The 71,843-nt window shown below is 45.2% G+C and overlaps 2 protein-coding genes across 2 annotated transcripts; both read left to right on the top strand.

The window, feature by feature from the left end:
- Positions 1–48,330: 48,330 nt before the first annotated feature.
- On the top strand, positions 48,331–58,141 carry LOC123019748 (vomeronasal type-2 receptor 26-like). Its single transcript, XM_044422809.1, has 3 exons — positions 48,331–48,477; positions 56,164–56,290; positions 57,231–58,141. The coding sequence occupies exons 1-3, from the start codon at positions 48,331–48,333 to the stop codon at positions 58,139–58,141; spliced, it is 1,185 nt and encodes a 394-aa protein (XP_044278744.1).
- Positions 58,142–60,049: 1,908 nt separating this feature from the next.
- LOC123019747 (vomeronasal type-2 receptor 26-like) lies at positions 60,050–71,615 on the top strand. Its single transcript, XM_044422808.1, has 4 exons — positions 60,050–60,180; positions 61,389–61,677; positions 69,429–69,555; positions 70,705–71,615. Exons 1-4 carry the CDS (start codon positions 60,050–60,052, stop codon positions 71,613–71,615), a joined length of 1,458 nt encoding a protein of 485 aa, XP_044278743.1.
- The last annotated feature ends 228 nt before the right edge of the window (positions 71,616–71,843 follow it).

Here is a 71,843-nt window from a genome sequence, read left to right as displayed (position 1 = left end):
GGTGAGGGGGGGTCACTATATTCCATCAAGCTTCAATTTCCCTTGTGGGGCTTCCTTTTCTCTCAAGGCTGGGTCTAGAGTGCCTCTATCTGGTGTTGGGCGACTGAGACAGATTGGGGATTCTGCTGGTGTACCATGCACGCTTCTGTCCATCAGACTCCCTGCCTGAGCTGATGGAGATCGTCTCAGACCTGGTGTTGAAGACTCCCAGGATGTTGATCCTTGGGGATGTCAATCTCCATGATGAGACTGTTCTGACCGGGGCAGCTCAGGACTTCATGGCCTTCATGGTGGCCATGGGGCTGTCTCAACAAGTCATAGGCCCGACCCATGAACATGGAAACACACTGGACCTGGTGTTCTTGTTGGGGCAGGAAGAGGGTGATCTGAGGGTGAGCAATTTAGTTTTGACTCCCCTGTCATGGTCAGACCACTTCCTTGTGAGGTTTGAGCTCAATGTGAGCCTTTCCCTCTGTAAGGAGTTGACCCTATTGTGTTGGTCCGCCCTTGGATCCGGATGGATTCCTGAAAGCTCTGGGGGAGTTTCTAGTTGACAAAGCTGGCACTCCTCCTGCTACTCTGGTTGAACTGTGGAATGGGGAAATGGCCAGAACTCTTGACATGATCGCTCCTAAGCGTGCTCTCCCATCCGACAAAGCCCATTGATTCCCTTGGTATACATCTGAATTACAGGCGATGAAGTGGGTTGGGAGAAGTCTAGAGCATAGGTGGAGGAAATCATGGGATGAATCTGACCGAACACACTTAAGAGCTCATTATCGAGCCTTTGCTGTGGTGGTGAGGGCGGCGAAGAAGAAATTCTTCTCCACTTCCATTGCCTCCTCACAGTGCCTTCCAGTGGAGCTTTTTCGGGTGGTAAAAGGGCTGGTACACCCAGGCCCTAGGAAAGATCATGTACCACCCTCGATAACCTGCTGTGATAACTTTGCCCAGCACTTCAAGGAGAAAATCGGCCAAATTCATCACAAGCTGGACTCCACTAGTCTAGTCACATATTGTTGGATGAGTTTCAGTTATTGCAGTCTGATGATGTGGACAAGGTGCTTGGACAAGTACGTCCAACCACCTGTTTACTTGACCCTTGCCTGTTGTGGCTACTGACCAAAGCCAAACATGGGAGTGGTGCCTGGATCCTGGAGGTCATCAACACCTCTCTGAGGGACAGCAGGGTACCTGTCCCTCTAAAGGAGGCAGTGGTCAGGCCAGTCCTAAAGAGGGAGTCCCTGGATCCAGAGATGGCTGCCAATTATAGACAGGTGGCCAATATCCCGTTCTTCGACAAGGTGTTGGAACGGGTGGTGGAGAGACAACTCCAAGCTCTCTTGGATGAAACTGATTATCTGGACACATTTCAGTCCAGCTTCAGACCCAGGTATGGTACTGAATCTGCCTTGGTTGCCTTGTATGATGACCTGTGCAGGGAGAGAGACAGGGGGAGTGCGTTCCTGTTGGTTCTCCTGGACCTCTCAGCGGCTTTCGATACCATCAACCATGGTATCCTTCTGGATAGGCTAAGGGGGCTGGGAGTAGGAGGCACTGCTTGGCAGTGGTTCTGATCCTACTTCGACGGCCAATTCCAGAAGGTGGTGCTGGGGGACTTTGGCTCTGTGCCATGACAGTTATGCCATGGAGTACCACAGGGGTCCATTCTGTCCCTCCTGCTATTCAACATCTACATGAAACCGCTGGGAGAGGTCATCAGGAGGTGTGGCCAATGAAATCATCAGTATGCTGATGATATCCAGCACTACCTCTCTTTTTCAACCGATCCAGGTGAGGCAGTGGCTGTACTGAACCAGTGCCTGGCTGAGGTAATGGGCTGGATGAGGGCCAATAAACTGAAGCTCAATCCAGACAAGACAGAGGTCCTGTTGGTGGGTGGATCGAGCTCCTGGGTAGGTGACTTGGACCTTGTCCTGAATGGGGTTGCACTCCCTCTATAGGACAGGGTCTGCAGCTTGGGAGTGCTCTTCGACCTGGAGCTTTCCTTGAAAGCTCAAGTGGCTGTGGTGGCAAGGAGCGCTTTCCTTCAGCTTCGGCTAATCCATCAGCTGCGTCCCTACCTGGAGGACCATTGCCTAGCGACTGTGATGCATGCATTGGTTACTTCCCAGTTTGATTTCTGTAATGCGCTCTATGTGGGGCTGCCCTTGAAGACAGTCAGGATACTTCAGATGGGGCAAAATAGAGCAGCCAGGTTGCTGACAGGGACTGGGCATTATTCTCACATAAACCCAGTCCTCCATCAGCTTCACTGGCTTCCCATCAAAGTCCGGGCTCAATTCAAGGTACTTGTAATCACCTATAAAGCCCTTAATGGCTTGGGACCTGGATACCTAAAGAAATGCCTGCTTTCATATTTGCCCTTCCACCCCTTGAGATCGGCAGCAGATGCCCTCCTCTGGGGACACTCCATGAGAGACATCAGGAGGCAAAGTACCCAGAGGAGGGCTTTCTCTGCAGTGGTGCCCCATATATAGAATGCACTCCCCAGAGAGGTCCGCCTGGTGCCATCATTATTTGCTTTTCAGGACCAGGCTAAGACCTTTTTATTTCAACAATATTTTAAAAACACTTAATAATATCTATAGGTTTTAATTTTGCAGCCAGGATGATTCTGGGTTTTTAATTGTATTATTTTATTATGTATTATGTTCGTTTATATTATGTGAACCGTCCCGAGGCTATATGTAATGGGATGGCAAACAAAAATTCTAAATAAATAAATAAAACCCCCTGCCCCAATATGTGCTGCCAGTTCTTGACCCTCTTCAAACTAGCAAACTAGCTGGTTGGCAGCATAAAAAAAAAAAAAAAATGAAATTCAGGAAAGGCACTTCCTATCATGTGAACTTGGTTCAAACAACCACTTGTTATGCAGATGCAAGTGGGAAAAAGCAGAACTGTTCTCACAACCATGGTGGGTTTAGAAAATTTCAGGATCATCCATCCATCCATCCATCCACCCATCTATTATTCATTAGTAGTTATAGTTATTTGGTTTGTATCGTGTCTCTTTAGACAGAAAGGCCAACATGCATAATCCTTGCATTAAGGTCATATTGACTCTTTATTTCTAACTCTTGGCACTATCATCATGTCCTGCAGAGATGTAGTGGTCTCTCCCACAATTGCCGGGCTCATTTGATGGTCGTTCCACAGACAGAGCCAGGGAAGCAAGCGGTGTGTCCCCTCCCTGGGGACTCTGGCCTCTCTCCCTTAAGACAACATATGTTATCTCCTGATGTTTCCCACATCCTCTGATTTACCAAATGCAGTCGATGCTGCTCTGGATGTGCCATTGATGGTGGCAATGCTGATGAGGCTTCCCTTCTTTCCAGATGCAGAGCAGTGCAGCAGCTGTCCTGACCAGCAGCACTCAAACAAGCACCATGATCGCTGTGTCCCCAAGAGAATTACCTTCCTCTCCTATGAGGAACCTCTGGGAATTCTCCTGGCTACCATTGCCCTGATTGGACTCTTCAGCTCAGGCGTTACATTTGGATTCTTCCTTAAATTCCGAGAAACTCCAGTTGTTAGAGCCAACAACAGGAACCTCTCCTACATTCTCCTCATCTCCCTTCTGCTTTCCTTCTTGTCTTCCTTCCTGTTCATCGGCCAGCCAAGCAAAGCAACTTGCCTGCTCCAACAAACAGCCTTCAACATCATCTTCTCAGTTGCCACCTCGAGTGTGTTGGCCAAGACCATCACTGTGGTGTTGGCCTTCCTAGCCACCAAGCCGGGGAACAAGGTGAGAAAGTGGTTGGGGAAGAGCCTTGCAAACTCCATTGTCATGTCATGTTCCAGTGTCCAGGTCATCATCTGCTTCATCTGGTTGGGCTTCTCTCCTCCCTTCCCTGACTCTGACATCAACTCCCAGCCTGGACACATCATCCTACAGTGCAATGAGGGGTCTCTCACAATGTTCTACACTGCGCTCAGCTACATGGGCTTCCTGGCTACCATCTGCTTCACGGTGGCCTTCCTAGCCAGGAAGCTGCCAGGGGCCTTCAATGAAGCCAAGCTGATCACCTTCAGCATGCTGGTCTTCTGCAGTGTTTGGGTGTCCTTTGTGCCCTCCTACTTGAGCACCAAGGGGAAGTACATGGTGGCCGTGCAGGTCTTCTCCATCTTGGCCTCCAGTGCTGGACTTCTGGGCTGCATCTTCCTTCCCAAGTGCTACATCATTGTCCTTAGGCCTGACCTGAATATGAAGGAACATCTCATGACCAAAAGCAATGATACCATCTGACTGAAATTTTCAGTCTGGGACTGGGATTCTGCTTATCTGCTAACAACATGGCCTTTTCAGTAGTTGTCCCCACGTGGTAGGAATGCATCCCCTGGAAAGACTCACCTGGCTTCCTACATTGTGAATTTTGGTGGCATGTGAAGATGTTTATCTTCTTCTAAGCCTCAAGGTTCTTCAGCATTTGTTGCTTTCATCATATAAGAGTAGATTTAAATCCTATTGCTGTATTTCTTTGTGGCTTTTAATTGGAGTGTCAAGGTTTTGAAAGTTTTACATTTTTCATGCTGCTGCATTTGTAGCTGTCCAGAGAGTTTTGGCAATTGGCTTACTACAGTAAAGAAATATGTATAAGTTTCCAGCCAGCTCTGCTGCATCTCATTTGTCAACAGGCTCCTCTTTTTCCTACACTCATTTCCCACTCTGCATCTTCTTGCATGGTAGCCAAAGCAACTCACAGGGTCCTCCTCCTCTACAGTTTATCCTCAAAAGAACAACCTTGCAATCTGGATGACTGGCACAAAATCACCTTTCGAGGTTCATGTCCACATGGGGAGAAGAACTTCTGTATTTCCAAACAAATCAGACATTGTTGCAGCATCTTCATTGTTGAGCCACATTCTCTCTGCTCCTCTGGAAGAGGGAGTTCTCCCTGTTGAGTTTCAGCCTGGCTATATCCTAAGACCTTTTGTTCTGCCAGGTAATCCTAAGCAGCAGAACCCCTCAAATGGAGGCTTTTGCTTTAAATGGTTGGAGAGCTTCTTTTCTTCAAATGGTTTGAGATCTTTTGCTAGGGTTCAGTGAACACAGCCAGGCAGAAAATGCCCTTGTTTTGCATTCAAGCCCTGGTTTTGCATTCCTGCACAAGTGAGCCTGTTATTGTGCCCATCTATCCTGCAGGTGTGCAACTGTGATTGCGGCCATCTCCCCCAGACCAGTTGTGCCCATCTCCCACCCCACACATCTGCATTCGTGCCTGTCTCTCCCCCCACCCCCAGCGCACCCAGATGACTGGTGCATGCAGGGATAATGGGCACATGGAGGGATGAGGCAGATCGCAGTCATGCATGGGGGTGGGGAGATGGCCACACTCATGCTCAGGGTACAGGGGGAGATGGCTGTGATCTTTGTTGTTCTTTGTCACTTAGCTTATATTTTTCTGCTTAAAATAATACTTACAGAACAGATTAACCTTAATTACATTGAACCTTATGGGGAAATTTAACTTAGCTCACAACCAATTTGGGTCACAACCAGAGTTCTGGAACGGATTAAGTTCATTAGCCAAGGCACCACTGTAAAATGCTGGATTTACATTCAGAGTGAAATGTCATTTCAGGGATTCCCTGCCCTCATGAATGATCCCTCAAGTATTCAAAGAGTTTGTCTTGTGCTTGGCCTGTTCTTCCAAAGTTAGCTGGGGTGAGAGGAAATCTCCAAAAACACATAGCCTCCATTTGTACAACAGACAACCTCCTTTAGAATCCACCATAGATGCTGAAATGGGGATTAAGGGGTCCCAAGCCATTGTTGTTCAACCTTTTTTGGCATCGATGGTAGATGCTCACATGGCATGAACCTCCCTGAGAGAGGAGCCAAGATTGATTGGGGCCTTTTCAGTTTGTAATCAGTTCTTCCCATGGATAAAAACTACCCCACAAACCAGAGAGTTTATTCCTTGATGGATACCAGCAGTGAACATCCTTTGCAGAAAACATGCTGCACCACCCTGAGCACTGTCATGTTCTCACAACGAATGTATGTCAAAAGCTGTACTGACCATTCAGTAAAGCTGCTGCTACAGCTTTGGTGATGGGAGCATGTCAGCTGCTTTGATGTGCTGGAACTGAGCAGGGTGGTTGCTGATGAAACAACTTGGTGCTACTAAATGGCTCAGTGACCCAAGAAAGCTATTCACAGACCAGATGAACTCTTTGGTACTCATATCAATGGGGAGTAAATTAACTAGTTTGACAGCTGTGTGCAATTGGTTGTTTCTAGGGATGTGTGAGAAATTGGACAGATGCTATTGCAGTAGGAATTCACTGGATACCCTGATTTGACTGCCTGTACTGAGTCCCACTTTATATTCTCAGGTCTCCAAAGGCATATCTAGAAAGTGTGAGCTGCTCCCAAGGAATGGAGCCCCATACTACCACTGCTGGAGAAATGTATGCTGTGCACCTTCTGGTTTCACAAGATTTGTATGATGAGTGTTGGCAAAATTCCTCTGAGCTTGGCAGAGTGGTGGTTTCCACTCGGCTTCACCCCCGCTCAGGGCATTTCCACAGAAATCTGCACCACATGGTTTATTGTGCCTACAGAGAAGGAGGGGAAGGATCATGTTTCCCATCTTTTGAAATCAGCATGGTTATCAATTGAATAGATGAGGAAATCTGCAGAGGACTACATTACAGCTGGGATATCTATAGATGTTCCCAATCTGGGTTCCCTTGAAGGTGGGTCTCTGAAAGAGGTCGGGCCAAGTCCCCATTTACCACACCATCTCATCCAAAAGATGTAGCATCATCAAAGAGGAACAAAAACATGTTTATCTCTCTCTGTGCACTTGTATCTTGAGACACACAATGGGCCCAGCATGAGAGAGTCCATCTCACTCCCACTGGATGTTCAACAACAGAGTTATTAATGTTGATTCCAGCCAATGCTCTAGAGACCTTCTTGAGATATTTCTTGTGATAAATAAATCAGGCAGCAGAGGTTCAAGTGACTTCTGGGGACTGCAGCAAGAGTCAGCATCTCTGGGTGGCATGTCCACTCTGCCGGACCTTTGAGTCACAGCCTGGTGTACTTTCTCCATGTGTGGGGAACCTCATGCCAATATCACTTCCATGTGCCCTGTGTGGTGATATTGGTACAGAGGCTATGGTTGTTGCTTGAAGTGGAACCAACATGCTGAATGGGGCTCCTAGTCATGACAATGTTTCATCAGTTTTGAAGCTGGATTTTCTAGTGGCTAACAAATCAAGCAAACACTTTCTGGTTCCTAACTCCCATTACAGAAGAGCAGAGCTATCTGTCCCAACCGGTTGCGGGTTCTGCTATCCGAGCACACAAGCTCCCAAGAAGCAAGCAAACTGGGACAACAAACGGGAGTTTGGTGGAGGAGTTGAGTGGGGGAGGTCAAGGGGCAGCTCCATAACATTTTTTTACACCTTCTGCCCACACACACTTGTTGTCCTTCCTGTAACACACTCCCTTTAACTATTAAGACAGAATTGCTAATGTTAAAGTGAGACAGGAGAAACCACTGCTTGTCACTTCAGTCCCCAAGGCAGAAACATTAATGTGGCACGAACAATGGACCAAGTTGCCTGCAACAACTCTGCATTTTCTGCCTTATTACCTGTGAGCAACATGTCATACACATGCACACTGCTCCTTCTCCTCACTGCAAGGTGGTGCCTCGTTCCAGGTGTGTGCAGAGCTGTCGCCCCGGTTATACCAAGCAGACTCAGGAAGGGAAGCCGCCCTGCTGCTACACTTGTGCCCCATGTGCAGAAGGGACCATCACCACGCAGGAAGGTGGGTCTCCACAGAGGAAAGGTTTTTCCCTTTAAATGTCAGACAAATGGTTGAATCTGCCCAGACACTCTCCGTGTAATAGGTGGCTCATTTTCTTAGGAATTTACTGATGAACATTTTTAGACAAAACAGTGGAGCGCAGCTTTTGAACTTGGGAGCATCTCTATGTGGGACCCCATCCATGTCCATTCCATCCTGCCCCTGCGAAGTTGCTATTCAGGGGACAGACAGCCCACCACCACTGTCACTGCCCGCAAGACTCCACTGCTGCTGCAGCTGACCGAGAATCTGTCCACTGATGCCACTGCTGCCCCAAGGGACAGACGGCAGCCACCGTGGGACCGGGAACTGGGATGCTGCCAGCCTGTGGGCCCTCCACCTTGCTGGCGAGTGTTCCACGAGCCCTGCTCCTGCCCCTCCCCCGGCGTGGGTTGAAGCTGCACCAGATTGGGGGCAGGACATGGGGAGGGGCTGCAGTATTTATTCGCCAGCTGTGACCAGGACCAGCGGCCGAAGGGCGGGCGGCCGAAGGGCGGGCAGCCAAAAGGCGGTGACACCATTTGGGACCTTTTGGGGTTCTGCTGGGGCTGGGCTGGCCAGAGACACTGTGGGTGGGCTTTTGTAATCAAGTGGTTGGAGGGTTTTATTGTTCTTAATGTATTTTAATTTGGATTTTACTCAGATTGTTTTAATGCATTCACACCTGGTTGCTACCTTGTGCTTACCTGGGGAGTGTGTGGGCACCGCCATTGGGATGGTTTTGAGCAATGGCCGTTACGGTGTTGGGGGTTTAACGAGTTGGCATAGAAGAAGGAGGGACAGCTGGTTGACACCTGTTCCTCCTTCTGGTTATTCCCCCAGCCGGAAGGTTCTGGGTCTGCTTATCAACCACCCTTTGTGCCTGATGGTGCTTTTACTTAATGCTAGGTCGGTCCATAATAAAACATCCCTCATCCACAACCTAATTGTGGAAGAGGGGGCCGACCTGGCTTGCATCAAAGAGACCTGGGCAGGAAAGAGGGGGGATGTGTCCCTCTCTCAATTGTGTCCGCCCAGGTATCTGGTATAGTACCAGACATGCCTGGAGGGGAGGGGAGAGGGGGTTGCTCTAATACATTGAGCTTCAATTTCCCTTGTGGGGCTTCCTGTTCTCTTGAGGCTGGGTCTAGAGTGCCTCTATCTGGTGTTGGGCGACTGAGACAGATTGGGGATTCTGCTGGTGTACCATGCACGCTTCTGTCCATCAGACTCCCTGCCTGAGCTGATGGAGATCGTCTCGGACCTGGTGTTGAAGACTCCCAGGATGTTGATCCTTGGGGACTTCAATCTCCATGATGAGACTGTTCTGACCGGGGCAGCTCAGGACTTCATGGCCTTCATGAAGGCCATGGGGCTGTCTCAACATGTCATAGGCATGACCCATGAACATGGAAACATGCTGGACCTCAAGCATTGAGCTGCTACTCTACAAATGATCATGGAGATGTTTCTTCCCTCCCTTCCTACTCATCTTCCACTTCCATTTGCCTTGTGATAGGCCTTTGGCTTGGGATTTCATATTCATACAATTGTAATGTTCATCATGAAGACAAACGAGTGTAAACTACACGGCTCTTCCTCTCTTCTTTAGATCACTTATGGCTTGGTTAGCCCTGGCCTGGAGGACCAAACCCACTTCCCATTCCTCCACCAAATGGCCCCAAAGGAAGAAACCCAATACATGGGCATTTTCCACCTGGCTGCAAGTTTTGGATGGACTTGGTTCGGTCTTTTTGCATCAGACACTGAGAATGGGGAAATGTTTGTGAGGACAGTGATCCCATTGATGATCAGTCATGGAATATGCATTGCCTTCACAAAAAGGTTTACACAAAAAAACCTTTTTGGAATTAATCGGGACAAGCTTTCTTTTGGATGGGGTCCAGTGAATGTAGCTATTTACCATGCAGACTCTTGCTATGGCTGCATTCCAGTTTTCATGATGCAAGAGATACTTAAAAGGGAACAAATTGTAGGAAAAGTCTGGATCACAGCCACTATGCAAGACACTAATCTGTACTTACACTCTGCTCCCAGTTACTTTCAGTTTGTCCATGGTTCTTTGTCCTTCATCATGAAGAGCCCACTGAAATCAAGACTCAGTCATTACAATCCTTTTTCTAATGTGACTGCATGGTTTTGGAAAAATGCTTTTCACTGCTTTTATTCAAAGCATGCTCTTTCCATGAGAAGTTGGTCCCGGTACGTAGAGAAGGAGGAACTGGAGAATCTCCCTGAGGAGGAGCTGGAAAGAGTCTTTTCTCAAGACAGCTACCACACTTACATCAGTATCCAAATGTTAGGCCTTGCCTTGAAAGCTTCATTTTTGTTCCGATCCAAGCATATAATCAAGGATGGAAGAAAAGAAAAACTGCAAGTGCAAAGGCTACAGCCCTGGCAGGTATTTCCCTTTCTTCTTCTGGGTTCACAGCAAATTGTAAAAGGTTCTGGGTTCATTGGAGCAAACACGTGCTACAGAATATCCTCTTGCCTTGTGCATGGCAGTGCTGAATGGGAAATTGACCCTGCTCTCCTACCTTCACTCCTCCCTCTAACTGCTCCATGGCCATCTGCTTGAAAAATTCCTGGGAGGATTTGCACTTTCCTCAAAACCCTCTGGAAAGGTGCCCTGTTTCCTGAAATTACTTTCTTCATACTTTTGTTATGAATATTCGTATAGAAAGCTTGACATACTGTTATGATGTCTGCACATCCGCCAGCTCCATCCATGCCATGGATTTCCACATCATCATTTAGACAAAGTGATGCCCCCGATCTGTGTCTTTATGATGATTTCCTGTAGTGGCTAATACAAAGATAATGAGGAGGTGGAGCTACTCTTTGAAAGACCCATCTTTACCCAAAGCACTGGAATCTCCTGCTCCCTTAAAGATACATGTTCAAAATTGGAGGGATTTCAGGAATGAGTACCTAGTTGTTGGTACCTCCAATTTTGGTTCAGGATCGTGAGAAGGTGCTGTGCAGGCAGGCTCAAGGATGCCCATGTTATTGAGGTGGCTGAAATAGTTCTGGTCCACACGTGGAGGACCCTCGAAAAGAAAGTGGGTATACTTGGCCCACTTCTTTCAACTTGCCATATCGTTGCACTTAGATGAACTCATTGGTTGTATCATTCCATGCAATATTCTGTTTTGGGATGTTGTGGGTACTGCATTCAGGGTTCTGTTCCAACCTGTGCAGCTGCTTTTAGGAAGTATGTAAAGAGATCAGGGTGTGACCCCTTGACCCCTAAGCTGTTCAGTCCCGCAAAGCCTGTCCTTGTTTGCCATCATTCTTTTGAATGAGTAGGTGACATTGTGCAAATGTCAGAATGGTCAGTGGAGGAAAAGCTCCTTGGAATGCAGATGAGAAGCGGTGTTATGTTACCTGAAGGAGCGCTTACATCCATATATGCCCGGCCGCCCCCTGAGATCAGCGGGAGAGGCCCTTCTCTGGGAACACTCCGTGAAAGAAATTAGGAGGGTGGGTACTCGGAGGAGGGCTTTCTCTGCGGTGGCGCCTAAGTTATGGAATGCGCTCCCCAGAGAGGTCCGCCTGGCGCCGTCGTTATTTGCTTTTTGGCGCCAGGTGAAGACCTTTTTATTTAAGCAGCATTTTAACTGTTAGTATTATTTGATCTTATCTGGCCAGGGCGGCTTATTTTATATTGTATTTTTTGGATTTTTAATGTTTATATTTATTGTAATTTATAATATAATTACTTTTATTTATTGTTTTAAGCCGCCCCGAGGCTTCGGCGAATGGGGCGACATAAAAATGTTTTAATAAATAATAAAATAATAAATAATAAAATGTTCTTGTAATATCTGCTCTTGTCATGGCAATGTCAGTGTTCACCAATTCCTGGACTCAGGAATGCACTGGATGAGGGCCCACAGGGTTGACTTGGATACTAAGAAAATAGATTTTGTCATTGTTGTTTAGTTGAGAAATCGTATCCAACCTATCACCACTCAATGGACAACATTCCTCCAAGTCTTCCCATCCTCCACCATCTCCTGGAGTCCACTTAAGCTCACACGAACTCCTTCAGTGACTCCCTCTAGCCACCTCATTCTCTTCCATCTCCTTCCACTTTTGCTGTCTATTTCCCCCAGCATTAGGCTATTCTCTAGTGAGTCCTTCCTTCTCATTAGGTGGCCAAAGTATTTGAGTTTCATCTTCAGTATCTGGGCTTCTAAATCACAGTCTGAGTTGATCTCCTCTAAGACTGACTGGTTTGATCTCATTGCAGTCCAAGGGACTTGCAGGAGTCTTCTCCAGCACCACAATCTAAGGCCTCAATTCTTCAGCACTCAACCTTTCTCATGGTCCAACTTTCACAGCCATGCATTGCAACTGGGAAAACCATAACCTTGACTATACACACTTTTGTTGGCAGGGTGATATCTCTGCTTTTTAGTATTAGTGTCTAGATTTGTCATAGCTTTCCTCCCCAGGAGCAAGTGTCTTTTAATTTCTTGGCTGCAGTCCCCATCTGCAGTGATCTTGGAGCCCAGGAAAATAAAATCTGTAGCTACCTCCATTTTCCCCCCATCTGTTTGTCAAGAAGTGATTGGACCGGATCCCATGATCTTAGTTTTCTTAATGAGGAGTTTCAAGCAAAGCTTTGCGGTCTCCCCTTTCACCAGCATGAAGAAGCTCTTTAGTTCCTCTTCACTTTCTACCATTACATTGGTTTCATCAGCATATCTGAGGTTGTTGATATTTCTCCTAGCAATCTTAATTCCAGTTTGTGATTCATCTAGCCCTGCCTTTCTCATGATGTGCTCTGCATATAAAGTAAATAGGCAGGGTGACAGTATACAGCCTTGCTGATCTGCTTTCTCAATTTTAAACCAATCATGTCCAATTCTCACTGTTGCTTATTGACCAGGGTACAGTTTTCTGAAGATACAAATAAGATGGTCTGGTACTGTCATCTATTTAAAAACTAGCCACAATTTTTTGTGATCCGCACCCTGAAAGGCTTTAGCATAGTCAATGAAGCAGAAGCAGATGTTTTTCTGGAACTCCCTAGTTTTCTCCATTATCTGGCTTATGTTGGCAATCTGACCTCTAGTTCTTCTGCCACTTCAAAAACCTGCCTGTACTTCCTGTAGTTCTTGGTCCACATACTGCTGGAGCCTGGGTTTTAGGATTTTGAGCATAGCTTTGCTAGCATGTGAAATGAGTGCAATGGTGTGACAGTTTCAACAATCTTTGTCTTTGCCCTTCTTTGGAATTAGAATGTAAATTGACCTTTTCCAATCTTGTGGCCACTCTGGTCAATCCTATTCTATTGTTTTATTCTATTTCCTTGCACTGTTCATTTAAGAAGGCATTCTTATCTCTTCAAGGCATTCTCTGGAATTCTGCATTCAATTGTTTGTATCTTCCTCTTTCTCTCTTGCCTTTCACTTTCCTTCTTTCCTCAGCTACTTGTAAAGCTTCCTCAGATAGCCATTTTTCTTTCTTGCATTTCTTTTTCCTTGGGATGGTTTTAGTTGCTGCCTCTTGTACAATGTTGTGAACCTCCGTCCATAGTTCTTCAGGCACTCTATCAGATCCAATTCCTTAAATCTATTTGTCACCTCTTCTGTACATATATTCATCAGGGATATGATTTAGGTCATAACTGAGTGGCCTAGTGCTTTTCCCTACTTTCTTCAATTTAAGCCTGAATTTTGCAACCAGAAGCTCATTATCTGAGCTGCAGTCAGCTCTTGGTCTTGCTTTTATCGACTGTATAGAGCTTCTCCATCTTTTGCCAGAAAGCACATAGTCAATCTGTTTTCCGAATTGAACATATATTGATGTCCATGTGTAGAGTCATCTCTTGGGTTTTTGGAAAAGTGTGTTTCCTCTGATCATCACATTCTATTGACAAAATTCTACCAGCCTTTACCCTGCTTCATTTTGTACTCCAAGGTCAAACTTGCCTGTTATTTCCATTATCTTTTGACTTCCTACTCTAGCATTCCTATCCCCCATGATAATAAGGACATCATTTTTTGGGTGTTAATACTAGAAGGTGCTGCAGGTCTTCATTGAACCGGTCAACTTCAGCCTCTTCAGCACCAGTTGTTGGGGCATAGACTTGGACTACTGTGATGTTGAATCGTTTGCCTTGGATTCAAACTGAGATCACTCTGTCATTTTGGAGGTTGTATCCCAGTACTGCTTTTCCTACTCTTTAATTGACTATGAAGGCTACTCCTTTTCTTCTGAGGTATACTTGTCCACAGTAGTATACCTGATGGTCATCTGAATTAAATTCAACCTTTCCTGTTCATTTTAGTTAACTGATTCCTAAGATGTCGATGTTCAGTCTTGTCATCTCATTTTTGACCATTTCCAGCTTGCCTTGATTCATGGATCTTACATTCCACGTTCCTATGGAATATAGATCTTTGCAGCATCGGATTTTCCTTTCACCTTCTGATACCTCCACAACTGAGTCTCCTTTCTGCTTTGACCCAGTTGCTCAATTCTTTCTTGCGCAACTAGTACTAGCCCTCTGCTCTTCTCCAGTAGCACATTTGACACCTTCCGACATGAGGGGCTCATCCTCTGGTGCCATATCTTTTTGCCTTTTGGTATTGTCCATGGGATTTTCATGGCAAGGATACTGGAGTGGGTTCCCATTTCCTTCTCCAGTGGATCACGTTTTGTTATACCTCTCTGCTACGACCTGTCTGTCTTGGGTGGCCCTGAATGACAGGTCATAGCTTCATTGAGCTATGCAAGCCGCTTCGCCATGACAAGGCTGTGATCCATGAAGGAGACACTGTGCATTACACTACCCCATATGTAAATGAGCTCTGTGCTCATGATGAGCTTATGATTGTGCACGGCAGAAATGGTCCTAATCGTATCAGTTTTATACTCATTGTGTTGCTGTGGACACATCACCATCTCATTAGCCAAAAGCAGGATTTGAAGTGAGATCGTTCTGTCATTTTGGAGATTGTATCCCAGTACTGCTTTTCCTACTCTTTCATTGACTATGAAGAATACTCCATTTCTTCTGAGGGATTCTTACCCGCAGTAGTATACCTGATGGTCATCTGAATTAAATTCACCCATTCCTGTCCATTTTAGATCTCTGATTCCCAAGATGTCGAAGTTCAGTCTTGTCATCCCTTGTTTGACTACAACCAAGTTGCCTTGATTCATAGATCTTACATTCCGGGTTCCTGTGGAGTATAGATCTTTGCAACTTCGTACTCTCCTTTCACCACCAGATACATCGGCAACTGAGTGTCCTTTCGGCTTTGACCCAGTCACTTCATTCTTTCTGGCGCTACTAGTACTAGCCCTCTGCTCTTCCCCAGTAGCATATTGGACACCTTCCGACCTGAGGGGCTCATCTTCTGGCGTCATATCTTTTTGCCTTTTGGTACTGTCCATGGGCTTTTCATGGCAAAGATACTGGAGTGGGTTCCCATTTCCTTCTCCAGTGGATCATGTTTTATTATACCTCTCTGCTACGACCTGTCTGTCTTGGGTGGCCCTGCATGACAGGTCATAGCTTCATTGAGCTATGCAAGCCACTTCGCCATGACAAGGCTGTGATCCATGAAGGGGCAGAAAATACTGTGTTGAAAACATGCCATTGAAGGAGAGCTTTGTTTTTATTCATGATGACAGTCGTTACACACCAGTGAGTCATGTAGCAGATCAGGCCAGGTTATTTCCTGACTGCAAGAATGCAGTAATTTAGACTATTAGCCTTCAGACACATGGTGAGAAGACAGGGCTCACTGGAGAAAATCACATTGCCAGGGGAAGCTTTGGGGCAGTAAAGCAAGCAAGTCTGCTGTGAGATGAATTGCTTCCATATGTAAAGCAAGGGCCTAAAATTTATACATGCTGAGAAAGCTCATTAAAGACAGGCTATTTTGTTGGGCCACCATTCCTAGGTTTTCTGAAGAAGATGACTTGATGGCACATAATAAAGAGAGCCAGATCAACATCCACTTGCAAATGGTGTCCATGCCTGGGAGAGAGATGAGATGAGCTCAGCAGGTGATGTTACATTGTGCGTAAAGGAGCAGTCTCTGTCTCATTCTGCACACAGAACTATGAGCTTGATTGCAGAACTGAGTCTCTCTGGCAACTCAAGTGCCTTTGTACCTCTTTGTTTTACCTTCTGTCTGTAAGAATTTTTGGAAGTGACAGTTTGGCTCCCCTGGTGCAGGCCGGCATTGATCAGCTAAAAGCTGGATTCCTACAATGTGCTCTGTGGAATGGGCTCACAGAGTGAGAATGTGCTGCAAATATGCTCTTTCTGAAAGAAGCATATTAGCTGCAGCTACTGCAGAATGAGGCTTTTCAGGGCCACCCCACTTCTTCCTTCATGGCCACCCCATGCTAAATGCCCTGAAGTGCCTGCCAATCTGCATCTGTGTGAGTCTTACTTTCTTTCTTTGGTATTTTTTTTCCTTATTCATAGAAATATAGAATCAAAGTAAAAGAGCAAGTAAGAAGGGGTCTCCCGGGCCATCTATTCTTACACTGGCTCCAACCTGCTCCGCTCAGGACATGCCCACCAGGTGTGCGCCTAGCCTTTATTTGAACACTCTCACCGATGGGGCCTCAACTACCTCCCGTGGAAGCCCATTCTTCAGGAACTGGTGTAAACTAGCTGCTTGGCTTTCCTGTCTAGGCAGCATAGCAATGAAGTAGAATGAAATGAATTTGGTTCACACAACCTGTTGTGGAGATTGAATTAGGGAAAAAAATAGAACTACTCACACAATCATGTTTGCCTTAGCTGAGTTCATCGTTATCCCTCCCCCCTGCCCCCCCCCGCATCCCCATCTACCTATCTATGTATCTTTCCAATCTATAGGATTTGGATTCAGTTCTTTTCGCCTTAATGGACACACATTCATTATCCTTTCATTGAGCTCATATTGAGCTGTTCTTTCCAACTGTCGGGACTTCCATCATGTGATGGGGATGCCACAGACAGGGTCTGGGAAGCAAAAGGTGTGTTCCCTCCCTGGGGTCTTTGTCCACTCTCCCTGTCACACTACACATGACTATCTCCTGATTTCTCCCACATCCCTGTCTTTCTTTCCCAAAAGCAGTAGCAGCTGCTCTTGATGTACCATTGAAAGTGGCATTGCTGATATGGGTTTCCTTCCTTCCAGATGCAGCGAAGTGCAGCAGATGTCCTGAGGATCAGCACACAAACAAGGACCAAGATCTCTGCATCCCCAAGAGAATTACCTTCCTCTCCTATGAGAAACCTTTGGGGATTCTCCTGGCTACCTTTGCCCTCATTTGCCTTTTAAGATCATGCTTTCCATTAGGAATCTTCATTAAATTCCGAGACACTTCCATTGTCAAAGACAACAACAGGAACCTCTCCTACATTCTCCTCATCTCCCTCCTGCTTTCCTTCTTGTCTTCCTTCCTGTTCATTGACCAACCAAGCAGTGCAACATGCCTGTTCTGACAAATGGCCTTCAGCATTATCGTCTCAGTTGCCAGCTCAAGTGTGTTAGCCAAAACCATCACTGTGGTGCTGGTCTTTCTGGCCACCAAGCCAGGGAACAGTGTAAAGGGATGGCTGGGACAGAGTTTGTCCAACTCCATTGTCATTTCCTGTTCCACCGTGCAACTGGTCATCTGCTCCATCTGGCTGGGCATGGCTCCACCCTTCCCAGATGCTGACATGCACTCCCAGCCTGGACAGATCCTCTTGCAGTATAACGAGGGGTCTGTCACAATGTTCTACACTGCCATCGGCTATATGGGCTTTCTGGCTGCCCTCTGCTTCACGGTGGCATTCCTGGCCAGGAACCTGCCAGGGGCCTTCAATGAAACCAAGCCGATTACGTTCAGCATGCTGGTCTTCCGCAGCATCTGGCTGTCCTTCGTGCCCTCCTACCTGAGCACCAAAGGCAAGTACATAGTAGCAGTGCAGGTCCTCTCCCTCTTGGCCTCCTGTGCTGAGTTGCTGTGCTGCATCCTTCCCAAATGCTACTTCATTATCCTTAGGCCCGATCTGAATACAAAGGAACATCTCATGACAAAAAGCTAAGACACCATTGGATTGCAGTGTTCCACCTCGTACTGCAATTCTTCATAACTGCTAACACCATGGCCTTTTCAGTAGTGGTCCCCACATGATAGACTGCACCCCCTAGAGAGCTCAACTGACTACCTGCATTTTGGTGTTCGGTGGCATGTGATGACTTTCATCTTCTTCTAATCAATAATGTTTTTCAGCAATTGTTGCTTTCAACATGTATGAGTACATTGAAATCATTACAATATTGCAGGATTTCTCTGTACCTTTTCATTGGGGTGCCAAGGTTTTGAAAGTGTTACATTTCTCATCCTTCTGTATTTTTGTCCTTGTAACTGCTGTGAGCCACCCAAAGAATTCTGGGTATTAACATTCTACAAAAAAGAATATATATAATACTCCTGCCAGCACTACCACTTCTCTTTTGTCAAGCGGCTCCTATAATTCCAACTTTCTTTCCCCTTTCTCTATCCTTTTTCATGGCAGCCAAAGCAGGTCACAAGGTCATGCTCCTCCATATTTTACCCTCAGAACCATAACCGTGCAATGTTTGTGACTAGAGAATGATCTCTTTTTGAGGTTGATGTCAGAGTGGGAATGAGAACCTGTGTCTTCCCAAACAAGCCAAACATGTTTGTAGCTCATTCATTGTTGAGCCACCTTCTTTCCACTCTTCCATAAAAGAGAGCGCTCTCTGTTGAGCTTCAGTCTGGGTATATACCGGGAAGAAACAGCTGTGGGAGGTAATCGTTGGGACTCCCTTCTGTGTGGCGCTTAGGCAGCGGTGTAGCTCTCATCTTAAGAAGAGTGAGGTCCGTTCCCTGACGGGTGCATGTATCTGGCATATGAAGGATAGAGTGGGGCCATGCAGGGATAGGTCAGTGGCCAGGTGAATGACTGGCTTGGGGTTTGGTGCCAGAAGGAAAACTTTGGATTCTTCAACCATGGCATCTGATTTCTTGCCACTGGATTCCCAGCAAGGGACTGGTTTAATGACTCTATGATGGAGAAAAGGTCCTTTGAAGATGCTCTAACGAACTTTGTACAGTAGACTTTAAAAAGAGCTGCAGGGGGCGGGGAGGTTGGGCCCACCAGAAACTTGTCTGCACAGGACAAGTGTGGATAGAGGATCAGAGTTCTGGGACCAGCATTTAAGAGGTACTGCAGGGACTGACAGGACTCCTACAAAGAGAGGGCTGGTATCATGGAAGATGAAAGGAAGGAGGTTGCTGGGGACTCCAAAGATAGAAAGCTTTGGAAAGGAATTGAGGTGCATGTACACCAATGCTAGCAGCATGGGTACTAAGCAGGAAGAGCTTGAAACCTTCTAGGGAATAGGAAGGTATGATCTGGTGGGGATCACAGAAACTTAGTGGGATGAAAGGCAAGACTGGAATGTTTACATAGAGGCGTACCACCTATTTAGAAAGGACAGGATGGGAAAGAAGGGTGGATGAAGGGATAGGATTCAGTGAGATAGAATGCAGCACAGATGGGAATTCTGTAGAGGAAGTCTGAGTGAAACTAAGGGGTTTTGACTGGGAAAGGGATCTGACAGTGGAGGGGGGTTTTTTCACCCTTCAATGTAAACTTCAGAACCTTGATGGTGTCCTTACAGTTCAGATTGAAAGGATATCTCGGTGGAGGGACACAGTTATTATTAGTGATTTCAATCTTCCGGTTATTGGTTGGAAGACTCACTCAGTGGTGACAGCCAGGTCACATTGCTTCCTACAAGAGGGAGGGTTTTTCACACAGAGGTTCTGAGATGCAACGAAGGCCAGACTGGAGAAATTTCCCTGGGATGTGTTACAGGAAGGCAAGCGAGTTGAGGATGGGTGGGTGGCACTCAAAAGCGAGGTTTTTGAGGCCTTGAGGATACCTTTAGTTAGTAAGGCAGAGAGGCGAAGGAGTGCGCCACCATGGATGCAAAAGGAGTTGGTTAGAAGGATTAGACGCAGGAGTAACCTCTGTAGGAAATGGGTACTTGGGCAAATAGACAAAAGGGTATGCCGGGAGGAGGAGGCCAGTTGCAGAAGGATTCTTTGCAAGGCTTAGGCTGATTACGAGCTGAGACTTGCCAAGAATATCAAGAGCAACAGAAAGGACTTCTATCAAAATGTAAATAGCAAGAGGAAGGGGAGACATGTAGAGGGGCTGCAAAATACGGAGGAAGGAGATCCAATGACTGATACGAGGGAACAGGCACAGATGCTAAATGACTATTTTGCCTCTGTGTTCTCCCCAAAGCACGACGGGGGATATCCGCATGGAAGTTTAGATGAGGCCAGGTACTTAGGGACACAGATTAGAGTGACCCCCCTAGAAGTTGAAGAGCTCCTCAGGGCATTGCATATTACTAAGGCACCAGGCCCTACAGGTTATACATGAGACAACTTTGAGAGTTAGCATGGTTTCCCTCACGCCTGCTGGTCTACATTTTTGAGGCTTTGTGGTGAATGGGTGAAGTTCCAGAGGACTGGAGGGTGGTGTCAGTGGTTCCAATTTTCAAAAAGTGTAATATAAGGGACATTTGGTATTACACACTAGTTAGCCTTACATCCATTGTAGGAAAAACAATGGAAAGGCTCATAAAAGCGAGCGATCTAGTGATGCTAGAAAAAGAAGGGCAGCTGGCGGCCACAAAACACGGCTTCAACAAAAACAAATTCTGCCATACAAACCTTGAGGAATTCATCGACAAGGTTTTGAGGTGGCTAGATGGAGGGAGTGCAGTCGATCTGGTTTGCGTGGATTTCAACAAGGCCTTTGACAAAGTGCCCCATAATTTCCCGGTTGAGAAACTGAAGAGTTTTGAGATAGACCAATGGATTAGGGCATGATTGACAATGCAAAAGCAGAATTTAACCATTAGTGGGGAATCATCAGAATGGCGGCCAGTGATGAGTGGCGTCCCCAAAAGCTTTGTCCTTGGGCCGATCCTGTTTAATCTTTTCATCAACGACATGGAAGAAGGGCTGACCAGTCTATTGATAACATTTGCAGACTATACTAAAGCTGGGGCAGTGGACACAACTTAAGAGTAGGTAATCCGTGTCCAAAAGGATCCAAGCAGACAATGGAAGTGGGCAGGAGAAAACAGGGTGGCGTTCAATGTGAATAAGTGTCTGGTCTTGTTCTTGGGGCATTGGAATGGTTTTCTTAAGTACTGGTTAGGTGACAAGGGGTTGAAGAGTATCACCTGTAAAAGGGACCTAGGGGTGCTCTTTGACTGCAGGCTAAACATGGATCAGCAGTCTGAAGTGGTGGCCAAGAGGGCGAATGCTGCCCCTGCTTGCATAGACAGGAGTGTGGCTTCTAAATTCAGAGAGCTATTACTAACCCTCTGTTCGACTTTGGAGCTCCCGCAGCTGGAGTATTGTACTCAATTTTGGGCCCCTCATTACAGGATATAGCCAGGTTAGAGATCTGTTGGTGACATACAGGTAAGTGTGGGGGTGCCGCACGGAGGTGGGTAGAGACCTGTTCTCTCCTGCAGAGGAGGGCATGATGTGCTCCAACAGAGCAAAGCTCAGGGATCCAAGGTTCTATTTAGATGCCAGGAAGAACTTCCTGAAAGTTAGGTCCCAAAGGGTATGGAATGGGCTTCCACAGATGGTTGAAGACCCATCGGTGAGGGTTTTCAAAGATAGGCTAGACATGCACATGGTGGGCATGTCATGAGTGAAGCCAGCTAGAGACAGGGATCAGACTAGCTGACACAGGAGGGCCCTTTTGACTCACTCTGTTTCTATGTTTCTTTTTTTCAACAGGCTCCTGTAATTCCCACATAAATTTCCTTCTCTCTATACACTTGCATGGCAGCCAAAGCAGCTCACAGGGTCAGGCTCTTCTATATTTTATCCATAGTACAATAACCTTGTAATGTCTGTGACTGGAGAATGGTCTCCTTATGAGATTCATGACCATGTGGGGCGGAGAACCTGTATCTTCCCAAACAAACCAAACACGGTTGGAGCACATTCATTGTGAGCCACCTTCTCTCCTCTCTTCAGGAATGGAGAGCTCTCCCCATTTAGATTCAGCCTGGATATGTCCTTAGATCTGCTGCTTTGCCAAGTAATCTTGGGAAAGCACACCTCAGAAGGAGGTGCTTGTACTCCAGAATACCTCAAATGGATTGAGACCTTTTTCTTGGGTTTCATGCACACACCCAGAGAGAACAAGGCCTGGTTTTGCATTTGAGCAGACAGACACAGAGTTTACAAAGGAAAGGAAACTACATTTCTCTTAAATATAGAGGGCAAGCCTAAGCTTTTCTCCTAATGGTGTCCAGACAGCAAATTTTCCTACTACATCCCATTCTTCCTCTAGAATTCCAACAAGAGAAGGTGAGAAAGAGTGGAGAAACCCAGTCCCTCAGCCTGCCCTTCAGCGCCTGAGATTCATGGACAAGAAACAATTCAGGGCCATCCCACAGAGGACCACTCCCCCCCCGCCCCCCACCCCCGATTTTAGGGCAGCTTGACATTGCGTTTGACATTTCAATTACCATGCCTTTATTCATGGATATGATCATATGACATTGTGCATTAATCTGTGTGGTGCAAACAGACTGCCTGGAGGGAATGGATGGTCCTGTGCAGTGGTCCTGGCTCATGATATAGGACAGTCCCAAGTTTAGTGTGGTGTGGGGGCCATTTGATATTTGTTCCATATTGCATTTCTTGAGTGATTTTTCTTTGGATTCTTTGGCCAAATATGCAATTGTGAGTGGGGAATCTTCTTCAGCCGTGTTAGCCAGACAGAGGTTTTTGGGAGATGCTACTCATCAAGAAAGGCATATTGAGAAAGAGGTCTGATCCTGACATAGGAGAAGGACATTCCCACCACCTAGCAAAGCTTGGCCAAATTGGCTTGAGTGGGTCTCTCCCTACAAGAGGAGTTGAGGCTTCTACCTATTCAGTTCTTTTTGGAAACAATAACAGGAAGTCAGAAGGGGGCTCCCAGGACATTTAGTTTGATTCCCAGCTTCAGTCAGCTTCAGTCGTGACATGCCCAAAATGAAACAAGAAAGCAAAGTGCTTGTGAATACAGTGGCAAGATTACTGCTTCAGTTCATGCTTGCCTGGTAAAACAGGAGGCAAACTGTCCCACGAATACAACTGCATGAAAGAAGCATGAAAGAAGCATGAAAGCTGCAGCCATGGCAGAATGCAGCTTGTCCAGGGCCTCTCCAATTCTTCTGCAGTCCCTTTTTGCAGGGACATTCCATGTCCCAGCTAAAAGACCTGCACTGGCAGTCCATCTGTATGGATGTGAGGCTGAAAGTTCTAGTCTTTTTCTATAAACTTTGGATCAGGAGACTTCAGGATGGATGAAGGATGCCTTCTCCTTGATCACCCTTCAAGCCACTGAGCTCCCATGAAGAGACATGCTTGGTTATCTCACCCACTTCCAAAACCTCCTTGGAAAGCACCAGGACATCTTTTAATCTGATTAGTACCACCCCACAATTGATAACATTATGTAGTTCCAGGCAAACATGAATTAATTGATACATTTTAGCTCAATATTCATGAACATCTTGTTTTGCTTCAGTATTCCTGAACATCTTTGCTGTCATTCTGTCTTGTGAATATTTGCACATGGCTCTGACGTTGATCAATCACTGCTCTGACCAAGTGTTTTTGATCTGAAGCAGCTTCTGATGTCTCAGGCAAAAACCATGAATTGGGAACTCTTACACAATTGAGTAATCATGATCCTGCTTACTCGATCAAGGATTCAGGGAAGATATATGTCAGGCCAGTCAGTAAAAGCTTTCTTCTGAGGGAGATGCAGCCAGCTTCAGTTCTGTCTAGATGTCCTCACTGGCCACCCTCTGTCTGCTGACTTCAAAGTGAAGGAAAGTCTTATCAATGTGCACAAGGAGCTCCTCTGCATGATATCGCAGATTCTGCTCATCTGCAAAATGCTTAGGGAGAACAGTCAGGAGATACGGGAAGGTGTCTCCAGTGAAAAACACCAATGTTGGCCATGTACACTGAGAATGAAATATTCCTTGGAAGAACAGAGCAAGGATTGCTAAAACATCGAACATCTGTACATATAGTCTTGTTGTCTTCTCTTCCACCCTAGTTCATTCTTTCTTAAGGAAAATCCAGCATTCTATCACTTCCATGGATAGAGTGTTTTCAGATGAACATGGCTGGCTGCCTGACCATTTTGATATGGTGAATTGGGTGAATCGGCTGCTGAAGGATTATCTCTCTTAACTTTCCTTTTCAGCATTAGAGGCTGCAGTCAGAACTTTCTAATCTGGGTGATTCCCCCTCTTTTGTATTTGTCAGGTCTTTTGATGGAGAGCATTTCTTGCTACTCCTCCCCACTCTGTTTTCTGGGGGCTTTTCTAAGGATTTGTAGGTCGCATCTGTCATTTTGGGGGAGGGCTTGACTTGACTCTATAATTCATCTGGCAATATTGTGCAGTTCCGTTTTGTACCCTGCCCTGACCATCTTTCCTCTTAATAAGATTGGATTTACATTTGGAAGTAAATGAATGCATGAAACTGGATTCCCTGCCTTCACGGGAATGATCCTTCAAGTATTCATAGGCTTCGTCTTGTGCTTGGCCTGGCCTTCCAAAGCAAGTAAAGCTGGGCTGACAGGAAATCTCCAAAGGCTCACAGTTCACTTTTGAACAACAAGGAACCTCCTTTGGAATCCACCGCAGATGCTGAAATGGGGATGAAGGGGTCCCAAACCATTGTTGTCCAACCTTCTTTGACATCAGTTGCAGCTACCCACAGGCCAAAGAACCTCCCTGAGGGTGGAGCCAAGATTGATTTGGGGCATTTTCTGGTTGAAAGCAGCTCATCCCATGGGCAAAAACTGTTCCACAAACTAGAGAGTTTTTTCTGATGGATATTAGGAGTGAACATCCTTTGCAGAAAACATCCTCTACCACCCTGAGAGCTGTCAAGCTCTAACAATAAATCTATGTGAAAAGATGTACTGTCTTTTCAGTACAGCTGCTTCTACAGCTTGGGTGATGGGAGCATATCATCTGCTTTTGTGCGATAGAACTGAGTGAGGTAGTTGCTGATGCAACAACTCAGTACTATGAAATGGCTCAGTTACCAAAGAAAGCTATTCACAGACTGGATGACATCTCCTGTCCGTCTGTCAAGAAGTGGGGAAGGAAGTAGTTTGGCAGCTGTGCATCATTGGTTGTTTCTAGGGATGTGTGGGAAATCCAGTAGATGCTATTGGGTTCGATATTCAGTGGCATGGCTCCATGTACTGTGGTCCACTTTGTATTTTTAAGATTCCAAATGACTGCCCAGGGTGTGTGGGCTTCCCCCAAGGAATGGAGCCCCACACCAGTACTGCAGAAGAAGCTTTCCCATTCTGTGCACCTCCAGGTTGCACAAGATTTCTCCAATGAGTTTTGCCAAACTTCCTCAAAGCTTTGCTCATTTTCCAAGACTGGGCCAAGCAGGAACGGAAGGACATTCAGACTAGAAGGGAGGATTCCATTAGGCCTCAACCCAACCCTAATCATTCCCACAGCAACCTGTACCAGATGGCTTAGGGTGCCTGGAGAGAAGGAGGGAAAGGACCACATTTACCAGCTTCAGAAACCAGCATGGCTATCAATAGAATTGATGAGGAAATCAGCAGAGGGCCACAAATTTCCCACAGCTGGGATATCTATAGATGTTCCCGATCTGGATTCCATTGAAAGAGGGACTCTGAAAGAGGTCTGACCAAGCTCTCATTTACCACACCCACTCATCCAAAGAATGTGGCACCATTAAAGAGGAGCAACAACATGTTTTTCTCTCTCCGTGCACCTGTACCTTGAGACGCACATTGAGTCCAGCATGAGAGAGGCCATCTCACTCCCACTGGATAATCAACAACACAGTGAATAATTTTGATTCCAGCCAATGCTCTAGAGACCTTCTTGAGATTTCTCTTGAGACACATAAACCAAATGGAAAAAACAAGGGCAATGCCAGGAATTGCCATCCTTTGTGCTTGCGGAGCTGGTTGTGTGCAGCATCTACAGTGTTCTTGAGGTCCAGGCAGAGAGATGCAGAGACTGTGCCCAGGTGAAGTTGAGAAAAAAAACCCTTTGGCTCATGTGGGAGTACATCTGTTGGATTGCAGGGTAGGAGTTTTCTGGTCGAGCTGGGTGTGCAGTGAGAAGAGCGGCATGTGAAGCATGTGGGAATTAGGCCTAAGTATCCCAGTGTCGCTGCACCTTCTGCTTCTGCTGCTGCCTCATGCAGTTTCAGAGATGCAGAAGATGAATTGTCCTGAGAATATGTGGGTAAAAGGGGCATCCAACTATTATCAGCCAGGAGACTACCTGATCAGCGGCATCATTTCGTCACAATATTTTTGGCGTCCACAAACCTATGATTTTAATGAGTCACCAGGCAGGCAGAGGGAGAGGTTAGTCATGATGCTTAAATTCTTCCCTTTCTGCACTCAAATGTACTTCTTTACTGTAGAGAATACATAGATTTGGTACTCTGGTCTTTCCCTCAGAATTTCTGTTATGTATCCTGCCCCTCTTGTACTTTCTGAAGGAAAATTGGGAGTGTCCTGAAGACCAGGCCCACATATGGCTGGCCACCGCTCGCATGATTTGAGCCTTAGGGAGAAACATCTGCTTCCTTTCAACCATATGACAGGACCAAGGCTAGAGCCCACGGGACTTTCCCTTGAGGTTGCCTGAATCACTGCTCCCCTTGCATGGCTCCACTGACATCCCTCCATCACAGGGAGCAAAAATTTAGATGACTTTTGATTTACGCTCTTCTTAATAAGGTAGCATGACATCTACCTCAGACTCTGGGGAACTGTGAGGGGTTATGAATGTAAAGAATGATTGGCTTGAGGATTTGGGGTGTTTCCTTCAATTATTTCCACTTGGCATGTACTGGAGGAGAGGAATAAATGCTCCCCAATACCTTCCATATCCTGCTGGAAAATATCAGTTAGATGACTGTTCTATCTCTGTCACTCCCATGGAAATGATGAGAAAATCAAGTATTTCTGCTGAGGAAGAAAATCAATATCAAAGGCTCTCCATTTCTACGGTGTGAGGAAGGTATTTCCTCTACAACCTTGTGCAACAGTAGTTTGTCTGCAGGGATTCAAGGTACAAAGGAGTTTTTTGTGACTCCTTCAGGACTGTGGAATATTACCATTTTGGGCTTCTCATCTAACCTTCAGCATCCCAAGAAGACATGACTAGGAGAAGAACCATGATCCACAAAACAAATGTTCCATTCCAGCTAACTTTTGATATGCACAGTAGCAAAGGGGGTGTCAGTGGGAATCCCAAAACCAGGAAGGAGAGCAAACAAATCTCTCCATTTTGTTTTGGGCTAGAGATGTCCAAACTATCCTGCCTCTAATGGGCATGTTTGAGCCATCCATCATGGAGAGGAGATCCATCCCACTCTTTGGGCTTGGCTCTCCGGCCTTTGGCTCTCTTTGTTCCTGGTGTTTCCAGCATTTGTGAGTAGCTCTCCGGGCACTGAGCCACCCACCTTGCTCAAGCAGCACCTCTCTCACATTCGGATTGCTGCTCCCCTTTGAGTGGCTGCAACAGATCCTGAAGAAGGAAGGAGGTGGTGGACAAATTACTGGAAATGGTGCCCCATGACTGCTGGCAGCATCTGCCTCACAGGACAGGAACATTTAATGGTCATAACAGATGAGGAAGGATGCATAGGTTGTGGTCTGCAAACACTCAAAGACTTCTTCTCAGGTCAGCATATTTTGGAGGACCAGACTAAGCACAAGTGAAAGCCTAGAAATGCTCAGAGGTAGGATTCTTATACGTTGCATCCGAAAATCAGCCCTTCATCAGAGGAATCATAGAGCCATCAGAACTGACCAATTTCTCCAGGAATGTCTCCTGCTAAAGTTATCAGTTTGTGGCACTGAACACATTTGGAATCCTCCCCACTTGGAATCTATGGCCTTCCTCTTGTGCTTGACCTGGGAAAGAGTAACTAGCACAGTAAGCTGAGTCAAAAGGAAATCCATCCAGTACACATTCTAACTCACTAGTGTTGGTGACTCTGGTGGGCATGGAAGAATGGAACTCATTATGCATAATGTGGTGCTAAATTCCTGTGGGACATCCTGCAGATGCTGGGTGTGCTCACAGGGAACCCAGACTCTGGGCTGACGTGAAGACATATTGAATCTGAGAAACCAAAATCAGCAATTCCAACTCACACCTGCAGCAAGTGAATGCCATTATTTCAGTGTGTTCCCTGTGAATGAATCCGTTTTTTAAGCATCCCAAATCTCCTCTGAATCATGTTCATGCAATGAGTCCAGATTCTGTTATTCTTTTATTGCAGCTCCATATATATGGCTTACTGGCACATGTTGTCCTTCTTACTTTCCATCCGTGAGATCAAGCAGAATCCCAGGTTCTTATCCAACATCAGCTTGGGCTACGACATCTATGAGAGCCATTTTGATGCCAGAATGACTTCCTATGCCATGCTTGGCCTGCCTGCTGGTGGGGAAAGCCACCTTCCAAACTTTGCCTGCGGGAAGAAGAAGAACCTGCTGGCCATTCTTGAACGAACGGCATCTGATATCTCCACTGTCATTTCAGCCATGTCAGGCATCTACAAGATTCCTCAGGTAGGCCCTCCAGCAGGGAAGAGAGCCCAGCTCCACCCACATCCAGGAAACCGATATGGCTGCACTTGTATTGATCTTGCAAGGAGCAATCTTTCAGTGGGAACATGGTCAAACTTGGCCAAATATCTCACAATGATTGTACTTCTGTGGAGCCAAGCAACTGCCCAATCAACCTAGTGCTTCCATCAGCCTGGTGCTTTGAAAAAGAAAAAAAATACCCACTACTCACTGCAAAGTGGAAAGGAAAAAGTCCACATACGGATGTTCACCGAGTCTTGACTTTCCCTGTCTTGTCATGCCACTCACAAGCCTGGGTTGTGGTGAGGTGGATTCTGCAGAGAAGGTGACCTCTTTCCCAAAGCAAACATTGAGCTGCTACTGTAGAAATGATCATTGAGACGTTTTGTACCTCTCTTCATCCTTAGCCTCCACGTCCACATTCCTTGTGATGGCTTTTCATTAAGAATTTCATGTTCATATGATTCTAATATTCATCATAAAGACGATTGAGTGTAAACTGTCATTCTCTTCCTCTCTTCTTTAGATCACTTATGGCTTGGTTAGCCCACTTATGGAGGACCAAGCACACTTCCCATTCCTCCACCAAATGGCCCCAAAGGAAGAAACCCAATACATGGGCATTGTCCAACTGACTGCAAGTTTTGGTTGGACGTGGATCGGTCTCCTCTCCTCCGACACTAATAATGGGGATATGTTTGTGAGGACGGTGATTCCGTTGATGATCAGCCATGGAGTATGCATTGCCTTCACAAAAAGGTTCACAGAAGAAAACCTATGGGGAATGAATTTGAACAAGCTCTCTGTTGGGTGGGGTCGAGTGAATGTAGCTGTTTTCTATGCAGACTCTTCCTATGGCCGTATACAAGTTTTCATGATGCAAGAGTTAATTGCAAGGGCACAAATTCTGGGAAAAGTCTGGATTGTAACCACTATGCAAGACACTAAGCTATACTTAGACTCTCCTCTTGGTTACTTTCAGTTTGTCCACGGATCTTTGTCCTTCATCATGAAGAGCCCACTGAAATCAAGACTCAGCCTTTACGTTCCATTTTCTAATGCGACTGCATGGTTTTGGGAAAATGCTTTTCACTGTTTGTATTCAAAGCATGCTCTTTCCATGAGAAGTTGGTCCCGGTACATAGAGAAGGAGGAACTGGAGAATCTCCCTGAGGAGGAGCTGGAAAGAGTCTTTTCTCAAGACAGCTACCACACTTACATCAGTATCCAAATGTTAGGCCTTGCCTTGAAAGCTTCATTTTTGTCTCGATACAAGCAGATAATCAAGGATGGAAGAAAAGAAAAACTGCAAGTGCAAAGGCTACAGCCCTGGCAGGTATTTCCCTTTCTTCTTCTGGGTTCACAGCAAATGGTAAAAGGTTCTGGATTTATTGGAGCAAACACGTGCTACAGAATATCCTCTTGCCTTGTGCATGGCAGTGCTGAATGGGAAATTGACCCGGCTCTCCTGCCTTCACTCCTCCCTCTAACTGCTCCATGGCCATCTGCTTGAAACATTCCTGGGAGGATTTGCACTTTCCTCTAAACCCTCTGGAAATGTGCCCTGTTTCCTGAAATTACTTTCTTCACTCTTTTGGTATGAATGTTCATATAGAAAGCTTGAAATGCTGTTATGACGTTTGCACATCCGCCAGCTCCATCCATTCCATGGATTTCCACTTCATCATTTAGGCAAAGTGATGTCTCTGATCTGTGTCCAATGATGCCCATGTTATAGAGGATGCTGGTCTAGCTCTGGTCCCCATACGGATTACCCTCAAAAAGAAAGCGGGTGGACTTGGCCCACTTCTTTCTTCCTGCCATATCATTCCACTTGGATGCACTCATCCATGGTATCATTCCGTGCAGGATTTGGTTTTGGGATGTTGTGGGTTGAGCCCCAAACTTCACAACTGCTTTTAGGAAGTATGTAAAGGGATCAGGGTGTGACTCCTTGGCCCCTAAGCTGTTCAATCCCACAAAGCAAGTCCTTGTTTGCAGCCATTCTTATGAATGAGTAGAGGACATTGTGCATATGTCAGAACGGGCAGTGGAAGATAAGGTGCTTGGCATGCAGATGAGAAGTGGTGTTATGTTCTTGTAATCTCTGTGTTTGTCATGGCCATGACAGTGCTTGACCAGTGCCTGGACTCCGTAATGCACTGGATGAGGGCCCACAGTGTTCAATTGGATACTCAGAAAATAGATTTTGTCGTGTTTAGTTATGAAGTTGTGTCCAACCCATGACCTCTCCATGGACATGATTCCTCCAGCCTTTCCTGTCCTCCACCCTCTCCTGGAGTCCACTGTAGCCTATACTGACTTCTTCAGTGACTGCATCTAGCCACCTCATTCTCTTCAATCTCCTTCTTCTGTTGCCCACAATTGTTCCCAGCATTAGGCTCTTCTCCAGTGAGTCCTTGCTTCTCATTAGGTGGCTGAAGTATTTGGTTTCATGTTCAGAATGTGGCCTTCTAAAGAGCAGTCAGGGTTGATCTTCTCTAAGACTGACGTGTTTGTTCTCCTTGCATTCCAAGGGACTCTAAGGAGTCTCCTGCAGCACCACAATTCAAAGGCTCAATTCTTTGGTGCTCAGCCTTCCTTATGGACTAGCTTTCTCAGCCATACATTGCAACTGGGAAAACCATAGCCTTGACTATACGTACTTTTGTCAGCAGGGTGATGTCTCTGCTTTTTAGTATGCTGTCTAGATTTGCCATAGCTTTCCTCCCATGGAGCAAGCTGGATGCCCTGATCTTGGTTTTCTTAATGTTGAGTTTCAAGCCAACTTTTCTGCTCTCCTCCTTCACCCACATCAAGAGGCTCTTTAGTTCCTTTTCACTTTCTGCCATTAGAGTGGTACCAGTGCCATAGCTGAGATTGTTGATATTTCTCCTGGCAATGTAAATTCCAACTGGTGATTTATCCAGCCCTGCATTTCTTATGATATGCTCCGCATATAATTAGACAGGGAGACATTTTGCAGCCTTGCCAAACTCCTTTCTCAGTTTTGAACCAATCATTGGTTCCATGTCCAGTTCTCACTGTTCCTTCTTGACCCGCATGCAGGTTTCTCAAGAGACATATAAGATGGTCTGGTACTCCCATCTCTTTAAGAACTTGCCACAATTGGTTGTGATCCACACAAATCCTTTAGCATAATCAATGAAGCAGAAGTAGATATTTTTCTGGAGCTTCCTAGCTTTCTCCATGATCCAGCATATATGGAAATTTGATCTCTAGTTCCTCTACTTCTTTGAAACCCTGCCTGTACTTCTGATAGTTCTCAGTGCACATACTGCTGGAGCCTGGCTTGCAGGATTTTGAGCATAACTTTGCTAGCATGTCAAACAAGTGCAATTGAACATTCTTGGCATTGCCCTTCTTTGCAATTGGAATGTAAACTGCCCTTTTCCAATCTTGTGGATATTGACCGTCCCACTTTCACTGCATCGTCTTTTAGGATTTTGAATAGTTCAGCAGAAATACTGTTGCCTCCATTAGCTTTGTTGTTGCTCAGACTTCCCAAGACCCGTTTCAGTTCACATTCCAGGATGTCTGACTTAAGGTCAGTGACCACCTCATTGTGGTTATTAGGGAAGTTAAGCTCCTTCTTCTATAGTTCTTCTGTGTAATCCTTCCACCTCTTCTTAATCTCTTCTTCCTCTATTAGGTCCTTGCTTTTTTGGTCCTTTATCATGCCCATCTTTGCATGAAATTTTCCCTTCATATCTCCAATTTTCTTGATGAGATCTCTGGTCCTCCCTATTCTATGGTTTTCTTCTATTTCTTTGCACTGTTCATTTAATAAGATATTCTTATCTCTTCTGGCTATTATCTGCAATTCTGCATTGAACTGGGTGCATCTTTCTCTTTCTCCCATGCATTTCACTTCCATTCTTTCTTCAGCTATTTATAAGACTTCCTCAGACAGCCATTTTGCTTTCTTGCATTTCTTTTTCTTTAGGATGGGTTTAGTTACTTCTCTTTTACAATGTTGCAAACATCCATCCATAGTTCTTCAGGCACTCTGTCTATCAGATCTAATTCCTTAAATTTATTTGTCACCTCAGCATTCATCAGGAATATGATTTGGGTCATACTTGAATGGCATATTCCTTTCCATGCTTTCTTCAATTTAAGCCTAAGTTTTGCTACAAAAAGCACATGATCTGAGCAACAGTCAGCTCCTGGTCTTGTTTTTAATGATTGTATAGTGCTTTCTTGTTTTTGGCTGCAGAGCACATGGTCAATCTGGTTTCTGTGTTGACCATCTGGTGATGTTCATGTGAAGAGTCTGCTCTTGGGTTGTTGGAAAAGAGTGTTTGCTATGCTCATCGTATTCTCTTGAAAAAATTCTACCAGCCTGTGCCCTGCTTCATTTTGTACTCCAAGCCAAACTTGCTTGTTATTCCGGTTATGTTTTGGGTTCCTACTTTAGCATTCCAATCCCCCATGATGATAAGGACATAATTTTCTGGTGTTAATTCTAGAAGGTGCTGCAGTCCTTCATAGAACCGGTCAACTTCAGCCTCTTCAGCACCAGTGGTTGGGCATAGACTTGGACTACTGTGATGTTGAATGGTTTGCCTTGGATTCAAACTGAGACCATTCTGTCATTTTGGAGATTGTATACCAGTACTCCTTTTCCTGCTCTTTTGACTATGGAGACTACTCCATTTCTTCTGAGGGATTCTTGCCCGCAGTAGTATATCTAATGGTCATCTGAATTAAAATCACTCTTTCCTGTCCATTTCAGTTTGCAAATTCCTAAGATATCGATGTTCAGTCTTGTCATCTCTTGTTTGATCACATCCAGCTTGCCTTGATTCATAGATCTTACATTCCAGGTTTTTAAGGAGTATAGATCTTTACAGCATCGGACTCTCCTTTTACCTCCAGATACATCTGCAACTGAGTGTCCTTTTGGCTTTGACCCAGTAGCTTCATTCTTTTTGGCGCTACTAGTGCTAGTCCTCTGTTCTTCCCCAGTAGCACATTGGACACCTTCTGACCTGAGGGGATCATCTTCCAGCATCATATCTTTTTGCCTTTTGGTATTGTCCATGGGGTTTTCATGGCAAGGATACTGGAGTGGGTTGCCATTTCCTTCACTGGTGGACCAGCTTTTGTCAGAGCTCTCTGCTATGACCTGTTAGTCCTGGGTGCCCCTGCACAGCTGTGCTCATAGCTTCATTCAGCTAAAAAAGCCCCTCTGCCACAACAAGACAGTGATCTGTGAAGGGGCAGAAAATAGATGCTGTGTTTAAAAAAATTATATTGGAAGAGAGCTTTGTCATTATTCATGACCACAGTCATTACACAACAGTGAGTCCTGAAGCAATTCAGGTCACGTCATTCCCTGAAAGCAAGAATGCAGTAATTTAGGCTATTAGCTTTCTGACACATGGTGAGAAGGCAAGACTCACTGGGGAAGACCACATTTAGTGTGCCTAAAGCAGCAGACTCTGGCTCATTCTACACACAGAACTCCGAGCTTCACCGCAGAACTTATTCTCCCTGGCAACCCAAATGCCATTGCACATCTTTTTCTTGCCTTCTGTCTCTGAGTATTTGTGGAAGGAACAGTTTTGCTCCCCTGGTGCAGGCCAGCATGGATCAACTAAATGCTAGATTCTTGCACTGTGCTCTGTGGAGAGTTACCTGAAAGCATAAACGCTGTAGATACTGCATAATTCTGCTTTTCAGGGGCCACCCCACTTCTTCCTGGAAAAGCCATGCTAAGAGTTCTGCAGTGGCTGGCCACCTGCATCTATGTGAGTCTTTCTTTCTTTGGCATTTTTTTTCTGTGTTGTCATCTTTTGATCAAGAGACTTGAGGAGTTGCTGTCTCCTTGATCATCCTCTCCAGTCACTGAGCTCTTTTGAAAAGAAATTCACATGCTTTGAGAACCACACTTGGTACCACTTTTGAATATGATGTTTACCTTGATTAATCATAGCTCTGACCAACAGCTTTTGATGTGAAGCAGCTTCTCAATCCTTGGGAAATATATGGGAATTGCAAATTATTACACAGTTGAAGAATCATGATCCTGCCTGCTGCATGAAAAATTCAGGAAATACAATTGCCAGGGTCTTTGAGGCAACTTCAGCTTGTGAAGGTCCCAGAGAAGCTCCCTGTATCTTCATGCCATGGTGACTCTGGCTTCCCATAGTTTCCCCTTGTTGCCTGAGGAAGTTGAATTTGGACTCTTCCTGCTAGGAAGTCTGCTGATTGCCACTTCATTGGCTTCCAACTGTAGAAAAGGCCCATCTTCACAGGAGTTCTGTGAAGACAGGGCCTATTCCACTTCCAGACCAATGCTTCATTATGTCTAGATAGCACTGCCTATTGGACAGTTGCTGTTTTTTTTCTTTGTCTATGTTCTGTTTCCGTTTGTCTATGTTGCATGCCATCAAGTCATCTCTGGATCATGTCACCCTGTGAACAATAGTCTTCCACAATGTGCTGTCAACAACAGCTCCATCCAGCTCTTCCAAATTCAAGGCTCTGCCTTCCTTTCAGATTCTATCCATCTTACATTTTGACTTGTCTTTCATTTTCTGCTTCAACTACCCCTAACACGATTGCCTACTTCAGGAAGTATTGCCTCCTTATGAGGTGTCTGCAGAGGAAAACGCAGGAGGGGAGAGAAGGAGACAGAGGTTCCAAGAATGTCACCAGAATACTGGTGACAATTTATGTGGCCTTCAGTGGGGAACCCCACTCTCGAGAGATCACGTCTCGTGAGCCAGTGATGGTTCTGGTAGCAGGACTTTCCTGAGGGTCCTTTTCCCAAGGAAGTTCCTCAAGATTGCTTAAATGTTGACTCTCATCAGCCACAAACAGCCTGGTAAGGAACATGAACTGGGGACACATCAGTAGGGACCAGCAAGGCATGCTGGTTTACTGTGCTAAAAGAACTTATCTACATGATATTGCTGATTTTGCACAGATGCAAATTGGTAAGGGAGACGAGAAAGGAGGTGAAGAATGTTTCTGAACTGTGAAATCTGAGTGCAGAAAAAATGTGCATTTGCTTCTTTAAATGGAAGGACAGAACTCAGAGCAAAGATGGCTAAAACACTGAACATTCTTTCAACCCAGAGAGCTGTAGGGCTGTGGAGCACCATATAATTCCAATAATTAGATAAATGAATGAGTGAATGAATTAATGGATGGATGGATAACAAAAACTTGTTGTCTTCTTTGTCATTCCAGTTCCACAATTTCTTAAGAGAAATCTGGCATTCTAACACTTCAATCAATGGGCTGCATTTGGACGAACATGGACTGAAAGTAGCCGACTTTGATATTGTGAATTGGGTGAAGTTTCCAAATGATACTCCTGGAATGGTGACAGTTGGGAGTTGGATGAGGGATGAATTCCCAGGGAGAAAGTTAAGCATCAACCTAGATGCCATTGTGTGGCCAAATCATTTTAACAAGGTGGGGGAAAGAATTCCTGTCCTATTATTGGCATGTGGATCAACCAACAATATGTGTAATGGCACACTTGAGACATCCATTGAAGGGGTACATACATCAGTTCTTTACCAAGGGGGACCCCCTCAATGAAAGAGAGACAGGGAAGTGCACCCATCCCCCAAGCCTTCTTGTTCAGGGTTTGGTGCTCTAGATAATCAATGCACAGGAGATGGCATGACAAAAGGTCTTCAGTGACCATCCCAGGGTAATCCTCACTGCCAGGTAGCTCAGCTTGCAGCACCCTCAAAAGGGAACTAGGAACAACTATTCCATGCAGAAAGGTGAAGATGTAGTTGTTAAAGGAGGAAAATGGAATGTCAACACAGAATGAAGTAGTGAGATTAGCAAGGATGAGGTGAAAAGACAGTGAAAGCAGAGCCCCAGAGGGAATTGCCCAGATATCCAGGGACAGAGCTATTCTTTTCAAATACTGCCAAGTTGTCTCCAACATCTGACTCCCTGCCCATTTTCTTGCGGATGCTGCAGACTCCTTCTTTCCTCCTCAGAGTTTCACCATGATTTTCATGATTCGCTAGTTCAGAGGCAAAAGAGTGGGGGAGTCTGTGTGCTCCCAATCGCATTGTGTTCCCTGTGAAAGAAGCAGAGGTGCTTCTGGATGCCCCAAAGGCAGCAGAGGCCCAAATGACTCCTGGATACTGCAGCAAGAGTCAGTATCTCTGGGTGGCATGTCCACTCTGCCAGACCTTTGAGTGGCAGCCTGGCCTATTTTCTCCATGCATTGGGAACCTCATGCCAATATCTATGCCAAGCACCCTCTGCGGGGATCCCTTGGTACAGAGGTCATGGTTTTTGTGCGAAGTGGAACCAAGATGCTGAATAGGGGCTCCTAGTCATGAAAATATTTCATCAGTGTTGAAACTTGACTAGTGTTCAAAAAGAACAGACTTTTTGTTTCCTGACTCCCAGCAGAGATTAGCAGAGCAGAGCAAAGCAATCTGCACAGCAATTCAGATCTGTTCCCAGATCCCAATCTGGTTGAGCGCTCTGGGATCAAAGCACCCAAGCTCCCAGTGAGCAAGCAAACTGGGAGAGCAAACAGGAGGTTGGTGGAGGAGTTTGGTGGGGGAGGTCAAGGAAGAGGCCCCTAACATGTGAAGACAGGAGAAACCACCGCTTGTCACTATAACCCCACAAGACAGAACCATTAAAGTTGCAGAGAAAATAGACCAAGTTGCCTGCAACAAGTGAGCATTTTTTGCTTCCATCCTAATGATAAAAGAACATGAAGAGTTCCTAGAAATAACGGAGGAACTGCCTAAGCGATGTGTAGTCCAGGAGCAAGGAGATCATCAGGACGCCGAGGCAGAAGAAAAGAAGCTGAGGGAAGGAAAAATGAGGAATCTCCCTGCAGCAATGCAAATACATCAATGGAAGATGCAGAACACGTGGCTCATCAAAACTGAAAAAGAAAAAGACCTGGGAAAATGGTTGACAACATGCTAAATATGAGACAAGAATATGATGCAGTCACCAAAAGGGCAAATTCTATTTTCTAATGTCTTAATAGAAGTATTACTTCCCAATCATGAAAATCAATAGTTCCCCTCTACTCCTCACTAGTCAAAACACATCTGGAAATATTTGTCCAGTTCGGGGCACCAAGATATAAGAAAGATAAAGAAAAATTTGAAAGGGTCCAAGGTAGGGAACCAAAAAGCATCCATGGTTTGGAAACATTGGCCTCGGAGAAGAGATTGAAGGAAGTGGGACTGGAAAAGTTTTTACAAAGACAAGGATCCTGTAAGGTGAAATAAGACAGAACAGCTTCATAATTCCTTACAACTGGTACTGCTTTAATTGGATTGTTCCTCTTCATGATGATGATGATGATGATGATGATGATGATGATGATGATAATGACTGCAGAATGTAGAAAGCTGCAGAGAGCAGGAAGGCCCTTCAAAGGTGTGGCCCATCAACTCTGAGGTAGCTAACCCTAACACTAGTTACTAATGATGAAGAAGGAAATTTCCTGCTTCCCCACGCCAATGCTACTCATAGGTGCTGTTGGGCAGCTTCTTTGCATGTTGCTTCTGTTCTTCAAGGAGAAATTTTGGGTCAATTCCTTATCGACCATGCAACTATATGCAGTTCAGTCTCACTGCATTACTGTCTTGGTTCAGGACTGTAAAATAAATTGCATCAAAAGGAAAGCTTGCAATGCTCAAACAACTGAGTGCACGAAACTGGTTTAGCATAGTACACAATGAAAAATTATTTTAAAAAAGGGGCTGGTTGTCACAGGGGCTAGATACTCCACTGGGAACATTCAGATGCAGTGTTGCACTGGCAAGAAATTGACTCCTCACACTGCTTCTTCTCCTCACTGCCAGGTGGTGCCTCATTCCCGTTGTGTAGACAGCTGTTGCCCTGGTTTTGCCAAGCAGATTCAGGAGGGGAAGGCGCTGTGCTGCTATGTCTGTGCCCCATGTGCAGAAGGGACCATCTCCACTCAGGAAGGTGGGTCTCCACAGAGGAAAGAGATTTCCCTTTGAGTCTGCAAAGGACTGAGTGTGCCCAAATTCTTTAATTGTTATAGGTGACTCATTTGGAAGTGAGCCAAGTATTACATGAGCCACATACTACACATTTGGAAATGAGCCACCCTCTGAAAAGAGAAGTTTAGTGAATAAGCAGGGCAGCCCTTCAGTTATGCCCCCAGTACATTGAAGACCATACCCAGAAGACTCACTCACAGCCAAAGACGATGTGATCCCACTGACAGGAGAAGTCATCTTTATTTGCTCAGCTATTTTAGAAGTGTTGATGTTCTGGTTCTTTGCATCTGCCTCTTAAGAATTAACTGATGATCATTTCTAGACAAAAGTGTTGAGAGTAGATTTGGAAGCCCCAACCATGTCCATTCAATTGTGCCCCTGAGATGAAGGAATTCAAGCAAGCCCCCACCCAAGATGTTCTGCCAGATTGTGAACTCTTTAGGAACGGGTGCAGACTAGCAGCTTGGCTCTCTTGTCTAGGCAGCATAGCAATGAAGTAAAATGAAATGAATTTGGTTCACACAACCTTTTGTGGAGATTGAAATGGGAAAAAATAGATCTACTCCCACAATCATGTTTGCCATAGCAGTGTTCATCATCATCCCTCCCTCCCACCTTTTCCCCCACCCCATCATCTACCTATCTATGTATCTTTCTAATCTATAAGATTTGTATGCAGCCCCTTTCACCATAAAGGCCAAACTTTCATTATCCTTTCATTGAGCTCATATTGAGTTTTTCTTTCCAACTGTCGGGACTTCCCTCATGTCCTCCATGGATGAGCTGGTGTGTCCTGTAAGTGCAGGGTCTCACGTGATGGGGTGCCACAGACAGGGCCTGGAAAGAAGTTGTGTTCCCTCCTTGGGGACTTGGTCCACTCTCCCTGTCACACAACACACGACTCCCTCCTGATGTCTCCCACATCCCTGTCTTTCTTTCCCAAAATCAGTAGCAGCTGCACTTGATGTACAATTGAAAGTGGCATTGGTGACATGGGTTTCCTTCCTTCCAGATGCAGAGAAGTGCAGCAGGTGTCCTGAGGATCAGCACACAAACAAGTACCAAGATCTCTGCATCCCCAAGAGAATTACCTTCCTCTCCTATGAGGAACCTTTGGGGATTCTCCTGACTTCCTTTGTCCTCATTTGCCTTGTAAGCTCATGCTTTCCATTGGGACTCTTCATTAAATTCCGAGACACTTCCATTGTCAAAGCCAACAACAGGAACCTCTCCTACACTCTCCTCATCTCCCTCCTGCTTTCCTTCTTGTCTTCCTTCCTTTTCATTGGCCAGCCAAGCAAAGTGACTTGCCTGCTCCGACAAATGGCCTTCAGCATTATCTTCTCAGTTGCCACCTCAAGTGTTTTGGCCAAAACCATCACTGTGGTGCTGGTCTTTCTGGCCACCAAGCCAGGGAACAGAGTAAAGAGATGGCTGGGACAGAGTTTGTCCAACTCCATTGTCATTTCCTGTTCCACTGTGCAACTGGTCATCTGCTCCATCTGGCTGGGCATGACTCCACCCTTCCCAGATGCTGACATGCACTCCCAGCCTGGACAGATCTTCTTACAGTGCAATGAGGGGTCTGTCACAATGTTCTACACTGCCCTCAGCTATATGGGCTTTCTGGCTGCCATCTGCTTCACGGTGGCATTCCTGGCCAGGAAGCTTCCTGCGGCCTTCAATGAAGCCAAGCTGATCACCTTCAGCATGCTGGTCTTCTGCAGTGTCTGGTTATCATTCGTGCCCTCCTACTTGAGCACCAAAGGCAAGTACATGGTGGCCATGCAGGTCTTCTGCATCTTGGCCTCCAGTGCTGGGCTGCTGGGCTGCATCTTTCTTCCCAAATGCTACATCATTATCCTTAGGCCTGATCTGAATACAAAGGAACAACTCATGACCAAAAATAAAGATACCATCTGAATGCAGTTTTCCAAATGGGACTTCAATTCTGCATATCTGCTAACACCATGGCCTTTTCAGTAGTGGTCCCCAGGTGATGGAACGCACCCCAGAGAGAAGCTCAACTGACTTGCTGCATTTTGGTGTTCAGTGGCATGTGATGACTTTCATCTTCTTCTAATCAACAATGTTATTCAGTGATTGTTGGTTTCAACATGTAAGAGTACTTTTAAATTATTACAACATTGCTGGATTTCAATGTGGCTTTTAATTGGGGTGCCAAGGTTTTGAAAATTTTACAATTTTCATCCTGCTTTATTTTTGTCCTTGTTACTTCTGTGAACTCCCCAAAGAATTCTGGCTATTGTCTTGCCAAAATAAAGAATATATACAATATTCCTGGCAGCACTGCCACTTTTTCTTTTTGAAGAGGCTCCTATTATTCACAGATTCATATCCCTTTCTTTATCCCTTTGAATGGCAACCAAAGCAGTTTACAAGCTTATGCTCCTCTTTATTTTGTCCTCAGAACACAACCGCGTAATGTTTGTGACTGGTGAATAATCTCCTTATGAGGCTCATGTCCACCTGAGGAGGTGAACCTGAGTCTTTTCAAACAATCCAATTGTGGTTGGAGCAGTTGTGCCACTCTCTCTCCGCTCCTTAGGAAAAGTGAGCTCTCCCTTTTGAGCTTCAGCCCAACTATATCATAAGAACTGGTGCTTGGGGTTCTTGCTGCCCAAGGTTTTTTAGAATTTTATTCTGTTGGTATGTTGTACGTTGTACGCTGCCTAGGGATGCCTTAGCAATCACAGGCAGCATATAAGTATATGTAAATTAAAAAAAAAAAAAAGGATGTGCTTTCGCTCGAAAATGCCTCAAACTGGTTGTGATATATTGCTGGAGTTTAATGGGCACAGCCAGAAAGAACAAGGCCTGGTTTTGCAGTGGAGCACTCACACACTGCAGGATTGCAGAGGAAAGGAAAGTACATTCCTCTGAATAATAGAGGACAGGCACAACCTTTTAACTTGATGGTGTCCAGACAGCAAATATTTCTGTTGCATACCATTCCTTTTCTTGAATTCGGAAGTGAGAAAGTGAAAAAGGGTGGAGAAACACAGTTCCTTAGCCCATCCTTCCTTGCCTGAGTTGTGTCAACAAGACACAACTCAGGGTCATCCCACAGAGGTCCCACCTGGATGTGAGGGCAGCTCTGTACTCAGTTTGGTATTTCACTTCCCATGTCTGCATTTATGATTGTGACCATACATCAGCACATATTAATCTGTGTGGTGAAAACTGCCTAAAGGGAAGGAATTATCCTGTGCATTTACCCTTTCTCTTGATTTGGGCAGTCTAAAGTTCATTGTGACCTGGAGGCCATTCAAATTTTGCTCCTTATTGAGTTTGCTTTTGATGATTTGCCCAAATACAGAATTGTGAATGGAAAATCCTCTTCAGCCTTGTTACCCAGCCTGAGGTTTTTGGAAGATGCTGCTTATCAGAACAGACACTACTGGAGCAAGCAGTCCTGATCCTGACTTAGGGGAAGACATTCCTGCCCCCTAAAGTAAAAGCTTGGCCACATCGACTTGCATGGGGTCTTTGTCCAAAAGCCTGGCCAAACCACAAGGTGCTTTTGCTTCCCTTGGATGGAATCCAGGGTGGTATCAGTAGCTTTGCAAGGACTTTACTCCCCCTCTGTGTCAGAAAAGGACCTTTCTTTTCTTTTCAGTCCTGAGCAATGCTTATCTCCCCAAGAGCTTGGAGATAGAAGTGGACACACAGATATCCATTCCTGGATTTACAAATCAAGAGCCATTTTATTGACTACAGTATAAGGGAAATCACTTCCATTCACTCACACTGGCATTCATCCTTTCATACTCACCAGAAAACCTCACTTTGAGTTGATCGGTCTCAAGTGGAGTGATGGATGACACAGGCGTTGCATCGCTGATGAGTGTGGCCCAATGAAACTTGGAAAGTTCCTGCTTTATATACCGTATCTGAGCTTCTTGTTTGAGCTTTTTCTTCTTTAGGGTAGAATTCAGTGTCCAGTCTCATCCAGTTCATTGCTTCACTTCTCCAGGAACACTCTTATCACTTGTTTTCTGTACATCTTGGCTTACACAGTATCCTTGGAACTACTGCCAAGTGTTTGACCTCTTCACTCAGAGTCCATTTTATTCCCATCCTGCTCCTTACCATTCTTCAGGCTTTTCCAGTTTCTTCCCCTAAAATAGACCCATTCATTCATTCATTACAGATTCCCCGTCTTGATTTGTTTCTCAATTTAGACATTACAATTTAGGTTTTGCATGTATATCTAAATAATTGCTGATTCAACAATTTTGCAATGTCTTCTATTAAGCATACATAACACAGATCCATACCAACAGTAATATCAAAGCAAATTACAATTAGGTGATATAGTACATAAAAATTCAGCAGCTTTTGATGAATATTCTTTAACTATATTCCATCAATGATGCTCTATTAAAGCACTTTCTTGACCAGAAATCCATTGAAACTGTCCATTCTCATACTGAATTCTTTTACATTTCATTTTAGTTCCATATGAATGCTTCATTAAATGGTCCTTTATGACTTGATTGTGCTGTATGAACTGCAGGAGTCTGTGGTAGTCTGACCAAGACAGACTTAAAATAAGAGAGACAAATTTTAAAAACATGTTATCAACTTTCCATCATGAATATTACAAGGGAGCACCCAAAAGAAACTGGAATCGTTCCTTGGTGGGTGAACCCATTGTAGTACATGCTTCCATCACTAGATGACTCTTGTGGGGATCTTTCGTATTTTGCCTGTTCCTATATTTTCAAGCCATGGACATTCGTGGTTTTTTTTTTCATTTGGATTCATGATAATTCCATCTGACCATAAAACTGGATGTAAACTTGTCACACAGGCATATCCAATTCAAGTGTCCACAACAAAAGTTTTTTTTCCCTTTTTTCTCAATGAGGAATACCATCTAACAAGTTAACAGCACATGGTTCCACCTGCTCATAATTCTTAGGACGTACCGATCTGGTGGGCCATTCTTGAAAGCAACTTACATCCACTGCATCATTTGCCACATGAACTCCATTGGACCCACACAGAATTTTCTTGGAATAAAACATTGGCATCCAAAACTTATTCCCTATAACAAATGGTAGGGCATGCACATAATGCATTACTATTTTCCAAGCTGAAAATGTCCATGTCCTGTATCTCTTCTGTCACCTGGGTTGGTCCAAATACACCAGTCTAGTATACCTGTATGATTTAGACCGTGTAATCCTGCTGAATACACAAAAGTGCAAGCTTGTTGTAAGTATAAAAACATAAGCATATGTTCTCTTAATTGAATGGTTAAATGTTGTACAATAATACAAGATAAGGCACTACTAAATATATGATTACCACCATTCCCTACTTGTGGTCAAAGTGGTTTACTGTAAAGGAGCAGTATTTTAATGTAATCTATAACCATTTTCAAAATCATCTCATGTCATTTAAAAAATTTATATTGTAAATATCCCAGTGCATCCCTCTTTCCCACGCCATATCCAGTTGCCATTCTGAACAGCATGAAGTGAGCTGTAAGAAAAGGCTGGGGAGCCAATGCATGGAGCAGGTTGCCCTGCCACTGGTTCAGCTGGCCATCCTGGTGCTCTGCATGTGGGGAACTAGCACTGGCCCATTTTTGGAGACCAGGCTGTTCCTCTTCAGCACAGAGGGGCCACCAGTCACCTGTGCAGAGCAATCTTCATGGTCCTGGTCTCAGCAAGGACTTACCTGCTTCGCTTTCCATACGGGTTCATTAAATCATTCAGTAATTTATGTCCCATCATTTTCTGTCCAAAAAAGTGAATGTGACTTCAAGAATTCTCCTCCCAGTATTTCCAAGTGGGGAAAAACTGACTTAATAATGCTCTGCATTTCCAGTGTTCTCCTCATAAGGAACTGAAGAAGCATTGAAAGCTTCTCATCCCCTCTATTTGAGCCACACAAAAACAACCCAGAGATGCTGCACCTGGCCCAAAGTCACACAGGGAGATTAATGGCTGAGTGGGGACTAGAACCCGCTTCTCCTCAGTCCCAGTCGGGTACAACCAACCACCACCCCTCAGTAGAAAATCTTTTGAAATGTGCTACGATAGTGTAGCAGTGCAACAGGGCTTGCTTGACAGGGATGGGGGATGTAGGAAATATCTGAAGATTGGTGTGAACTCCTCTAGCCCAAAACAAGTCCCACTTCTTTTGGTGGGGGGGGTATGCCTCTCCCAAACTCTAGATAAATCCATCTTTTCTCCTGCTTTTGTTTTATTATTTTCTATTGGTTTTATTGCCTTAGAGACAAGTGTAAACATGTTTGGCACTCAGCCCCATGGCAAATACATAAATAGACAAAGAAATAAACAAAGTCCTTTAGCAAAATAACTGATGTTTTTGCAAGAGAAACCATGGAGGTTTGGGGAAGACTTGCCTGAGACTTGGTCCTCAGGTGGATGACCTCATAGAGAAATATCGGTGAGCTTGAGCCAGTTCTTTCCACCTGCTCTATCATTTTACATAGATATGCTCATCCCTGGTATCCTGTAGGGCTAGTTTCAGTTTTGGGATGTTGTGGATCCTGCATTTCAGTGTTTCGCTCCAATCTGCACTGCTGGTTTTGGTAAGTCCATAGAGCAATTGATGTGACCCCTTTGACCCCTCAGCTTTTCAGTCCCACCTAGCATGTTTTTGCTTGCATCATTCTTTTGAATGAGTAGATGACATTTGGAAATGTTCTGATGAAAAGGGTCCACAACATGCTGATGAGATGTGTTTCTCTGTCCCTGTAATCTGTGTTTGTGTTGTGGCCATGACAGTCCCTGACAGGTGCTTGGACTCCAACATGCATTGGATGGGGGTCAATAGTGTATTTTTGGATCCTGGGAGAACAGAGCTTGTGATCGAAACATTACACAGGAGGAGAGCTTGCTGGTTACTCAGGACCAACAGTAGGATTAAATGGTGAGTCCTGGAGAGAATCAGGCAAGAACTTGATGAGATGGTGTTAAATTGTCCATGAAGGAGCAGTCTCTGGCCCATTCTACACTTCCTATGAGTCTGACACATTTTCCAAGATAAACAACAGAGTGATTATTGTTGATTCCAGACAATGCTCTACATCCTCCTTGAGATTCCTTTTGAGACAAACTGAATTGCAAAATTAAGGGCCATGTCAGGGACAGCTGTGCCTTTTGCCTGAGGAGCTGGCTCAGTGCAACACCTGCAATTCCCTTGAGGGTCCGGGCTGAAGTTCAGAGCAGGCAGAGAGATGCAGGGACTGGGCCAGTGTGTAGCTTAGAAAAGCCACCATTGGCTCAGAAGTGAGTGGGACTGCAAAGTCAGAGTTTTCTGACTGACCTGAGTGTGTGGGTAAGAATAGCAGGCACATGGGGCATGTGGGAACTGAATCACAGTATTCCAGTGTTGGTGCTCATGCTGCTTATGCTTCTGCCACATGAAGTTTCCGAGATGCAGAACACAAATTGTCCTGGGGATATGTTTACAGAAGCAGTATATAACTATTATCTGGCAGGAGACTACCTGATCAGCGGAGTCATTTCTTCACAATATTTTGAGCATCAGGAACCCTATGTCTTCTATGAGTCACCAGCCAAGCGGAGGGTGATGTAAGTCATGATGCTCACATGCTTGCCATCCTGCATTCCTGCTGTGCCTCTCTCCTGTGGACACGTCATAGTTCAGCCCCACAGTCATTTTTTGGTAATTTCTGCTTTGAATTTGTCACTCTTGGGCTTTTTGAAGGAAAATTGGAGCACGCGGAACAGCATGTTCGCATATGTCTGGTCACTGCTTCCATGGCTTCAACCTTTTGTAGAAAGAGCTGTGTGCTTTAACCTGCATGTCATGACCTAGGCTGGAGTCAAGGTGGTGGTTTGTTGGAGTTGTCCAAATTATTCCATTGCTCATATGGCTATCCTGTTACCCCCACATTGCTGCCTATCATACAGTTGGAAAAGAAGTGGATGGTTGTGAGTTTCAGCTCTTTCAGGGAGGTAGAACAAATTCCATTGTGGACAATCAGTGGGGAAGTCAGGGAGGGTGAATGCCAAGCAGTCTTCCTTGGAGTGAAGATGGGGCTGTTCCCTTAGACTATTTCCACTTGGCATCTGGGGGAAGAGAGCAGATCTTGCTTCCCAAGACCTTCTTTGAGGTAAAACCTGTTGCAAAAAGATTAATGTTGCATCCCTGTCACTCAATTGCTAATCAGGAGAAAATGAACTTCTCCAGGGGAGGAAAATGTGTATCAAAGCCACTCTAATGCCTTGGTGAATGGCAGGTTCTTGTGCAGCAGTAGTTTGAGATAACTCTCTGTTTGTGTGTGCGTGTGTGTGTGTGTGTGTTTGCACATTGGCAGGCATGTGTGTATGAGTGTGTAAATGTTCTTGGTGCAAATAGTTTATACTACTCCTTCAGGGATTGTGGCACACCACCAGTTGGGACTTCTCATCTAACCTTCAGCATCCCATGAAGACCTGAATATAAGGAGATCCATGATGCGCTGGACCAGTGGTCCATCTAGGCCAGCAATTGATGTATGCAGTGGCCGAAGGGGGAGGTGTGGGACTCCCAAAAGTAGGAAGAAGAGAAATAAAACCTGCCATTTGCATTTCCAGCAAGGGATGTACATATGATCCTGCCTTTGTTAGGGTTCTGGGCGCAAACAATTGGGGGTGGAAATCTACTACATGCCTTGGGACAGGTTCCCTTTACTCCAGCTAGCTTTGTTCCTGGTGCATGAACCCCCCATTTGTGAGCACCTCTCCAGGAAGTGAGCCCCACACACCCATTGAGCAAGCAGCACAAACAATAGCAGCTGCCCTTTCAGTGGCTGCAAAAAGGCCAAAGAAGGCAGGTGGGGAGGGGCTTGCTGGGAATGCCACCCCATGACTGCTGGCAAAATCTCCCTGACAGGCCAGAAGTTGCTTCCAATTAAGCAGTCACAAGTGATGTGGAAGCTTGCGTAAGTGGTGATCTGTAAGAATTCAAAGATTTCTTCTCAGGTCAGCAAAGTTTGGAAGAACAGGCTGAGTAGAAGAGGAGGCCTGCAAATGCTCAGAGGAGGGATTCTGAGAAGGTTCATTCCAATCCATGCCTTTGATAAAAGAGGCAACATAGAGACTTCAGAAAAAGAAAGTGTCCTGTTAAAGTAATCAAAGTTAGTGTCCCTGAATAAGGTTGGTATGAACTCTTCTGGAATCTACCATTCAAAAATCTGTGGAATTCTTCTCAGGGTTGGCTCGGCCATGCAAAGTAAGCTGAGACAAGAGGAAATACATCCACTACACTTACCAGGTTACTGCTGCCAGTGTCAGAGGTGGGCAGGGAAGAATGGTGCTGATTGTGCAGCATGTGAGACTGTATTTCTGTGAAACATCTTGCAAATGCTGGGTGTGCTCATCAAGAAAATGGTCTCTGGGTTTTGAGAAGAGATTTTGAACCCCAGAAGCGTATACAAGGGAATCCAACATATTCTTAGCCATGGGTGCACCTGCAGCGAGTGGGTGACATCATTTAGGTGCATGCTGTGTGAATGAATCCTTCTCTTTACGTATTCTGAATCTCCTCTGAATCCTCTTCAAAAAATGAGCTCTGATACTGTAATTTTGCACTACAGTTTCCTATTTCAGAGGTACTGGCATGTGTTGTCCTTCTTGTTTTCCATCCTTGAGATCAACCAGAATCCCAGGCTCTTACCTAACATCAGCCTCGGCTATGACATCTATCAGAGCCATCTTGATGGAAGAACGACTTCCTATGCCATGCTAGGCCTGCTTGCTGCTGTGGAAAGCCATCTTCCCAACTTCAGCTGTGGGAAGAGGAAGAACCTGCTGGCCATTCTTGAAGGAAGTGAATCAGACATCTCCACTCTAATTGCAGCCATGTCCAGCATCTACAAGATTCCTCAGGTATATCCTGGCCAGCTCCACCCTCATCCAGGACATGAATACTGAGGTATTTTGGTTGATCTCGGAGAGATTTATTATTTGTTGAAGGTATGGACAAATCCAGTATTATCTTTCACTGGGATGTTTCTTCTGAACAGAGCAACACTCCAATGAGAAATATTTTCATCATCCCAGTGCTTTGAAAAAGGGGGAAATTAATAGCCACTGCATAGTGAAAGGGAGAAGAGCCAACTCAAGATGCTTATCTAGTCTTGACATTTCCGGTCTTGCTTTTGCACAAGTTACACTGGAGCAGGGTTGGATGAGCTCTTTTCACATTGCAGAGAAGGACCCCACTTTCCCCAGGCAATTATTGAATGGCTACTGTTGAGACCATCCTTCAGATGTTTGGGCCTTGCCTTCTTCCTCACCTTCCACTTCCTCTTCCTTGTGATGGGCCTTTGCATAGACATTGAATGATCATATCATTCTGATGTTCATCATAAAGACAAAAGGGTGCACACCACTTTCCTCTCTTTTCTTAGATCAGTTATGGCTCTGTGAATCCTGTTCTGGAGGATCACAGTCAGTTCCCATTCCTCTACCAAATGGCCCCAAAGGAAGAAAACCAATACTTGGGCATTGTTCAATTGGTTGCAAGATTTGGCTGGACGTGGATTGGTCTCTTTGCCCCAGACACCGACAATGGGGAAAGGTTTGTGAGGTCGGTAACCCCATTGATGGTCAGTCATGGAATCTGCACTGCCTTCACAAAAAGGCTAACACGGAAAAACGTATTCAGAATGTCTCAAACTGAGCTCTCTGTTGCGTGGGGACAAGTGAATGTCGCTGTTTTCTATGCAGACTCTCAGTACAGCTGTGCTCCAATTCTCATGATGCAGAGAACACACGGAGGGGAACACATTGGAAGAAAGGTCTGGATCACAACCACTGTGCCAGACATTAATTCGTTCTTAATGTATGATCCTGAATTCCTTCAGTTTCTCTATGGATCTTTGTCCTTCATCATGAAAAGCCCCCAAAGGACAAGACTTGGCCACTACACGCCAGCTTCTCCAGCTAATGTATGGTTTTGGCAGAATGCTTTCCATTGCTTCTACACAGAGCATGCTTTATCCATGAAAAGTTGGTCAAGCTACAGACAGAAGGAGACACTGGAGGTGCTCCCCCAGGAGGAGCTGGACAGAGTCTTTTCTCAAGGCAGCTTCACTAATTACAACAGTATCCAAATGGTAGCCCATGCCTTAAATGCTGCATCAGCATCACGATCCAAGTGGATATTGATGGCTGGAGGAGGAGACAGACTTCAAGCGCAGAAGCTGCAACCCTGGCAGGTATTCCCCTTTCTTGTTCTGGTTTCACAGCAAATGGCAAAAGATTTGGAGTTCAGTATTGCAAAAATGTGTTCCAGGACATCATCATGCCTATTGCATGGAAGTGCAGAAGGGGTGATTGAGCCTACTCTTCTCCCTTTGCTTTACCCTCAAAATACTACAGGGGCTTGTATTCTAAAATGTCTATGGAGCAATCACACTGTCTCGGAGCCATTCAGGTACACACTGTCCTGCTTCCTGAATATACTTTCAGCATAGTTTAGGTTTGTATGTTCATGCAGTCAACTTGATGCTCTTGTTATGAGAGAGACCATTTAGAAGTCCCTCACCTCTGCTGGCCCCATCTACTCCTCTGATTTCCACCTGATAGGTGGGCTAAGGGTGTGCAGTGAGGGCTCTGAACCAAGTCTTCCACATGATTTCAATACCATCTGCCTAGTTTCAGGTACCTCCTTTTTGGCTCAGGTTTTTGAGAAGGCGTTGCCAGGACATTTGCAGGCAGTCTCAAGGATGACCATGTTTTAGAGGTTGCTGATCCCCAGATGGTTGACCTTATTCCTATCCCTAACCATTGACTTGACCCCGTGATGGATGACCCTCATAGAGAAAATTTGTTGGGCTTGACCCAGTTCTTTCCACCTGCTCTATCATTCCACTTGGATTTGCTTATTCCTGGTGTACTTTAGTGCTAGCTTCAGTTTGGGATGTTGGACATGCCACATCTGAGGAAGATGAATTTGGGCTCTACTTTCTGGGATGTCTGCTATTGCCACTTCATAGACTTCCAGCTGGAGGAAAGGCCATCTTCACAGAACTTCATTGAAGACCTGTTTTTTTGGGACCCATTCCGCTTCCAACCAAATAGAATAACAGATCATACAATAGTAGAGTGGGAAGGCGCCATGAAGACCATTGGATTCAACCCCCTGCTTTTGTAGGAGAACAAGTTTCATAGATACATAGAACATAGAAAACATAGAAACAGAGAGTCAAAAGGGCCTTCCCTTCTAGTCTGACCCCCGGCCTCAGCTGGCTCCACTCATGACAAGCCTACAACATGCATGTCTAGCCTATCCTTGAACACCCTCACCATTGAGGCCTCAACCACCTCCCATGGAATCACTTTCCATACCCTCGGTTTCCTAACTGTCAGGAAGTACATCCTGGCTTCCAAATTGAACCTTGGTTCCCCGGGATTCACTCCATTGGAGCGCATCCTGTCCTCCTCTGCAGGGGAGAACAGGTCTCTACCCACCTCCAGTTGACACCCCTCACATACCTGTATGTCACCAACAGATCCCCTTGGAGTCTCCTCTTCTCCAGGCTGAAAAGAACCAGTTCCCAAAGTCTCGCCTCATGCGGCTTTCACTACAAACTGGCCACCAACCTTGTACTCCTACCCTGCCCTGACTCTCACCTGGCTATATCCTTCCTGATATAGATGGCTGTCCAGTTTCACCTTGAATGTCTCTAGTGTGCATGAGCCTACCACCTATATAGGAGACTGGTTCCAGTGTTACATTGCTCTGAAAGTGAGGTAGCTATTCCTGATCTCTAGCATGAATCTGGGTTGCTGCATCCTAAATTAATTATTCCATGTCCTACACTGGGGAATCAGCAAGAAGAGATCCCGACTTTCCTTTTTGTGACAACCTTTGAGGTACTTATAGAGTGCTACCACAGCCACCCTCCGTCTTCTCTTTTCAAGTCTAAACATGCCCAGTTTTCTCAGTCTCTTCATAGGGCAGTTTTCCAAACATTGGATCATATTTGTTGCCCTCCTCTGGACCCTTTCTAGTTTTTCTATATTTTCTAAGAAAGCAAAATTCTTTAATACTGCATTATGTCTCAGTAGTACTGGGCATTGTGCAGTTATTGTTATGTGTTCTCTGTCTATGTTATGTCTTCTTTTGTCTTTGTTATGGGCCATCAATTCATTGCCTTCTTATGTGACACAATGAATGAAAGCCCTCACAATGTGCAGTTCACAACAGCTCCTTTCAGGATTTCTGCGTTCAAGGCCGTGGCTTCCTTTAAAGATCCAACGCATCTCATACTTGGCCTTCCCTTTCATGTTCTGCTTTCAAAGCCCCCTAACAGGAGTGTCTTCTCCAGGGAGCCCTGCCTTCTTATGAAGTGTCTGATGGGGCAAACAGTGGAGGAGATAGAAGGAGACAACACTTCCATGAAGGCCTCCAGAATACTGATGGTGGCAATGTGGCTATCCTTCAATGGGGTTCCCCTATCTCAAGAACCACACTCATGTGCCACTCTTGGCTCTGGTAGCAGGACATCCTTGAGGGAAACCATCCCCAAAGATGATTTCAGGGATTACTCTCATCAGTCGCAAACAGCAGGATCAGAAACAGGAATCTGGGAGACATCGAGAGGGACCAGTTGGGAATGCTGGGCTTATGTGAAAGGGTATCTTCTGCTCATCTGCAAAATGCTAAGGGGAAGAGAAAAGAGATCAAATAAGGTCTCTCAGGTGGAAAATCTGAATGCAGAAAAATGCACATTTGCTTTTGTGCATAAAAGGTCAGAATTCAGAGCAACGATGGCTAAAATATCGAACATCCTGTCAATCCAGAGACCCCAAGGATTATGGAGTGGGAGATAGATGCAATGAATGAATGGATGTAATTAACATGTTGTCTTCTTTGTCATTCTAGTTCCACCATTTCTTAAGAAGCATCAGACATTTTAACACTTCCATGGATGAGCTGCGTTTGGATGAACATGGACGGCTGGAAGCCCACTTTGATATTGTGAATTGGGTGCTGTTTCCCAATGATACTCCTGGACTGGTGACCATTGGGAGTTGGATGAGAAGTGTATTCCCAGGGAAACAACTCAGCATCAACACAGAAGATATTGAGTGGCCCAAGCATTTTAACAAGGTGGAGAAAATGACTTCTGTCCTATCATTGGCCTGTGGCTCAGTAAGGATTTATGGATCTGTGGGATATGACATGCAAGTCATCCAGTGGCATACAATACACACTTCTAGGGAAAGAATCCTGCTGAGCATAATGGGTCGTCCTGTTGCATAGTCAGCAGGAGGATGGCCTTGCAAAGAGAAGCTTCTCTCTGGAGAAGGGGTGAGGAGTACTCTGGTCCTCATCCTCTTTGGAGATCATTACTCCGGTTTCTCAATGCACAGGAAGTGGGAACAGTTCCATGGGGGGATTTCACTGGGATGCTGCAGAGCTCCTTCAGGCCTCCTTCAGGCCTCCACAGAGATCCACCATATGCACTTATCTGCTCTGGTGGAAACTGGGAGATTTTGAATGAGATTTTGAATGATTGCTGAGAATGGGCAGCTCCATGTCTGCCCAGAAAGCAGAATCCAAGGAAGATAGGAATCTTCTGAAACTCTGTCTGGCTGCACTCAATAAGGCCCACAGACTGATTCTGATTCTTGACAAGTCCTGGATTGCATGGATTGCTAATTTGGAGGCATAAAAATGTGTGTGGTGGTGGTGGTAGTGGGGGAGATTTCTGTGTGCTCCTAGTGGCATTGCATTCCCTGTGAAAGAAGAAGAGGTGCTTCTGGATGCAATGCAGGTAGCAGAGGCCCAAGTGACTTCTGGGGACTGGAGGAAGAGGCACCATCTCTGGGTGTTATTTTCACCCTGCCAGACCTTTGAGTAAAAGCCTGGCCTATTTTCTCCATACATTAAGAACCTCATCCCAATATCAATGCCATGGGCCCTGTGTGGTCATACCTTGGTACAGAGGCTGTGGCTGTTGTGTGAAGTAGAACAGAGATGCTGAATGGGGCTCCTACTAATGGCAAAATCACATCTGTGTTGAAGCTTGACTTCCTAGAGGCTAAAAAATCAAGTAGACACTTTCTGGTTCCTGATTCCTAGCAGAGCAGAGCCCCAACTGGTTTTGCACTCTGGTGTCCACCCACCCAAGCTCTTAGGGAGTGAGCCAACTGGGTCAGCAAACCAGGGTTTGGTGGAGGAGTTCTTTGGGGCAGCTCAAGGGAGAGGTCCCTGACATTATTTCCTCCTTCTCCTACCAGACACTTGTTGCTCTTCCTGTGGCACACTCCCATTAACTAGTAAAATAGTGTTGCTAACCTTAAAATGAAACCAGGAGAAAGCACCACTTGTCTTTATTGTCCCGCAAGGCAGAACCATGCTGGATGCATGGGCAATGGACCAAGTGACCTGTGACAACACTGCATTGTTTGCTTTCTTACCTGAGAGCAACATGTCCTACACATGCAAAAGGTGCAAGTTGCAGCCCTCCTTGATGAAAAGTCAAAAGCACTGGAGCAGCAACATTCCTTCTTCATGATAGTAAAAACAAATGAAGAGTTTCTCATCAAAATGGTGGAGTTGCAACAGCTCAGTGTAGTCTGGAAGCAAGAAGATCACCTGCAATGTGAGGCAAAAGAAGAGAACCTCAAGGGAAGAGAAAAAGAGGAATCTCTCTAGAACAAACCAAAATACATCAATGAGAGATGTGGATCATGTGGCTCATCAAAATTGAAAAAGAAAAAGACCTGGGAGAAATTGTTGACAACATGCTAAATACGAGGCAACAATGTGATGCAGGCACCAAAAGGACACACACTAATTTGGAATGCATTAACAGAAAGGAGTTTGGCAAGGCTGTATACTGTCACCCTGCCTATTTAACTTATATGCAGAGCACATCATGAGAAAGGCAGGACTAGATGAATCACCAGTTGGAATTCAGATTGCTGGGAGAAATATCAACAACCTCAGATATGCAGATAGTACCACTCTCATGGCAGAAAGTGAAGAGGAACTAAAGAGCCTCTTGATGTGGGTGAAGGAGGAGAGTGCAAAAGTTGGCTTGAAACTCAACATTAAGAAAACTAAGATCATGGCATCAGGTCCTCTTACTTCCAGGCAAATAGATGGGGAAGAAATGGAGGTAGTGACAGATTTTATTTTCCTGGGCTCCAAGATCACTGCAGACATGGACTGCAGCAAAGAAATTAAGAGATGCTTGCTCCTTGGGAGGAAAGCTTTGGCAAATCTAGACAGCATACTAAAATGCAGAGACATCACCCTGCCAACAATAGTGCATATATTCAAGGCTATATTTTTCCTAGTTGCAATGTATGGCTGTGGAAGTGGACCATAAGGAAGGTTGAGCACCAAGGAATTGAGGCCTTGGAATTGTGGTGCTGGAGAAGACTCCTGCAAGTCCCTTGGACTGCAAGGCGATCAAACCGATCAGTCCTAGACGAGATCAACCCTGGCTGCTCTTGAGAAGGCCAGATACTGAAGATGAGACTCAAATACGTTGGAAACCTAATCAAAAGGAAGGACTCACTGGAGAAGAGTCTAATGTTGGAACAATTGAGGGCAAAAGAAGAAGGGAATGGCAGAGAATGAGGTGGCTAGATGGAGTCACTGAAGCAGTTGGTATGAGCTTAAGTGGACTCTGGGGGATGGTGCAGGACAGGAAGGCCTGGAGAAATATTGTCCATGGGGTAGCGATGGGTTGGAAAAAGCTTTGCGACAAACAATACACGTATTACATCCAAATCATGAAAAGTAATAGTTCCCCTCTTCTCCTCACTAGTCAACCCACATCCGGAATCCTGTATCCAGTTCCGGCTATCAAGATTTAAGAAAGAAAAGGAAAAATGAGGAAAGGTCCAGAGGAGGGCAACAAAAAGAATCCAAGGTTTGGAAACACTGCCTTGTGAGAAGAGGCTGAAATAACTGGGCATGTTCAGCCCTGAGAAAGGAAGATGGAGTGGGGACATGAGATGCCTGTATAAGTACCGGAAAAGCTTTCAGAAAGACAAAATATCCTTTAAGAACAGCTGCATAATTCCTTTCAACTGGCAATACTTCATTTGGATTTTTCCTCTTCCTGATGATGATGATGATGATGTTGATGATGATGGCAGAACGTAGAAAGCAGCAGAGAACAGGAAGGCCCTTCAAAGGTGTGGCCCCTCAACTCTGACATACGTAACCCCAACACTAGTTATTAATGATGAATGAGGGCTTTTCCTACTGCCCCACACCAGCCCGACTTATAGGTGCTTCTGGCAATCCTGTCTGCAAGATGCTTCTGTCAATTCCTTAGCACTCTTTAAATACTATACAGTTCAGTCCCACTGAAAAACTGTCCTAGTTCAGCATTTTACAGTATGCTTTTCATCAAAAGGAAGGATTGCAGTGCTCAAAAAACTGAGTAAATGAAATTGATTTAGTTTAGTACATCATCAAAAAATTTTGCAGAATTTGACCATTTGTCTCAGGAACTGGACCACAATGGGAATATTCAGACCCTACAATTCACTGCTGAAAAATGGACTCCTCAAAATGCCTCTTCTCCTCACTGCTAGGTGGTGCCTCATTCCAGGTGTGTGAAGAGCTGTCACCCCGGTTATGCCAAGGAGACTCAGGAAGGGAAGCCACCCTGCTGCTACACTTGTGCCCTGTGTGCAGAAGGGACCATCTCCACTCAGGAAGGTGGGTGTCCACAGAGGAAAAGGTTTTCCCTTCAAATGTAGGGCAAATGCTTGAGTCTGCCCAAACCTTCTATGTGCAATTAGTGGCTGATTTGGAAATGAACCAAAGAAAGTAACCATTTAGTGAGCAAGCAGGGAGTCTTTTTGGTTGTGGCCACCTCTCAATGTATCACCTCACCCAGGATAACTCAAGCAATGCCAAAGGTGATGTGATCCTAGGGGCAGGGGAAGCCATCTTCATTTGCTCAGCCATGTTAGCAGTGTTGATGCTCTTGTTCTTTCCAGAATCTCAGTTATGATAATTGCAACTTCTTATGAATTATCTTATGATCAATTTTTAGACAGAATTATTGAAGGTAGGTTTGAAGCCCCAACAAGGTCAATTTCATCCTGCCGCTGTTATGAAGCTATTTAAGAAACCTCGCCCCCACAAAATCTTCCTCCAGATCCTAACCCTCTTCAGGAACTGGTGCAAACTTGCTCCTTGGCTCTCTCTTCTTCAAAGCATAACAATGAAGTAAAATAAAAATAAGGAAAGCAACTTCCTACCACCAGAATTTAGTTCACACAACCACTTGTCGTGGTGACTCAAATGGGAATAAAAGTAGAACTCATCCCACAATCATATTGGCATTAGCACAGTTCACCATCCTCTCTCTCTGAGTCCTTAGTTCCAATTGTGAGGAGCTCCATCATGTCCTCCAGAGATGGGCTGGCATGTCTTGCCACTGCAGGGCCTTATGTGATGGTGATGCCAAAGATGGAGCCTGGTAAGCAAAAGGCGTGTTCCCCCCCCTTGGGATTTCAGACTCTCTCCCTGTCAGACCACAAACAATTACCTCTTGATATCTCCCACATCCCCCTTTTTACCAAATGCAGTAAAGCTGCTCTGGATGTGCAATTGCTGGTGGCCATACTGAAATTGCTTCCCTTCTTTCCAGATGGAGAGCAGTGCAGCAGGTGTCCTGACCATCAGCACCCAAACAAGGACAGAGATCACTGTGTCCCCAAGAGAATTACCTTCCTCTCCTATGAGGAACCTTTGGGGATTCTCCTGGCTTTCTTTTCCCTAATTTGTCTTTTAAGCTCAGGCCTTATACTTGGAATCTTCATTATATTCCGAGAAACTCCAATCGTCAAAGCCAACAACAGGAACCTCTCCTACACTCTCCTCGTTTCCCTTCTGCTTTCCTTCTTGTCTTCCTTCCTGTTCATTGGCCAGCCGAGCAAAGCAACTTGTCTGCTCCGTCAAACAGCCTTTAGCATCCTCTTCTCAGTTGCCACCTCAAGTGTGTTAGCCAAAACCATCACTGTGGTGCTGGCCTTTCTGGCCACCAAGCCAGGGAACAGAGTGCAGAGATGGCTGGGACAGAGTTTGGCCACCTCCATTGTCATTTCCTGTTCCACTGTGCAACTGGTAATCTGCTGCATCTGGCTGGGCATGGCTCCACCCTTTCCAGATGCTGACATGCACTCCCAGCCTGGACAGATCCTCTTGCAGTGCAATGAGGGGTCTGTCACAATGTTCTACACTGCCTTGTGCTACATGGGCTTGCTGGCCGCCCTGTGCTTCACAGTGGCCTTCCTGGCCAGGAATCTTCCTGGAGCCTTCAACGAAGCCAAGCTGATCACCTTCAGCATGCTGGTCTTCTGCAATGTCTGGATGTCCTTTGTGCCCTCCTACCTGAGCACCACGGGGAAGTACATGGTGGCTGTGCAGATCTTCTCCATCCTGGCCTCCAGTGCTGGGCTACTGGCCTGCATCTTTCTTCCCAAGTGCTACATCATTATCCTGAGGCCTGATCTGAATACGAAGGAACATCTCATGACCAAAAGCAAAGATACCATCTGACTGCAGTGTATAGCCTAGAACTGGGATTCTGCATATCTGCCAACAGCATGGCCTTTTCAGTAGTGGTCCCCAGGTTTTGGAATGCACTCCCGAGAGAGGTTCAACTGGGTACCTTCATTTGGACTTTTTGTGGCATGTGGTGACATTTATCTTCTAAGCATCAAAGTTTTTCAGCAATTTTTTCTTTCAGCATATACAGTATATTTAAAACATTACAAAATTGCTTGATTTCACTGTGGCTTTTTAGCAGGGTGCCAAGCTTTTGAAAGTTTTACATTTTTCATCCTGCTATATTTGTAACTGGTGTGAACCATCCAGAGAATTTTTGGCTATTGGCTTACTACAGTAAAGAAATACATGTAATACTCCAGCCAGCACTGCCACTTCTCTTTTGTCAAGAGGGTCCTGCAATTCCTATATTCATGTCACTCTCTCCATCCACTTTCATAACAGTCAAAGCAGCCCACAAGGTTGTGCTCCTCAATATTTTATCCTCCGTACAATATCCTTGTAATGTCTGATTGGTGAATTTTCTTCTCATAAGGTTTATGTCCACATGGGGAGGAGAACCTGTGTTTTCCCAAATAAGCCAAACACGGTTCGAGCACATTCATTGTTGAGCCTTCTTCTCTCCACATCTCTGGAAAAGAGAGTTCTCCCTTTTGGGTAGTTGGTGATGTAACAACTTGGTGATTCCAAATGGCTCAGTTACCTAAGAAAGTTATTCACAGACCAGATGAACTCCCTGGTTCTACTTTCCAGGGGTGGGAGAGGAAGTAGTTCGGCTGCTGCGCACCATTGGTTGTTTCTAGAGATGTGTGAGAAATCGAATGGATGCTATTGCTGTGGGAATTCACTAGATACCCTGGTTTGACTGCCTGTCCTGAGTCCCACTTTATAGTGTCATGTCTCCAAAGGCATGTCTAGCGAGTGTGGACTGCTCCTTGGGAATTTAGCCCCACACTACCATTTCCAAAGAAGCTTCCCTCTTCTGTGCACCTGCTGGTTGCACAAGCTTTGTGTGATGAGTGTTGTCAAATTTAATCTGCTCTTGGCTCATTTTCCATGACTGGGCCAAGCAGGAGCAGGAGCACATTCATGCTAAAGGGGTGGATTCCACTAGGCCTCAACCCAACCCTAATCATTCCGACAGCTATCTGCACCACATGGTTTATTGCACCTGCAGAGAAGGAGGGGAAGGACCGTGTTTACCAGCTTGGGAAATCAGCATGGCTATCAATTGAATCAATTAGGAAATCTACAGGGGCCCATGTGTTGCCCACAAATGGAATAACTATTGTTGTTCCCAGTCTGGGCTCCTTTGCAGGTATGTCTGTGAGAGAGGTCTGGTCAAGCACCCCATTACCACTCTCTCTGATATCAAAGATGCAGCCCTATCAAAGAGGACAAACAACATGGTTTTCTCCCTCTGTGCCCCACTTCCATGAGACACACAGTGGGTTCAGCAGCACAGTGGATGTTAGATGATCAAGCACAGAGTGATTGATGTTTATTCCAGCCAATGCTCTGAAGACCTTCTTGGGATTTCTCCTGAGAATAAAAAGGCAAATAGCAAAATCAAGGGCAAGGGCAATTTCACAAGACCCCACAATTTCTGCTTGAGAAACTGGTTGTGTGCAACACCTGCAGTGCTCTTGAGGGCCAGGCAGAGAGATGCAGGGACTGTGCCCAGGTGAACTTTAGAGAAGCCTCCTTTGGTTCATATGTTAGTGCATTTGTTAGACTGCAGGGTCAGAGTTTTCTAGTCGAGTTGGTTGTGCAGTGAGAAAAGCAAACATATGAAGCATGTGGGAATTAAGTGTAAGTATTCCAATGTTGGTGCTCCTGCTGCTTCAGCTGCTGCCTCATGCCGTTTCTGAGATGCAGAACACAAAATGTCCTGGAAATATGTTGGTCAAAGGGGCATCCAACTATTATCTGCCAGGAGACTACCTGATCAGTGGCATCATTTCTTCACAATATTTTTGGTATCAGCAAACCTATGGCTTTTATGAGTCACCAGGCAAGCAGGGGGAGAGGTAAGTCATGATGCTTAAATCCTTCCCTTTCTGCACTCTAATTGTGCCTGTCTCTGCAGACAGCCCATAGATCTGCTTCTGTGGTCATCCCCTTGGAATTTCTGCTCTGTATTCTGACCAACATCTGATGTATACAGTAGTAAACTGGGTGCCACTGGAAATGCCAAAAATAGGAAGGACAGCAATAACGTCTCTCTGTTTTTGTATTCAGCAAGGGATGTTCATAGGATTCTACCTCTGATAGGAATGTGTGAAAATCACATGTCTCTGTTTTGGCTCTCTGAATTTGGCTCACTTTGTTCCTGGTGAGTGTGTCCAGCTTTTATGAGGAACACTCCAGTAAGCGAACCACACTCCTTCTGCAAGTAGCCCCACTCTTGACACCAAGAGCAGTAGCCCTTTGGCTGCAGCTGATGCTCATGAATGCAGGTGGTGAGGGGCTCACATGGAACAGGGCCCCCATGACTGCTGGCAGCATCCTGCTCAGCCCAGGAGTAGCTTCCACTTCAGTGGTCACATCTGATGTGGAAGTTCGCATAAGTGGTTGTCTGCAAGGATGCACAGACTTTGCAGTTCAGCATAGTTTGCAAAAGCAAGCTGAGCAGGAGAGGAAGCCTGAAAATGCTTGGAGGATCAACTCTGGGAAGCCTCATCCCAACCCCAAGCTTTGATAATAGACAACATAGAGCCATCAGAACTGGTCTCCTCCTCCTGGTCTCTTGCTAAAGTCATCAAAGTTAGTGGCCCTGACTAGGACTGGTATGAATACATTTGGAATCCTCCTCATGTGGAATCTGTGGCTTCTTTCTTGTTCTTAGCCTGGGAAAAAATAAGCTGCACAGTAAGCCAAGTCAAAAGGAAATCCACCCACTACACATACCGACTCAAAGGTGCTGATGTCAGTGGTGGGCATGGAAGAATGGCATGGCTTGTGGGGCTAAACTCTGCAGAACATCCTGCAGATGCTGGATGTGCTCATGGAGATCTCAGTTTCTGGGCTGATGAGAAAAAATCTTGACTCTGACAATTCAAAATTGGTGATTCTGACAGATGTTTTTTGCACATCCCAGTCATGGCTGCATCTGCAGCCAGTGAATGCCAGCATTTAAGTGTGCACTGTGTGAATGAATCTTCCTCTTTAAGCATCCAGAATTTCCTCTGAATCATCTCATAGAATGAGTCCAGATTCTGTACTTCTTGCCTTGCAGTTCCTCATTTCTAGGGTACTGGTACATGTTGTCCTTCGCGTTTTCTATCCATGAAGTCAACCAGAATCCCAGCCTCTTACCCAACATCAGCCTGGGCTATGACATCTTTGAGAGCCATTTTGATGCCAGAACGACTTCCTATGCCATGCTTGGCGTGCCTGCTGGTGGAAAACGCCACCTTCCAAACTTTTATTGTGGTAAGAAGAACCTGTTGGCCATTCTTGAAGGAACTGAATCGGACATCTCATCTCTTATTTCGGCCATGTCAGGCATCTACAAGATTCCTCAGGTAGGCCCTGGGAGGGGAAGAGAGGTCAGCTCCATCCACATCCAGGACACCAATACTGCAGCGTTTGGGCTGATGTTGGAGGGATCAGTCATTCAGTGGGAACATGGATTAATTCAGACATATCTGTCATTCTGGGGAGAAAGACAACTCTCCAATAAGAATTACTTCATCAGCCTAGTGCTTTGAAGAAGAATAAAATCATTATTCACTCCGAAGTGGAAAGGAAAAGAGCCACCTTGGAATGCTCATCTAATCTTGAGTTCTCCTGCCTTGTCATGCCACTTGCTAGCCTGGGGTGGGGTTTGGTGAATTTCTTTCCCTCTGCAGGGAAGGGGCCCTCTTTCCCAAAGTAAACATTGAACTGCTACTGTACAGATGCTTCTTGAGATATTTTGTCCCTCCCTTCTTCCTCAACATCCACTTCCACTTTCCTTGTGATGGACCTTTGCTTAGAGAGTTAATTTTCATACGATTCTGATGTTCATCCTACAGACAAAAGAGTGTAAACTACCTGGCTCTTCCTTTCTTCATTAGATCACTGAAGGCTTGGTTAGCCCTGTTCTGGAGGACCACACTCAGTTCCCATTCATCCACCAAATTTCCCCAAGAGAAGAAACTCAATACTTGGGCATTGTCCACCTGGTTGTGAATTTTGGTTGGATGTGGATTGGTCTTGTTGCCCCAGACACTAAACATGGTGAAACATTTGTGAGGAAGGTGATCCCATTGATGATCAGTCATGGAATCTGCATTTCCTTCACAAAAAGGCTAGCAAGACAAAGCCTATTTGGAATCACTCAGAATGAGCTCTCTGATGTGTGGGGTGAAGTAAATGTAGCTGTTTTCTATGCAGACTCTTGCTATGGCTGTATTCCAGTTTTCATGATGCAAGAGGTACTAGGAAGGGAAAGAATTGCAGGAAAAGTCTGGATCACAACCACTATGTCAGACATTAACTTGTACTCAGGGTCTGATCCGGATGACTTTCAGGTTCTCCATGGATCTTTGTCCTTCATCATGAAGAGCCTCCAAAAGACAAGACTTGACCAGTATTATCCATTTTCTCATGCTATGGATCAGTTTTGGCAGAATGCTTTTCATTGTTTCTACTCAAAGCATGTTGTTTCCATGAAACTTTGGTCAAGGTACTCAGGGAAGCAGAAACTGGAGATGCTCCCCCAGGAGGAGCTGGACAGAGTCTTTTCTCAAGACAGCTTCCGCACCTACTACAGTATCCAAATGATACCCTATGCATTAAGTGCTGCATTGTCATCCCAATCCAAACAGATATTGATGGCTGGAAGAGGAGACAGATTTCAAGTGCAGAAGCTGCAGCCCTGGCAGGTACTCCCCTTTCCTGTTCTAGTTTCACAGCAAATGACAAAATGTTGTGAGTTCAGTTTATGAAACACTTGTTACAGGACATCCTCTTGCCTATTGCATAGCAGTGACAAAGGGGAAATTGAGCCTGCTCTTCATCCTTTGCTCATCCCTCAAGGTGCTACTTGGGCTTGTATTTTAAAATTTCCTGGGAGCATTTGCAGTTTCCTCTGAACCCCTCAGGAAAACAGCATCCTGTTTCCTGAAATTACTTTCGGTATACTTTTGGATTGCATTTTTATGTAGTCAGCTTGGTGTGCTGTTATGTCCGGCACATCCAGCAGCTCCATCAATTCCACCTGATCATTGATTTCCACCTGATAATTTAGGCAAAGTGCCTGCAGCAATGCCTCTGACTGAAGATTTTCTATAGTGACCTAAATATGGGGGTGCAGCTCCAGATATTATAAACCCATCCTTGCCCAAAGTACTGGAATCTCTTATGCTTGTGGTATTCCCATTTTTAAAGAACCTTGTTCTAGAATGGATGGATTTCAACAACATGTATCTCATTGCTGGTACCTCCTTTTTGGCTCATGTCCTTGACAGGGTGTTGTCAGGTCAGGTAACCACAAGGATGCCCATGTTCTAGAGGTTTTACTTATTTATTTATTTATTTATTATTTAAAACTTGTGTATGCTATCCTATATATAAATATCTCAGAATGGCTTACAGTGATTTAAAAACAATTAAAAACATCTAATAACATCCACCCACAGATTAAAACAGTAATTTTGTGTGAAACAAGAAATGCACATCAAATAAATCAGATTAAATCAAAATAAAACAAAGTCCCACAAAACAAGTTCTTGTTCACAATCATTCTTTTTAGTTAGTACTTGACATTTTGCAAATGTCAGGTTTGCCCCTGGACAAAAGGGTCCTCAGCATTCTCATCAGATGTGGCTCTATATCCTTGTAAACTCTGCTTGTCACCATAAGAGTCCTCGACCAGTGCCTGGAGTTTGCAATGTATTGGATGAGGGCTCAGAGAGTTTACTTGGGAAATATGGAAAAATATACATCTTGTCCAAAACATGGTACTGGAAGAGGGCTGTGTGCTCATTCAGGGCCAAAAGGATAGCAGGTGAATCCTGGAGCAAATCAGGCCAGGACTTTCCCTGAAAGCAAGAATGATGAAAGTGAGGCTGTTAGCTTTCCAACACCCAGTGGCAAGGCAAACCTCCTGGAGAAGGCCATGATGCTAGGGGAAGCTGAAGGGCAGGAAGGCATGGAAGTCTGAATATGAGATGGATTGCTTCCATAGATTAAGCCTGAGCCTTAAATTTGCAAGTGCTGAGCAGGGTGGCTAAAGAAAGAATGTTTTGTTGGGCCTCCATTCCTAGGCTTGCCAGAGGTCAGAGATGACTTGATGGCACATAATAAAAAGAACAAGATCAACATCCTTTTGCAAGCAGTTCCCATGCCTGGGAGAGAGACTGAATGAGTACAGTAGCTGGTGTTACATTCTGTATGAAGGTCTCTGGCACATTCTACACATGGAACTCCAAGCTTTATTGGAGATTTGTGTCACTTTGGCAACTCAAAATGGCTTTGCAACTCTTTGTCTTTCATTCCATCTGTGAGTATGCATGGAAGGGAGAGTTTGGCTCCACTGGTGTAGGCAGGCATGGGTCAACTGAACTCTGGATTACTGCAATGTGTTCTGTGGAGAGCTAACCTGAAAGAAGCTTGAAAGATGCAGTTGTGACAGAATGCAGCTTTTCAAGAGCCATTCCACTTCTTCCTTTGACACCCTCTAAAAGCTATGCAGTGGCTGCCCATCAGCATCTTTGTGAGTTTTTTTTCCTCCTGTATTCCATAAACTTTGGATCAGGAGACTTGTGGACACGTTTTCTCTTTGATCATCCATTGAGCACTTCTGAAGAGACATACACATGGTTTGAAAATTGCCTTGGAAGCCATCAGGAGACCATTCAGTACAACTGTTCCCACCCCACCATTGATACAGTCATGTCTTTCCAGGCAAGCATGAACTAACGGAGAAATTTTCATGAGCCTTTTATTTTCTTGTTTTATTTCTGTAATTTGTGTGTTTGTGCATTGTGTTGACATTTATTGATCATTGTTCTGTTCAAGTGCTTTAGGAGTGAAGCAGCTTCTAAATCCTTGGGAGAATAATCAGGAATTGCCAATTATTGCACAACTGAAGAATCTTGATCCTGTATTCTGGATCAAAGATTCAGGGAATACATTTGCCCAGCTCTTTGAGACTTAGGAAGTTCCCAGTGGAGTTCCATGCATCTTCATGCCATGATGATGTTGTCTACCCATGGCTGCTCCTTGGTGCCTGAGGGAGATAAAATTGGACTGCCCCTGCTGGGAAGTCTGCTGATTGCCACTTCAAAGGCTTCCAGCTGGAGGAAAAGCCCATCTTCACAGAGAAGACATGTGAAAATGGGACTTAGTCTCATTCCATACCAATGTCTGATTAGGTCTAGATAGCACTGGCTATCAGGCAGGTGTTGTTATTATGTCTTATTTGTCTGTTATGTCTTTTGTTTATGTTTTGTGTGATCAAGTCATCTCTGACTTATGTCAGCCTGTGAATGAAAGCCAAAATTACCTATCCACAACTGCTCCATTCAGCACTTCCACATTCAAGGCTGTGACTTCCTTTCAGATTCAATCCACCTTGTAGTTCAACTTACATTGTATCTTCTGCATTCAGCTCTCCCTAACATGATTGTCTACTTCAGGGAGCATTGCCTTCTTATGAGGTGTCTGCAGTGGAGGGGAGAGAAAGAGACAATGGTTCCGTGAGGGCCACCAGAATACTGAGGGTGGCAATTTGGCTGGCCTTCTGCAGGGGACCCCACTCATGAGGGAACCCCTCTCATGTTCCAGGGATGGCCCTGGTAGCAGGACATTCCTGAGGTTAGCTATCCACAAAGAAGTTCCGTTCCTCTAGACTGCTTAGATGTTGACTCTCATCAACCAAAACCAGGCTGGTCAGGAACAGGAATCTGGGAGACATCTGTAGGGACCAGCTGGGAATGCTAGGTTACTGTGCAAAAGGAACTTCTCCACATGATATCACTGATTTTGCTCAGGTGCAAAATGCTGAGGGAGAAAAGGTAGGTCATCAATAATGTGTCTCACTGTGAAATCTGAATGCAGTTGGGATACGCATTGACTTCGATACATGGAAGATTAGAACACAGAGCAAGGATGGCCAAAATACTGAACATCATTACAACACAGAGAGCCCTGTTACTGTGGAGCAGCATTCAAATCTAATCATTAAAGATTTGAGTGAGTGAATGAATGATGAAAGAATGAGTGAGTGAATGAATGATGATGGATGGATGAATAAAATTAATTGGTTGCCTTCTCTATCGTTCTAGTTCCACAATTTCTTAAGGGGAATCTGGCAATCTAACACTTCCATCAATGGGCTGCATTTGGACAAGCATGGACGGCTAGAAGCTGACTTTGATATTGTGAACTGGGTGCTGTTTCCCAATGGTACTCCTGGAATGGTGACCATTGGGAGTTGGATGAGAGGGGAATTCCCAGGGAGAAGACTCAGCATCAACCCAGAAGCTATTGTGTGGCCTAATCATTTTAACAAGGTGGGGGAAATCATTTCTGTCCTATTATTGGCATGTGGATCACAAACAATCTCTGTGATAGTACACTTGAGACATTCATTGTCAGCATACATGCAGCAGCACTTTGCCAAGCAAACCTCATCACTAAAGCAGAGGCTTAGTAGGGCACCGGTCCCCACAGGCCTTCCTGTTCAGGCTTGGGTTCTCTGGATTCTCAATGCACAGCTGGTGGAATGCCAAAAGCCCTCCATGACCTTCCAGTCTAATCCATACTGCCAGGTAGCTCACCTTTCAGAACCCTCAAAAGTGGACCCAGAACAGCCAACAGCTATTCCATGCAGATAGTCGAAGATTTAGCTGTGAAAGGAGAAAACATGGAAAGTTGACTAAAACTGAAGTAGTGAGATTATCATGGATGAGGTGAAAGGCCAATGAAAGGCAAGGTCTGCTGGGGAATTGTCCAGCTATGCAAGCACAGAGCTATTCTTGCCCCATACTGCCATGTTTTCTCCAACTTTGGGCTCCCTGGCCATTTTATTGGGGATGCTGCAGAGTTCCCTCTTGCCTCCACAGAGATTCACCATATGCACTGACTTGCTCCGTTGGGCACTGGGAGATTTTGAATGTGTCCCTGGAGTGTTGAGAATGGGCTGCTCCATTTACACCCAGACATCAGAATACAGTGAGGACAGGGATCTTCTGAAGCTGTGTCTGGGTGCACTCAGTGAGGCCCACAGACTGGTTCTGATTCTTGACAAGACCCAGATTGCGTGGTTCACTAGTTTGGAGGCACAGGAATGGGGGACTCTCTCTGCTTCCAATGGCAATGCATTCCCTGTGAAAGAAGAAGAGGTGCTTCTGGATGCACAGCAGGCAGCAGAGACCCAAGTGGCTTCTGGGGACTGGAGCAAGATGCATCATCTCTGGGTGTTATGTCCACCCTGCCAGACCTTTGAGTGACTGTCTGGCCTATTTTCTCCATGTGTTGGGAACCTCATGCCAATTCAATGTCATGTGCCCTGTGTGGTGATACCTTGGTACAGAGGCTGTGGTTGTTGTGTGAAGTGAAAGCAAGATGCTTAATGGGGCTCCTAGTCATGACAATGCTACATCAGTTTTGAAGCTTGACTTCCCTGTGGCTAACAAATCAAGAGGAAACTTTCTGGTTCCTGACACCCAGCAGAGCAGAGCAATCTGCCCCAACTAGTTTAGGGCCCTGGGATCCAATCACCCAAGCTCCCAAGGAATAAGCAAACAGGAGTTTGAAGGAGTTCAGTGGGGGAGGTCTAGGGGGAGGTCCCTAATTTTTTTTACCCCTTCTTTCTTTCCTCTTCTTTATTTCAGCTTAATCCATCCCCAAAGACACTTGTTGTCCTTCTTGTGACGCACTCCCATTTACTAGTAGGACAGTGTTGCTAACCTTAAAGTGAAGACAGGAGAAAGCACCACTTGTCACTACAGTTCCACAGGGCAGAATCACTAAGGATGCACAAACAATGGACCTAGAAGACTCCATAGTGGTGGTGGCCTGCAAAAACCATGCACTTTTTGCTTTATTACCTGTGAGCAACATGTCCTACACATGCAACAGTTGCAATTTGCAGCCCTGCTAGAAGAAAAGGAGCAGTGAGTGTCTACCCTCATGATAATAGAAAAAAATGAAGTGTTCCTAGACATAGCAGAGGAGCTGTAACAGCTAGGTGTAGTCCAGAGGCAAGAAGAGCATCAGCAAGTGGAGGCAGAAGAAGGAGCCCTGAGGAGAGGTAAAATGAGGAAACTCCCTGGAACAAACCAAATGCATCAACAAAAGATGCAGAACACATGGTTCCTCAGAACTGGGGGAAAAAAAACTTGGCCTGTAGGAATTGTTGACAAAATTCTAAATGTGAGATTAGAATGTGATGCAGCCGCCAAAAAGGCACATACTATTTTGGAATGCATTAATAGAAATATTGCTTCCAAATCATAGTAATAGTTCCCCTCTACTCCTCACTACTCAAACCACATCTGGAATGCTGTGTCCAGTTCTGGCCATCAAAATTTAAGAAAGATAAGGAAAAATGAGAAAGGGTCAAGAGGAGGGCAACAAAACTGATCCAGGGTTTGGAAACACTGTCCTGTGAGGAGCAGCTGGGAGAACTGGGCATTTTCAGCCTTGAGAAGGGAAGATGCAGTGGGGACATGAAATCCCAGAAAAGCTTTCACAAAGACAAATATCCTTTAAGGGAAAAAAGACAGAACAACTACTTGATTCCTTTCAACTGGTAGTGCATTATTTGGATACTTCCTCTTCATGATGATGATGATGATGATGATGATGATGATGGCAGAACATAGAAAGCAGGAGAGAACAGGAAGGCCCTTCAAAGGTGTGGCCCCTCAACTCTGAGGTAGCTAACCCAAACACTAGTTATTAATGACTAATGAGGTCTTTCCTTGCTGCTCCACACCAATGCTACTCATGGATGCTGTTGAGAAGCTTCTTTGCATGTTGCTTCTGTTCTACAAGGAGAGCTTTTGAGTCATTTCCTTAGCACTCTTGCAATACTGTACTATTCAGTCTTACAGCATTACTGTCTTGGTTCAAGCTGTACAACACACTCTGCATTAAGAGGAAGGATTGCAATGCTCAAAAAAAATGAGTGCACAAAACTGGTTTACTGTAGTACATAATCAAAACTTATTTCAAAACTTGACTGTTTGTCTCAGGGACTGGACCTCACCTGGAACATTCAGACCCTGTTATTCGCCGCTGAGAAATGGACTCTAACACTGCTTCTTCTCTTCAATGCCAGGTGGTGCCTCGTTCCAGGTGTGTAGAGAGCTGTCACCCTGGTTCTGCCAAGGAGACTCAGGAAGGGAAGCTGCCCTGCTGCTATGCTTGTGCCCCGTGTGCAGAAGGGACCGTCTCCACTCAGGAAGGTGGGTCTCCACAGCAGAAACAGTTTTCCCTTCAAACATAGGGCAAATGGTTGAGTCTGCCCAAACCCTCTTTGTTTAATAGGTGGCAACTGGAAGGAGAAGTTTAGTGAACAAGCAGGGCGGTGTTTCACTTGTGGTCTTCTGTCAATGGAAAACCAGTGGCAGGGGAAGCCTTCTTCATTTGCTCAGCCAGTTTAGCAGTGTTGATGCTCTTGCCCTTTTGATCCTCTCACTTGTGATGAAGTCTCCTTCTTTTTAGGAATTAACTGATGAACAGTTTTAGACAAAATTGTTGAGGATAGCTTTTGTACTCAGGAGTGTACCCAAGTGGGGATCCAACCATGTCATTCCATCCTGCCTCTGCAATTTAGCTGTTCAAGCAACCACTCCCCTCCAACACATTCTGCCAGGTCCTGGCCCTCTTCAGGAAATGGTGCAAACTAGCTGCTTTGCTCTCCCTTCTAGGCAGCATAACAATGAAAAAAGATAAAATGAAAGGAGGCCACTTCCTACCACCTGAACTTGATTCACACAACCACTTATTGTTGAGATGCAAATGGGAAAAAAGCAGAACTACTCGCACAATTGAGGTGGCTAGATGGAGTCATTGAAGCAATCAGTGTGAGCTTAGTTGGGCTCCAGGGGATGGTGCAGTACAGGAAGGCCTGGAGGAAAGTTGTCCATGGGGTCGCAATGGGTCAGGTGTGACTTTGCAACTAGAAACTACTCCCACAACTATGTTGGGTTTAGCAAAGTTTCCCATCATCCATCCATCCATCCATTCATTATACTTATAAGATTTGTATCATGCCTGTTTAGCCAGAATGGCCAACATGCATAATACTTTCAGTGAGCGCATACTGATTCTTTAGTTCTGACTGTTAGGAACTCCATCATATCCTTCAGAGATGGACTGGTGTATCATGCAATTGCAGGGCCTTGTGTGATGGTGATGACAAAGACAGAGCCTGAGAGGCAAAATGTGTGATCCCCACCCTTCATCCAAGGACCTTGGCCTCTCCTCCTGACAGAGCAAACACAATTACCTCCTGATATCTCCAACATTCCCTTCTTTACCAAAAGCAGTAGATGCTATTGTGGATGTACCATTAAAAGTGGCATTGATGAAGTGGCTATCTTCATTTCCAGATACAGAGCAGTGCAGAAGGTGTTCTGAAGATCAGCACCCAAACAAGAACCGAGATCATTGTGTCCCCAAGAGAATTACCTTCCTTTCCTATGAGGAACCTTTGGGGATTCTCCTGGCTTCCTTAGCCCTAATATGGCTTTTCAGCTCAGGCATTACATTTGGAATCTTCATTAAATTCCGACAGACTCCAGTCATCAAAGCCAACAACAGGAACCTCTCCTACATTCTCCTCGTCTCCCTCCTGCTTTCCTTCCTGTCTTCCTTCCTGTTCATCGGACAGCCAAGCAAAATGACTTGCCTGCTCCAACAAACAGCCTTCAGCATTATCTTCTCAGTTGCCACCTTGAGTGTTTTGGCCAAAACCATCACTGTGGTGCTGGCCTTCCTGGCCACCAAGCCAGGGAACAGGGTGAAGAGATGGCTGGGGAAGAGTTTGGCCTACTCCATTGTCATTTCATCTTCCAGTGTCCAGGTCATTATCTGCTCCATCTGGCTGTGCATCTCTCCACCCTTCCCAGATGCTGACATGCACTCACAGCCAGGACAAGTCCTCCTGCAGTGCAATGAAGGGTCTGTGGCCTTGTTCTACACTGCTCTCAGCTACATGGGCTTGCAGGCTGCCATCTGCTTCATTGTGGCTTTCCTGGCCAGGAAGCTGTCGGGAGCCTTCAATGAAGCCAAGCTGATCACCTTCAGCATGCTGGTCTTCTGCAGTGTCTGGGTGTCCTTTGTACCCTCTTACCTCAGCACCAAGGGGAAGTACATTGTTGCTGTGCAGGTCTTCTCCATCTTGGCCTCCAGTATTGGGCTGCTGGGTTGCATCTTTCTTCCCAAGTGCTACATCATTGTCCTGAGGCCTGATCTGAATACAAAGGAACATCTCATGATCAAAACCAAAGAAACCTTCTGACTGAAGGGTTTAGCCAGGAAATGGGACTCTGGATATCTGATAACAGGAGTCTTTTCAGTAATGACATTTCTTACCACATGAAGACTTTTTTCTTCTTCTACACATCAAAGTTCTTCAACATTTATTACTTAAACATTCAAAAGCATTTTTAGATCTTTGAATTATTCCTGGATTTCACTTTGTCTTTGAATTGGGGTGTGAAGATTTTGAAAATTTTACATTTTTCAG

This window comes from Varanus komodoensis, unplaced genomic scaffold (assembly GCF_004798865.1).
Source record: "Varanus komodoensis strain SLA01 unplaced genomic scaffold, ASM479886v1 scaffold136, whole genome shotgun sequence".
Classification (NCBI taxonomy): domain Eukaryota; kingdom Metazoa; phylum Chordata; class Lepidosauria; order Squamata; family Varanidae; genus Varanus; species Varanus komodoensis.
This window is presented reverse-complemented; position numbering and strand designations above follow the sequence as displayed.

Bases quoted from the DNA above. Each gene is read 5' to 3' on its own strand.
- LOC123019748 (XM_044422809.1), top strand. From the start codon at position 48,331: ATGCTAGGCCTGCTTGCTGCTGTGGAAAGCCATCTTCCCAACTTCAGC. The intron at 48,478-56,163 runs GTATATCCTGGC...CCTCACTGCTAG, and splicing joins GCATCTACAAGATTCCTCAG to GTGGTGCCTCATTCCAGGTG. The intron at 56,291-57,230 runs GTGGGTGTCCAC...CCTTCTTTCCAG, and splicing joins GACCATCTCCACTCAGGAAG to ATGGAGAGCAGTGCAGCAGG.
- LOC123019747 (XM_044422808.1), top strand. From the start codon at position 60,050: ATGTTGGTCAAAGGGGCATCCAACTATTATCTGCCAGGAGACTACCTG. The intron at 60,181-61,388 runs GTAAGTCATGAT...CTTGCCTTGCAG, and splicing joins CCAGGCAAGCAGGGGGAGAG to TTCCTCATTTCTAGGGTACT. The intron at 61,678-69,428 runs GTAGGCCCTGGG...CTTCAATGCCAG, and splicing joins GCATCTACAAGATTCCTCAG to GTGGTGCCTCGTTCCAGGTG.